General features: G+C 36.7%; 2 protein-coding genes and 1 long non-coding RNA gene across 3 annotated transcripts; all 3 read left to right on the forward strand.

Annotated features, from left to right (window-relative positions):
- Positions 1–1,097: 1,097 nt before the first annotated feature.
- On the forward strand, positions 1,098–1,538 carry LOC108173898 (uncharacterized). Its single transcript, XR_001790662.3, has 2 exons — positions 1,098–1,219; positions 1,505–1,538. It is a non-coding gene; the product is annotated as an uncharacterized lncRNA (long non-coding RNA).
- Positions 1,539–21,885: 20,347 nt separating this feature from the next.
- LOC103440675 (gibberellin 3-beta-dioxygenase 1) lies at positions 21,886–23,844 on the forward strand. The gene is made up of 2 exons (XM_008379365.4): positions 21,886–22,569; positions 23,160–23,844. The coding sequence occupies exons 1-2, from the start codon at positions 22,085–22,087 to the stop codon at positions 23,788–23,790; spliced, it is 1,116 nt and encodes a 371-aa protein (XP_008377587.1). The 5' UTR covers positions 21,886–22,084; the 3' UTR covers positions 23,791–23,844.
- A 20,424-nt stretch (positions 23,845–44,268) lies between these two features.
- Positions 44,269–44,685, forward strand: LOC139193425 (uncharacterized). The gene has a single exon (XM_070816437.1). It carries the CDS (start codon positions 44,269–44,271, stop codon positions 44,683–44,685), a length of 417 nt encoding a protein of 138 aa, XP_070672538.1.
- Positions 44,686–72,089: the final 27,404 nt, after the last annotated feature.

Here is a 72,089-nt window from a genome sequence, read left to right on the forward strand (position 1 = left end):
GTTTATGATTTTATAAAATATGATTTTATAATTGGTGTTTCTATATTGAGATCGACATACCTTTTGTTATTATTATTAACACATATGTTTTATTGTCACACACACAAGCTCCACAGCTTATCTGAGTTGTTGATTTACCCAGTACACCATTCCCACGATGTAAGGGCAATTATGCCAGTGCTAGGGATTAGTAATTACGAAGTACTTCTTAGATAGCAGAGCAGAAATCAAAGTCCTTGGAGTGATTAGGTTACCCTTGTACCTTTCTTTGTATTTCTTTTGGTTGACCATTTTTGGGAGCCTACATGGATTTACAGTAGTGAAGGCTGGTTATATTTGTTGTATATTTTTGTGGAAGATACCTCACTAGCTTCCTTGACCTTGAATTTTAGTTTCAATATTTGTTGTTTGTATTTTTTACAACCCCTACGTTCCAATATCATATGTTGATCCTGAATGTATGTCTGGATCGGGGCATGATAATTTTTGGTGGTATCAGAGCTTAGATAGTAGGTTACTATACCTATACTTTTAACTTCAAGTGAGGAAGCCTAGATAGGTCATGGGTAACTAGACCTTTATGTATGCAGCGTGGGTTCGTTCTTGAGTTCTTATTCGCTTACGCTGAATTCTTCTATTTATCAGACGTACGATGACGACCTCACATGGTTTTACTTAACCGCTTGGGGATGACATTCCCAATGATGACAAAGTTTTTATTTTTGATGAGAAGGCTGTACACGACTTTGCACTAGTACAAAAACATGTTTGCGCGACGGAAACTTACGCGACGCAGCAAATTTCGTCGTGCAACGTATGTTTGCGCGACGCTAAACACAAAACGTCTCGCAAATAACCTTTGCGCGACGACACTTTGCGCTTTTTTTTTATAATTTTTCTCAAATTACTTATAATTTCTCTCGCTTGGTCTCTCTCTTCCTTCTCGCTCATCTCGCCCTCTCTCTCACCCCGTCTCGCTCTTCTCTCCCACTCCGTTAGACGAATTACAAAGACGAAGGAAGACAGCAGCCACTACCCACCCATCTGCTTCTCCTCCGCTCCACCCTCCGTCGGCGTTTTGGGCGTTTTACCTGATAGGGATGTGCACCACCAGTAGAGCCGCGACTTGTGGTACGCATTCAACCGAGAGTCACACACTGACACAAGTACACTATTTGCCTGTAATCTTCGTCTCCGCACAACACACATACGTGGGTCGGTAAGCCCTTCCAATTTCCCAATCATTTCCCTTCTCAAATTTTGACATATATGAATTCCCAGTATTCCAATTACCAGGAATTCACAGTGTTTGCTGTTTGCGTTCCCATTTCACTGTAAATTTCAATCCTCACTGCCATTTTTCACCTTAGTTTCCAGTAATCAGTGAGAAAAAGTGTAAATTTACCTGTTTAAATTTGTGGGTTTTCGTTCTATTACCGTATAATGGCGATTTCTATGCTTTACGGAGCTCAGAATCTCAAACTTGTCAATGGAATAATAGCAGTAACACCAAGTGGGTTAGGTTCTGGTGGGAAAAATTACCCTTATGGGGTTTTTCCCAGAAGGGTTTAGTGAGCTATGGCGGTAGGAGTCGAAACACCAATCGCTGCACCAACATGCCAAGGCTAAGGAGAAGGAGCCCTTGAAGGAATGCAGGAAAATTGAAGGGGATGCCGATGATCTGCCGTACCCAACTGATTACGTGGATCGATATATCTCTGCTGGAAGGTACAATTTCTGCTTGTTTTGCTTCCTATAATCAGTGTAATGAATTTGCATTTAAAGGAATCTCAAAGTGTAATGTGTTTACATTTAAAGGAATGTCAAGTGGCGTTTTGAGCAATGGGGTTATTTGTCTGAAGTTCGGGTGTAGAAATGTATCATAAATTTAGCCAAGCTTATTATCACTTATTTCAAATTTTAGTGTCAAATTCTGTTATAATGTTTCCTTGTTGTCAGGTTTGTTTCAGATTTACATCTTTTTCTTTTTGCCTTTGCTAGATTTTCAATTTTGTTATAATGTTTCCTAGCGGGTTAATAGCACTTTATCATATTATACTTGTAAAGCTTGGCATGCCCGTCTTTGCCTCAATCTTGAGGTCCAGTAGCTTTTAGTGTCAAATTCCATTTGACCATGAATTGTAGATCATCACCTGCTTTAAAATTCAAAACTTGTCTGCCTGCTTTGAATTGGAAGGATTCAGTTTAAGTTTAAAATAGGGAATAAGTTGACTTACTTTGAATTGGAAGGATTCCGTTTAAGTTTGCCTGCTTTGAATTGGAAGGATTCAGTTTATGTTTAAAACTTGTGATTTAAGTTGTTGAGTTTTTGGCTTACACTGAATTCTTCTATTTATCAGACGTACGATGACGACCTCACATGGTTTTACTTAACCGCTTGGGGATGACATTCCCAATGATGACAAAGTTTTATTTTTGATGAGAAGGCTGTACACGACTTTGATAGGCCCGACGGTGTTTCCGGGCTATCGAACATTTGAAATAACTTGTTCAGGCTCATGTTTGTATGACTTTTACTAGAAAGAAGTCTTTGTATGAAGAGTTTTGTATTCATAGGCTACCATCGTTTGACGGCATTACTGATTTATAGACAACTGAGTCTTGTATTAACTAGGTTTCCAGGGTTTTAACCATTCTACGCTGTTCATTTGATGAACAGGTAGACCCTGTGGCATATATGTTGACGGCCAAGGCTTACGAGTGATTGCAGATGACAGTCGACGAGTAGTATTTTCTAAAGTCATTTTGAGATGAGTTAGAGGCGGAGTTTGCCACTATTGAGCAGGGCATAGATACAGTTGTTGAGTATGTGGTCCACTTCACCAGACTTTACAATTTCTCTAAGCATTTCTCTAAGGAGAAGAAGATGAAAAGGCTGATCAGAGGTTTTCAACCGAGCATTTGAGATCTTATGTCAGATTAGAGATTGACGTCATACGCTTAGGCCATTGATCATGCATGCACATTAGAGCTTAATAAGGAGCGTAATGCATAAGTGAGTGGGGAACATAAGAAGAGGACCTTTATAATCATTCGAGCGAGGAGTGAAATTGATTTAGGTTTTTGTCTGGTGGTTTTTATGGCTCTTCTCACAAAGGACAACATGAGCTTACATGAGCAGTCTCTTTGACAAATTATAGGGGAGACTTTCAACGTTCCATTGAGGGGAGTTAGTACAATTGTTTTCGGGGAGATGTTCAGAGTACCTTCAGGTGCGAACCCCATAGTTCGTTTGGGGAGGATTATAGGTGCAGTCTTATAGGACTGTACTACGATTATGCTCGCATTGCTAATGTTGACTCTCATGCCCATGTAGGGATGAGACTAGAACGTGCTTTTGGTGTGGCCAGCCTCACCTTATTAGTGAATGCCAGATGTGGCAGCTAAGGGTATGAGTGGAGCTATATTTAATGTTGGTGGCGTAGTTGCACTTCAAGCTTAGAGTAGGCTTTCTGGAACACTTTGAGGCTCAGGCCAGCAGAAAGGTAGACAACCTAGAGGAAGTCAACATGGAGTAAGGGCTTAATGTAGTGGAGCTGAGACATCGCAATGAGGTTCTTAGCGAGTTAGCAGGGTTTGCACACTTTCCACCATTGAGGCTGAGACAGAGCCTGACACGAGCACATGTACAATGAGTTTAGGGGCCTAAACACTTTTTAAGAAGGGAAATATGTGAAATCTTGTCCCCATATTTCACTATTTAAATTCTTATTCATAGTTGTTACGATTCTTCCTTAATTATTGGCGTAAAATTTCCTTATAGCTCTAAGAGGGGGTTCTACATGGACATTTAAGCTCCTTTCATGTTTGGTTTATTTTCTTATAATATTTGGGTACTACATGTTGATAAGAATACGCGGGTGCAAGTGAAGCGAAAATTGAGGACATTTTGGTAATTTCACGTTTGTTAAGACACATTTTGTTGTCTTTTTTCTGGCCTTGGTGTGTGCCACGTGGGACCTACTCTCTCATTTTTCTGGACTCTTCTTCTCTTTTAGCTTGCTTTTCTCTCTTCCATGTCTAATTTCTTTCTTTTGCCTTTTCTCTTCCCCTATAACATAACTTGCCACTTCCAAATTTTGGTCAGTTGACCACTAAACCAATAACACATCAATTTTCCTCTCTTCACAAGCTCAAACTTGAGCTCTAGATCATGAGAAAATGGATAGGGGCTGAAGTCCTAGAAGGTCTGACGAAGAAGAGAATTTTCCTGCTGATTTAGAATGATATCATGTTCCTCAGTCTAGTCATCCTTAGAAGACAATTTCGAGCATTGGATGTTCAAGTCTACCTCGAAATATGAAGATCACACAACTCCGACCTAAGCTGAAGTTTATGAACGAGTTTCAGACCATTTACGACAATTTCTTGGACTTCTACAGGGATTTCGACGAAATTTCTTAGTTTTTGATGAGATAGATGACCGCAAATGGCGGCATCGACAACTAAAGGAAAGAAGGAGATGACTTAATATCCATCATGGTGATAAAATATTTCTAAAGCTATCAGGTGTGAGTGCTTTGATCCTTGTGCTAGGGTGCTTTGACGTAGACTTCAAGTGAGTGACTTTAATATTGTGGTATGGTTATTACCCTCAAAATTCCCATGCTAGTATACTTAATGGATATGGCATGGACTTACAAAATGAATGTGTTATATACTAATTATTGCATTTAAATTAAGTCATCGATCTATTTTTATAAAAGGTAGTATGTTATGCATATTTGAAATGTTTGTGAAATTAGAGGGCTTGTAGAAGACCATTAACCCATGGTTGTGGGGAGTTGTGACATCGAACTTGTATCCTGTTAAGTTCCATTGAGTTGTTCTAATAAGTTTCTAGAATTCTACTCGATTCCGTTTAGTTAGTCTAGAATCGTGTTCTGCTTGGGTTTCGTTGAGTGATTCGAAACCTTGCTTCGACTGGATTCCTTTAAGTGGTATGGAATCTCATATCCTATTCGGTTTCGTTGAATTGATCCAGAATCATCCTCTTCTTGGATTTCATTGAGCGGCTTGGAATCCCTCTTCTTATGTGGTTTCATTGAGTTGGTCTGGAATCTTATTCCTTTTGGATTTTGTTGAGTGGTCTGGAATCCCTTCCTTTTTCGGTTCTATTGAGTGGTCTGGTACCATATCTTTGATGGATTCGTTAAGTACTCTAGAATCCCTTTTTGGCTTCGATTCCGCTAAGTGGTCCTGAACTTTATCTTCGTTGAATTCTGTTGAGTTGTTTGGAATCCATCTTCCTATTCAGTTCCATTGAGTTGGAACCTTTAGAAATCTTTACGGTTCCTTTGAGTTATCTAGAATGCGGAAACTTAGGAATTGTAAGCTTTGGTTGAACTGTGTCGATCTAGCCCATATTTTAGTGCATTTATGAACTAGAGATTTGAGAACCTTTGTGGTTTGATTTAGAAAAGCAAATGGATGTCTTGGTGACTCTTTCGAGATTTCCCACGAATTGTTTATGATTTTAAAATTGATGTTTCTCTACTGAGATCAATGTACTTGTTTTATGGTTATCACATACATTGAATCATTGTCACTCACACAAGCTTCTCAGCTTATTTGGGTTGTTGCTTTGCCCCGTGAACCATTCCAATTTCCCACGGTGTATAGGGCAATTGTGCAAGGACAGGGATTAGTAGGTACAAGGTATTTCTTAGGTAGCAAAGCAGAGATCAAAGTTCTGGGAGTAGTTAGGTTACCCTCGTACCTTTCTTTATATTTCTTTTGGTTGACTATTTTTGGGAGTCTACAGGCATTATACCCTAGTGAGGGTTTGGTTACATTTATTGTACATTTGTATATTTTTATGGGAGAGACCCCACTAACTTGCTTGATCTTGAATTTTAGTTTCAATATTTCTTGTTTGTATTTCCTCACACCCCCATGTTCCAGCATCACCAGGGCCGGCCCAAGCCCAGTGCAAGCAGGGCAACCGTCCGGGGACCAAAAAAATTAGGGGCACTAAAATTATTAAGGTGGTATATTTATATATGTTTTTATAAGAGTATAAATTTATAAAAATTGGTTCAAAGACATAGAAATTTAACTAGAAGTGGTGGTTTGTCATTTGAAAATAATGAGGAGGTCTTGGGTTCAAAACACCATGTGTGCTTATTTACTTTCCATTTTTTACAAATTTCTTTTCATAAGAGTATAAATTTATAAAATTTGGTTAAAGGATCAAGAAGTTTAATTATAAACAATGATTTTTTATGTTTAAAATTAACAAGAGGTCCTAAGTTCGAAATGTTATGTGCATGTTTATTCTTTTCAATTTTTACAAATTTTTGTTTGGTTGTTAATTTATTTTTAGTTACTATCTAGTAGCTATGTGGGTTGTTATTTTTAAATATTCGTTTTAATTCAAGTCTAATCTTTAACAAAGAATAATACGTAGACCAAATTTGCAAATTATATGATGTGTTATCAAAATGTTTAATTTAGTGCCCATTCATTAATAATACATATCAATTAAAGACTCGAAAACATCATTATTTTTTAGTCCCATATTGACAAGGTTAGTAAATAAGAAAAAAAAAACACCTCACAATTTATTCAAAAACACATTCAAAGTTCAGATGGAAAACAAAACTCATCATCTATCTACTTGTAGGCCCGAAGTTTTTTTTGTTTCCCTCTCTCAATACAAAATAAAGTAGTCTTTTTGGTGTTTCTAAATTATTGAGTTTGAAGTGTTTTTCTAAGTATAATTTTATCAATGTCTTACGTGTGAAAATAAATAATTTTCTTACATGAAGTTAGGGCACTTTTTTTTACGTCGCCCCGGGCCTCAAAAATCTCTGGACCGGCCCTGAGCATCACACTTCGATCCTCCATGCATAGTCCACCACCAACATCATCAATATTATCCCCACTTAACCCTTTATTATTAAGTGTAGGGTTTATCACAAAAGACATTGGTGATATTAGGGGTGGAAACTACCATATATTACTTGTACATTTAATGTCATATGTTCGATGTGGAATCCTATTCTTCAACAATTTGGGCACACTTTCTTGTGGTTATCACTTCACAACTTTTTTTTTTTAAGGATCCGAATTGTCTATATTTCAATTCATCATTCATAAATTATCCTTACAAAAAAATAGACAAGCTAAAAACCATTAAGTTATTGAGAAAATATTTAAAAGATAGACAATATAAATGATCTTTGAGGAAATATCTAATAAAAATCGGTCGCTGAAATATATTACGAAATGCCCCTTAAAAAAAGTGTGGCAAAAAATGCGTTTACCTAATCCTGACCCATGTATGTATACACATATATCGAAGATGCTTTCATGCAATTACTTTTGAATGTGTATTGCCTATCAACCGTTGAATAACTGAATCCGAACCGACATGTTACTGCTCGCTCACTATTACGTAAAAATGGTAATTATACATATATTGTTTAATAATAAAATCCGAACGGATATATATATACTGCTCGCTCACTATTACGTAAAAATGGTAATTATACATATATTGTTTAATAATAAAATCCGAACGGATATATATATATATATATATATATATATATATATATATATATATATTATGTGGAAGATTCACTGCTAATTAAAATCATTGAGATATATTATGATAAACCTCAACATCTAATAATAAGTAATTAAGTTGATAATATCACTGATGGTGGTATGTCATACTGCTACTGAGCTTAAAAGTTTAACACAAATGACATGCAAAAGATGAAAAAATGAGAACGTTTACTTTCGAATGTATGTAATTTTCTCTTTACCTTCTCCGGGATAGGACTAGGATCGAAATAGTCCAAAATTATTGTCTATATTTATTAGTTGTTGCAACTTGCTACGCCGCAATTTTGAAATAAAGACCAGGAGCATTGGTACCAAAAATGCTGTATATTAAATTTTGGCAAAAGTGTATAGAGTGAAATGGAATTGCACGGGAGTTGCCCCTTCAGCTCTCGATCTGATTATGTGTGTGTGAGTGTGCAAAAGGAAATAAGACACAGGTTACCTTTCCTGCTTTCTGCTCCTCGATAAGCTTTGTTTAGTGTTTTAAAGGACTCATCTATGCGAATTATCAGTGTATATAGATAACATTGCAATTCTGCAGTTGTGAATGATGAGATTTCCCACATCTCTATGTAGTATGTATTAAACTACTAGAATCTAAAAATAAAATATAAAAATACAGACAAAAATAGATGAATACTTTAATATTAAAAGGCAAAAGCAAATATCCAACATATCTGATACCAGTAGTATGGCAATCCGTCAAGAATGGAAAATTTTGCTTTACAATAATGTTCTTCGACTAACTGCCAAACCGAAATTTAGTGGAGTCGACTAAAGAAGATGGTACTTGATGTGTCAAAATACTGTCCCTACGTTAAATACAAAGGATAAGAGAAATGGCCATATTTTGTTCTATCGTAACCTTCTTCTTGGACTTGGTGTTTCCATTGGTTTGCTGCTACACCATGTGTGTTTGGGTAAGAGTCAGGAAGGAAAAAGCAAAAGAACAACTATAAAGTGCATTAAACTACATACATACACTATATAAACTAATCATGGCAGACGGTGCCCAAAAAGTCTCCATTTTCTTACATGATCTTCACGTTCTTGTCAGTGTGTGCACAGTAATATTTGTAGTCACCGTTCTAAAAATTCCCGCTTAGCATTGCCTAGGTCCCCGTCTAGGCGTTAGGCAGCTAGCCACCGCTCCGATTAATGTCTAGGCGTTTGAAAATTAAAAAAGGGCGCCCAAACCTGCTGAGGCGCCCACCTAGATCACTTAGGCACCCGCTAGGTCACGACTCAGTTAAACATAAAATAGATAGCTCTTTCATTTTTCTTTTTATTTATTTTTTCAATAAATTTGTAAGAAATTGTTGCATGCTTAAATGAACACACATTATATCCTTGTTCTCCATGTTTTCATTATGTTCCAATACTTCATAATATATATATATATATATAGGGAACTGTTATTAACACTGCAAAAATCTCATTCACTCCTCACAAGTGTATTTTTCTTTCTAATTATAGAGAGTTTGGAGTGCCAAATGAGATTTTTGGAGTGCTAATAATTTAAGTACAAGCTGATACTTATTTGAACGAAATATAATAGATTTACTTAAATCCGCCTAGTTCGCCTAAGCGTCGCCTAGTCTGCCTAGGCGGCCGCCTAATCCGCCTAGCCACCTCAACACTGGCCCCAGCCCACCGCCTAACTAACATCTAGCGTCTTTCTGAACATTGTTTGTAGTAGATAATTATCACATACAAGGATAAGATGATAGAAAAGTTAGTGAGAAGGTAATTTGGTGTGTTGTTAGTTTGGAATATTTTACATCTCAAAACTATATATTCTGGTATGACGAGTACTATGATGCTTGCTTTCCCATCACTAGAGCTTAGAAATGTTTTGTATTTGTTTAGGTTTAGGTCTTCCTAGTAATATATAAATAAATTTTGATAAGATGTATGACTCGTTTGGGAAATAATTTTAAATTACTGAAAGCGCTTTTATAGAAAATGTTTTTTGGGTTCTAAAAACACAGTTCTTATAGGTAGCACTCCAAGTGCTTTGGATTTGCATTTTTACTAAGGATGAGTTTCAAAAACATTTTCTCGTAAAACGCTTTGAATCATTTAAAAGCACTTCCCAAATGAGCCCGTAATCATTTGGCTATGTAGCGGTGATGGTAATATGTAGTACGTTTTTCCTTTAGTGCATGAAATAAGAATTAGAGTTTGTAATAAATTGTTATTTTTCCGTCCTTTGATTTGTTACCAGTTAAACTTTAATAAGTTTAGAGTGAGAGTGAAATGCAAGAGAGATTTAATACCAGAAAAGAACAGATATATATTAAACTTTAATAAGTTTAGAGTGAAATGCAAGAGAGATTTAATATCAGAAAAGACCATATATATATGTATGTATATATATATATATATATATATATATATATATATATATATATATGTGTGTGTGTGTGTGTGTGTGTGTGTGTGTGTGTGTGTGTGTGTGTGTGTATTTATAGTTTAGCAATATTTTCTAATACAAAATATTAGTGCTATATGGATGTGGAACAACCGCAAGGCTCTTAGGATGTGTGTGCATCTTTACCCATGGAGGTGTTTTTCGGCGATCTATGCCATAACTTTTTAATCTAATGTTTTGTATGAAGGAATAATGAGATGACACATTAAGCAAGTGGCTAGTTGTTTAAGGTGAGTTGCATAGTTATTGAATTATAGCTACAGAGCGGTTCCTAAAGGACCTAAACTAATTAAAACTTTATATATTAGTTACTAATTAGTTTTCCACCCTAGGGCTTGCAGCTCTCATTGAATGCCGATGAAAACTTGAGAGATTATTCGGATTTGTATCACTATAACATAATAAAAACTGAGTTTCTAGAACGATTAGTACCCATTCTTGTTTATTGCGTGATGTGTGATGAATTACTAAAAGACAGAAACAAATCTTTTCTCACAGTTGATAGGACTCTTCATATACCTCCTGTTGTTGTTGAGTTGTGGTAGTACTTGTCGTGATCATTGTTGCTGAAGTTCATATCTTGTTGGATCTATAGAGCTCCTTCCATTTTCTTAGCTAGGGAAAGAACGCAAAACCTACTTGCTTCCCTATCTTGGGTAAATCTAGTTAGGGTTGTATATTAAATTAATATAGCTTGAGTTCATGTCGAGTTATCAAGGACTTATTACTTATATTAAGAAATACAACTTCACACCTTTTTTTTAACAAACGGTAATATCTACACTAAGAGAGTGGTGGAGTTGGCTAAGCCTCACAATAGGCTAGCAATAATGTGATTCAAATTTTCCTTTAACGAGAATCGAACTTAAGACCGTTCACTTACAAGTGAAGAAGAATATCATTAAACCGTAATATTAAGTAACTACAACTTCCCACTTATAAATTCATCATAAATACAATATTACAATCCTTCAGTCACGGAGGATCCACATCCAACCAACTGGGAGGATAAGATTTACGAGCTCTACACATTGTAAGCTGGAGAATTACCGCACCACCCTCTAATGATCTTAAATCGTTGACAAACATTGATCAACATCAAACCACACTCGATTTTTCATATTTTAATATAATGAAACCAAATATAAACAAAAAATTTGTTTACCACACAAAATTTGTAAATTTTGGAAATACAATAACCATATAAATACCCTAGTACTCTACTTGACTTGACATACTTCCACAGCAATCTATGTCTAATACGTGAACAGTAACTTTCGTGTGTCATGCATTCAAACATGAAAAGATTATACATTGATTGATCGAAGGACGATGTCATGATGTGAAACCCTAGAATTAGAAACAAGCATGACTAAATCTTTTGAAGTCAACTAAATTCCTATTCCTTGGGTGTGTACTTTGATTGATTTTACCTGAATCACTAGGACGGTCCAACTCAATGAAGACACGTGCGCTACTCCATGATAGTTCAGTGTGCATGTCTTATTTGATTACCATTTTAGGTTATACAAACATATACCTATTTGTGGTGACTGTAATGGAAATAGCTAGATTCAAAACCATCGAATATTTTCGACATTGCCGATTTATGTCAAAATGCCGAGCTGAACTTTGTAATTGGATTTAAGTGGCTATGAGTTAAGGCATTCATCATAGCCACTTAACCCTCAGTAATGGATTTAAGTGGCATTTGTATTTGTTATGCGTTTAAAAATTGTCTAATCTATAACCACTTTGTAATACGGTCTAGTGTTATTTTTTTTCACTTGTAAGTGAGAGGTCTTAGGTTCGATTCTCGCCAAAAGCGAATTTGAACCACATTATTGCTAGACCCTTGTAAGGTTAAGTCCACCCCCTATCGGGTAGTGCATATAATATCGTTTTTTTTTTAAATGTCTAATCTATATAATATTTCTCTATGTTACTCAATTAGTTATAGCGTTTCCTTTTAAATGTTGGCATTTTCAAACCACTTGATTGTTTGAACATTATCAAATTGATTAATTATTTGGAATAATGTGTCTAATTAGTATTAATAGTTTAATGTTTGGAAAACAATATTTAGTGTTTGCTGGAAAAATTTATAAGTTTAAACGAAATAAATTGGATTTTCAAAATCATTCAGCTCAATTTTTTTTAGGAAAAATTAGTATATGATCCCTAGTTAGTAAAGTTCATTGACTAAAACCTTATTAGTTTTCAGATTTTGATCCAAGTCCCTAGCATTAATGTAATATGAATTTACATGTTAGTTACATAATTTTTTAAAATAAAAATTAATAATTCATTTAGAATTTTAATACTCACACCTTTATAAAACTTCTAACTAATTTTCAATTCAAAACATTTCTAAAATAAATAAAAATTAGAATAAGTTTGTACCCATTAGTTTGTTTTTTCTTTAAATGTTTTCAAATTTTTAATCTTATATGTACCCATTCATGTAATTTTTTTTCAAATTTTTAATCTTTAAATGTAATCATTCTTAAATATTCCAATTTGTTACATGTAAAATGTACCTTTTTTTTTATATATTCAATTTTTTTTCTTATATGGGTACATTCTTTTTTCTTTGATTTGAGAATGTATACATGTCAAGTTTAATCGATGAAATTTAATAATGTTATTAAGCTTAGTATCTTTTTTTTTGTGTGATTTTGAAGAATGTACCCATGTTTTGGTACAATAATGTTTTGGTTAATTTTGATGAATGTACCCATGTATATATATACACACACAATAGTATAATTTATATTTTAATATTTTTAATCCCACAAATTATGGTTTTTATTTAAAATTTCATTAATATAAACAACTATAAATTTTAATTTTTAATTAAAAAAATATAGTAACATACATAGAAATACATCAAAAATTGAAAACCAACAAGGTTTTAGTCAAAAAATATTCACAACCAGGGATTGCATCCAAAGTCTCCCAAAACACTGGATGCGGTGCCTAGCTATCAATGTTCTTTGATCGAAACCTTTGTGATTTTTAGTTTTTGATCGAAGTCCCTGACAATAATGTAATAATGTATTTCTATATAAGTTATTATATTTTTAACTTAAAAATAAAATTTGTAGTTATTTATATTAATGAGATTTAAAATAAAACCCATAATTTATGGGATTAAAAATATTAAAAATAAATTATACTCTCCAATATATTGTGTGTATCTATATATATACATGGGTATGTTCATACAAATACTAACCAAAAAATTATTGTACCAAAACACGGTTACATTTTTCAAAAACACAAAAAAAAGAAGAAGATATTAGGCTTAATAACATTATTAAATTTCTTCTATTAAACTTGACATAGATACATTTTCAAATTAACAAAATAGAATGTACCCGTATAAGTTTAAAAATGGATTAGAGAAAAGATTGAATGAATTTTATATTAAAAAATGGGTACATTGTATATTAAAAAAGGGTACATTGTATATTAAAAAAAGGGTACATTTTTCATATAACAAATTAGTATATTAAGAATGGGTACATATCAATTTTTTTATTAATGGGTACAAACTTATTCTAATTTTATTTTTTATATTTTGAAAATGTTTGAATTGAAAATTAATTAGGATTTTAATAAGGGTGTGAGTTTTAAAACTCTAAATCAATTACTAATTTTTATTATAAAAATTATGTAACTTAATTGTAATTCGTTAATATATTAATGATAGGAACTTTGATCAAAATCTAAAAACTAATAATGTCTTAATCTATGAACATTAGAAACTAGGGACCAGATACTAATTTTTCGAAAAAAAAAAAAACTAAGATTTTTTGCTAAAATAGTTCTTGAGATCAACATAACTCCCCATTTGGTCCATGATAATGAGAATGGACAAAAATTGTCATTTAGTTTGTCCACCGTAAATCATTTTTGTCATTCTGTGAAAATATGTCAATATTCTCGCTAAATGGAGAAGTTGGTTTGACAAAAATCTCTTGAAAAATGTGGTCACTTGGTCGTTTACGTAACAATTTAACAAGAATATTGATAGATTTTTCATGGAATGATCAAAATGATTCAAGGTGGACAACTCAAGGAACGCTTCTTTCGATTTTCATTGTCAAAGATCAAAATGAGGAGTTATGCCAAATTCATGAACCATTTTTGACTAAAAACCCAAGAAACCACTACGCCACTACACCACATCATAAGAAGTCTGTTATAAAAAGTCCAATTCAATCACGGACATTTGAAGTCCGTGCTAAATAAATTGTTTTAACAACAGACATAGACAATGGTTTTGCTAATCTACCAGAAACTTACAGTTAATATAGTTTTTGGTTGTGTCATTTTCCTCATCTAATAGTTTCCAGGTTATTTAACCTTTCCAAAAAAAAAAAAAGGGAAAATTTGTTGGATCTAACTCCCACTACTTTTCTTGAGATTTCAGGTTTTAGTCCAATTCAAGAGCACAAGTACGATTTTATACCATCTCGTAAAGCTAGCTCCATTTTAGAGGTGGTTCGTCTCATGCGTTGAAATCATGATGGGACGGGACGGAATGGGACGAGACAGGATAGGGCAGGACGGGACAGGATGGGACGGAACGGAGAGGGAGCAAAGATGTCATCCGATGGAAACGAGGAGGGAGAAGAAGGAGACGGAGAAGTTATAATTTTGTGTTCCACGGATGTGGAATGAGTCGTTCCAGGGAGTGAGGTGGAACGAAAATTCATCCAAAATTCGTCTCGTGGAGCAGCACGTTCCACCTATTTTAGGCGCACCAAATGTGGGATGGAACGCCTCGTCGCACTCTATTCCGTCCCGTCCCACGTACCAAACGGTACCTTATCTCACAAACTAAGAATTTTCACACAACTATATATCTATATATATATATATATATATATATTATTTGGAGGCTGTTGTCTTCTTGTTTATCTTACTACCAAATGATTTCTATTACGACACACATTTTTGAAAGATGCTCACTTCTGTCTACCTTTTTTATTGTTTGATGACAAATTTAATAGAAGAAAAAGGTCTCTCTTTTTTTTTTAATCTAGCCAATAAGTATTAAGCAAAAAGCATCCAGCTTTCGTGAAGCATTATTTATTCCTATACTAAATAATAAAATCATTTCTTTAGTGAAAATTGAGTAAAGTGGTGTAGTTCCAAATTTAGTCGGCCTTATTCAATAATTAATTTCAAAGTATTGAAGCTTTGGAATGGAGAGCTTTCAATCATACAAAGCATCAAGTCTAAACAAAATTTGCTTACTCAATTAGAGACAAGGGAGTCTAAAATCAATTGTTGTCTGTGAAAATGTCACAGCTAGGTAGATCTGTAGATCTCTTTCTCTTTAGCATGCATAGGTCTTATGCTTACACAAGCACACACAATCAAACATATACACATACAGAGACACATTGACATGAGAATCTTTGTACACATACGTACATAAACCTCTCCCTCTCTTCGTGGAAAGGAAAGGACAATTAAATAGAAAAAGTCTCCATCTCCATCATGTTCATGCATGCTCTAACAATCTTTTCCCAAATAGATTGAAAATTATAATAATAAATAAAAGTAGGCAGTTTATAAATCTATGTAGAAAATCAGTAATGACTAGAGCAACCTTAGTTTTACGCATCAATTATTGAAATTATTTGATTAAATATCAGTGTCATTTCTTATGAGACCGCTCATAGATAACCAATAGTTTTTATCTTTTTAAGAGATAAATTTTAGAAAGTAGAAGCGTGTCTTTATTTGGAACTGTTGTGTATAGAGCATAGACTATAATCAATCAGTTTTCTTTAATTAGGTTGTAAACACAGAAGTCCCTCCAACGAATGAAATAAGAACACATGTACAAAAAAAATGATTTGTATTAAAGAGAGTATAGGTTACAATCTAGGTGTAAAATTTTGATCATCTAATACAATCTCCAATGATGTGTGTGTGGTTGATCCAAGAGTCATAAAGACTTGACCTTAGTCACCGAATGCCCAATAGTTTGACGTGTGATGTTGGAAGAACTGGCATGTGTCAGTGGTGCTTGGTGGTTTTTCACGAGAGTGGTGAAGCACTTTTTGGTTTCTCCAAAGGTTTGGACTTGCTTCATTTCTCTCAAGTAGTAAAATTTGATTCAAGGGGCGATGAACACTTGACCTCAATCGGGCTAGAAGTTTCTTTAAGGGCAGTCGAGGCTTAATTTTGAACGAAATGGGACCACGAGCGGTTTCACGTGGTAGCTGGGTGGCCTTCGGCTTTTGTGTGGATGAATCGGCACTTTTTTGTTGCACTTGTTGATTCTCTATGAGCTTGATGAAGAACATGAGAGTGTTTGTGTGTTTGAATTTGGATTTGGTTGTGATTATGTCTAGAATTTGGTACTAGACTAGCTACGTACCCTTTGCGAGATCAAACCAATGTATTTCCAGTTTGGGCTTAGGTGCATCTTTGTGCTATTTGGGATTTGGAGCGGCTTTGTGTTATTTGAATAATTTAGTAGTTAATGGGAATTTGACCCATTAATTTGACGTGGTTTACATCCACGGAATTTGAAGTGGTTCACATCTAGGGATGGTAGTTCTAACCTTTAAACCCGATAATTGTGGATAACAGCCCGAATGGAATGGATTTGGATGTATTTTGGATATGGGGAAAAATTATGAATATTATTCAGTTATGGGTTTGGATATAGTTATAGGGGTTCCCAATCCGTATCCTACCCTAATAAGCAATAGTTACATTGTTTCTTGCAAAACTTAAGCAATAGTTACATTATTTTCATAAAAACTAAACAATATGTAAATTATTGTTTCAAAAAAAAATTAAACAATAGGTAGATTATTTTCGTAAAAAATTGAATAATATGTACTTTATTTTTTGGAAAAACAACTAGTAGATACATTGTTTCTTGTAAAAATTAAACAATAACTACATTATTTTTATAAAAACTAACAATAAGTAAATTATTTTCGTAAAATTAAATAATAAGTACATTATTTTCGTAAAAATTTAAATGTGTTGAAATTATAGCATTAATGCTCTTATATTTTTACCACACAATATATATCATGACATTAATTGTTGTGATGATATATATCTCTCTTAATTAATGAAACCCTCTTTGTCAACCAAAAGAGGGTGAAAAGACTACTTAGTCTTCTATGACACAAAAAAATGATGACCAATAATGTAATTTCACAGGTCCAAATTTTACTGTTTTTTATTGAAGCCTCACTTATAGGTGATGCTAAAATACCTCCAATATTAAAAAAAAAAAAACAAAAAACAAAAACCTCCCACTCCCCCCATGTTCTCTCTCCCTCTCTCGCTTTCTCCTTCTCATTTAAAAAAAAAAATGAGGATATCCTCTTGACCGTTAGATTTGGCTATAATAAAATCATGTTGTTGAGATTTTATAGCCTGTGATTTAATCTCAACCATAGAATTTTATTAAAGCCAAATCTAATGGTTAAGAGGGTGTCCCCATTTTAAAAAAAAAATGGTCCCTTCCCTTAAAGGGCTTGTGTGTGTGTGTATATATATATATATAATGAGGGGTATTTTAGCCATCCACAAATTTTAAAATGAGTGAAATCAAACTTAATTAATGATTTTACTTATGTGGAGTCTAGTTAGTAGGTTTAATTATGAGAAAAAAACTATGTTAGGTTTTAAGAAAAGAAAATACATTTTCAAGGGGTAAAGTATATTCTTTGATTAACGTTCTCAGGACAGTCAATTAACCCTTGACAAAACACACGAAACTTTAAAAATCATCGTGCAATGTATTTAGAAAAATAAATAAATAAAAATTATTTTTTAAAACCTTTGCGCGACGAGATTCAAAATATTTCGTTGCTTAAACCTAATTTATTTTCCTTTTATTTAATTTTATATTTTAAATTGTAAAAAAAAAATTCTTTCATACTTTTTTATTATTATTAAATCTTTGCACGACGAATATGAGTATTTTGTCATCTAAACCCTATTTATTTTATTTTATATTTTATATTGTTATACTAAATTATTTCTTATTTTTTATTATTTTCTTTGCGTGACGAATCAACATTTTGTCACCTAAACCCTATTTATTGTGTTTATTTATATTTTCAATTGCAAATTAAAATTATTTTCCTTTTTATTTATTTTTTAAACTTTGTGCGACGAATATTAATAGTTAGTCATGCAAAATCCTTAAATTTGGGTGAGTGCTGAAAATGGGATGCAGAAAATTTATTTTTTATAATTTGTGCGACCAATGATTCATCGCGCAAAACCCTAAAAATTTGGTTGGGCACCAAAAATGTGAAGAAGGAATTTTAATTTTTTTTTTAAGACTTGGTGCAACCAAGTTGTATGATTTTTAAAACCAAATTAACTCCATAATTTTTTCAATGTCTCTCTCTATTCTCTTACCTCTCCTCTCTCTATCCCCTCCCCAAATCCGACCCTCTCTCTCACACTCACACTCAAGCTCTCCTCTCTCTCTCTCTCACTATCTCCTCTCACTCTCTCGAACCTCTCTTCTCTTTCCCTATCTCTCACTTACTCTCAATCTTGTCAAAAGGTATTTTCTCCCTAAATTTTAATTTTCTTCATGAATATCTGTTTTTGGAGTTGATTTTGGGTTTGAGGTCGGGTATAGGCTGAGGGGTAGATTTTAGGATCAGATTTGGGGTAAGCCGATTTTAGGGGAGGTTGTGTCATTTTTTGATATTGTTTTTTGGTTATTTGACCTTTTTTTATTTTTTTATTTTTATTTTGCAGGGAATCGTTGAGACTTTGACGCGGAAGTTGAGGAGTTGAAGATTAGGATGCTATTAGACCATATCCCCTGCCACCATTGCCACAATAGACTTGTATTAGGATTTATCATTATACTTTGTTAATTTATATGTACATTTTTATTATAATGTATATTATCGATTTGATCACAATTTTTCACCTGTAATTTTATTTTGAATATGTCAACTCAACTTAAAGTAATTAAAAAAATAAAATAAAGCCATGCACTTAAATTAAATTAAAAAAGTAAAAATTTTAAAAAATTGCACTACAATATATTTCGTCGCGCAAACAATTAATATAATTAAATTAAAATAAGAGAAATAATAAAACAAAAAGTTAAAAACCTTGCTCTGAAAAATATTTCGTTGTGTAAACATTTAATTTCATCGCGCAAGATATTAAATTAATTTAATTAAATAAAAAACCAAAAACTTTGCGCAACAAAATATTTTGTCGCACAAAGTACCTTTGCATGACGAAGAATAATTTTTGTTGCGCAAACCCTATCTTCACGAGTTTTGCGCAACGAACCCCGTGCGATAAAAATTTCATTGTGCAAGGTTTTGAGAGACGAAATCATATTGCGCGACAAATCTTATTTCATCGCACAAAGTGTTTTTTGTAATAGTGTATATATATACATGTACGCACATACAAAAAAAGATAATTTGAAATGAGAACCTCCTTCAACGCTTATTGTTGAGCATGAATCTTATATCGGGAAAGAAATGACCTTGCATGTGCTTATAAGTGAATGAGTTATTCATCATATTGGCAATTAGTTTTATGGTAAAACCTCAACTTTCTTAACTTATCATTATTTTCATTGGTCAAACAACATTAATTAAAATAAGATTACCTCTTTTGTACTAAATTACAAAGGAGCGGGTTTCTAATACAATGTAGCTTTTACAAATCTACTTTTACCACTTTCCGTTTATCCTCGACAAATTTGAGTGTGAGTAATAATAGTTACCTAAATTTTTACTGAAAATTGTATGAGATGGACGAGGTGAATGTGAGGTAGTATTACTGTGTGTTTAACTTTGAACCTTTACTAATCTTTCCCTTAAAGGATCCACTCTCAATCAATTATTTTTGGTGACCGTTGCGTATAACGACCCGACCTTGCCATGTTTGTAACACGAGATCTTCACATGCATGCAGAATGAGTATATGCATGTGGTGGTGCACTCACGAGCACATGTCCCGTGCATGATATTTATGTTCATCTCTCATGAGACATTAGACATGGCTAAGATAGGATTGGGATGCATGACTCATATGGCATCATAATTAAAAAATCACGGTTACTATTGTGTCTCAATGATAGCCACGAAAATTAATTAATTAAAAAAAAGGAACAAAAAGAGAAATAAGAGCTTTTTCAACTTGGTGTTCATGAAAAAGAAAGTATAAACTATAAACCAAGGGACAAGAGAGATTTTAAACTAAAGAACAAAAAAACCCATTAAGCTTTTGCTTTGAAATACACTCCAAATATGTTCGTTAGTGTTAGTATTAGGAGCCCATGGGGTCATATGGGACAAACAAACTACAAATCTAATCGCAAAAATCAAAAGAGACTTTACTTTTCTTGGAAATGACCGATATACAAGTGAAAGCATCGGAGCACTACTTTTGTTGGGTAATCGCCTTTTGGTTTTGTTAAATGATGTTTTAACACTTATTTTATTGTTTAAAAAAAAAATAGATATGTTATTTAATTTAGAAAACAAGAAACGCGTGATTTTTTTTATGGGGCTAAATTAGATAGTGAGTATATAGAGTACTCACTAGGAAGTATCTAAGTATTATCTGATATAATTATCCTTTTTGTTGGAGAAAAATGAAACATAACATGTGTTACAAAATCTTATTATGATCGAAATTTCAACTTGATGGTAGCTTCTCACGGGTCGTAAAAGTCCGTAGCCAACATTTTTCTCTTCCATATGATTCCGCAAACCATGTACACTACTACGTCTCCTTACACAGTTATATGGACGCCTTAAGAGAACTCTAAAACAGAACCTGTTGGGACGGGTCCATAGACTTGGGAGAAATTACAATGGGGGTTGTTCTGTACTGAATAGAGATTGGGACCAAGATTAAGGGGAGGAGGTGTGTTGATTAAGATGTTTTTCAACTTGAGGACAAGCAAGGGCACATGGAGAGTCGAAGTGTCCCCTCTTCTCATCAAAACTCCTTCGGTTTGAGAGGGTTAAAAATGCCTTTCAATTCCCTTGTTGTAAGGACAACATGGTCCTTTTCAATTTTGTTCTTTCCCCCGTCCAATGGACATACCATCTCCTTTACTTTTTTGTCCCCTTCCTCACTACTCAGCTCAACATGCAACCTTTGAAACAAATTAAACGATCACCCTCTTGAACATACTGCAATCACACACTAAGATTTTTATATATAAACCGTTAATATAACTCATGTCACATGATGAGAGATACAAAATAAGATGAGATAATCTTAATCATAGTAAAATATGTCTTTTACTCTCTTTCTCAACTGGGACATATTACTTTATTGAAGGAAAAAGATTAACATCAAAGTTTGAAAGAGAAATTGAAAAGAAAACACAAACTAATAACATTCCATATAACAGTGCATGAACTGACACCATAAATTAATTAATTACGTACTAAAGAGATAGATGAACTTTTTACCAAAAAAAGAGAGATATGAACTAATTAAGACAGTGCATGAACTTCTTTAATTTTCCAGAAACGTATACTGATCAATAGCTTTGTTAGTACAAGGGCATATATGAAACACCACCATCCAAATGCACAGTCCCCCACCAAACTAGTTATATTTATATTTTAGAACGGTATATTTCAAAAAGAAATGCATGAACTCTTCAACCAAAAATAAAATAAAATAATGCACATGTAGTAATTTTCTTGAAACTTCTACAGTACGTGAAATTCTATTTTGGTTTTAACTTAACAAACATATCACTCTGTTTTGGGGTGGAGGGCTTGGACAACTTGTCACTATCTTGTCCGCCATCTCTATATATACTCACTAAACCTTATCTTTCTTTTATATCATCATCCTATGTTTTCAAGCAACAAGTACTACCACCATTATACTTGTTTCTAATCCTATCTCCTAAATCTTCAGAACACCCTTCATTTTCTTCTAACCACATAAAGCACAGCCCCCAACCCTCATCTCTCTCTCTCTCTCTCTCTCTCTCTCTCTCTCTCCCCCCAATTGAACACAAAAACTCTACTGATCAATATGCCTGCAAGACTCTCTGATGCCTTCAAATCCCACCCTGTCAACCTCCAACTCAAACACCCAGATTTCAACTCATTACATGAATTGCCAGACTCCTATGCATGGACAAACAATGATGATCACTACCCATCTTCCCTAAGCTCATTTGGGGCAGACGATTCTGTTCCGGTCATCGATCTTTCCGAACCCAATGCTATTAAGCTCACAGGCCATGCATGTAAGACTTGGGGAGTCTTCCAAGTCACTAACCATGGCATCCCACAGAAGCTTCTTGATGACATTGAGTCCGCAGGCAAAAGCCTTTTCTCTCTGCCAGTCGAGCAGAAGCTCAAAGCCGCCCGACCGCCGGACGGCATTTCAGGCTATGGTTTTGCTCGGATATCTTCGTTTTTTAGGAAGCTCATGTGGTCTGAGGGGTTCACTATTGTTGGCTCACCAGTTGACCATTTTCGCCAACTTTGGCCCCAAGATTACGAAAAATTCTGGTATTAATCACATTAATTAACCGCAATATTAATATATTTTTAGTTTGTTGTTTTTTGGGTTCTTGTTTTGGTTGGAGAATACTATGTGTAGGCAAAATGCCAATTTCTTTACCATAATGCAAGTTGCAAAGGAACTGTAAGTGTGTGATAATATGGTAAAAGATTATGGACCCACTAAAGAAGATTTGGTATGTGAGAAATAACCAACATAGCCTCCTTGAGATTAGTTTTGAAAGAGCTATATACATGTAAGTGTTCTTTTGACAAATAAGAGTGTTTTGACTGAAAAATTTTAAAATAATTTTGGGTCATAAAAGCACTTTTTGAATACTTCTGTAAGATATACATCTAAGTGTTGTTTTAGAAAGCATTTGAATTTTTTTATTATTTTTTTGTATGTTAAATTTTCAACCTATTTTTAATTAAAAAAAAAAAAACTTTTAGCAAAAACGGTTATGAGGGCAAGTGCTCTCTAGAGATGCGGTCCCAAAGAGATTAAATCTGTTTACTAGCGCATCTGTGTTATATTATGTAATGTTATGTATTATACGGTGTTATGATTTTTATTTTCTCTTGTTTTATTTTTGTAGCAATATCATTGAGGAATATGAGAAGGAAATGAAAAGGCTTGCTGGGAGGCTGATGTGGCTTATGCTTGGCTCACTAGGCATATCCACGGAAGATGTAAAGTGGGCTGGCTCGAAAGGTGAATTCAAAGGTGCATCAGCTGCCTTACAATTGAATTCTTACCCGGCTTGCCCAGAGCCAGATCGGGCCATGGGTTTGGCTGCACATACGGATTCTACCCTCCTCACAATCCTCTACCAAAACAATACTAGTGGTTTGCAAGTGCTTCGAGACGGCACCGGATGGGTCACGGTTCCACCAATGCCCGGTGCTTTGGTGGTCAATGTTGGCGATCTCATCCATATATTATCTAACGGGGTGTACCCAAGTGTCCTTCATCGGGCAGTAGTTAATCGCACCCAACATCGTCTATCCATAGCTTACTTATTCGGTCCCCCGGCTAGTATCCAAATCTCACCCCTATCAAAATTAGTTGGTCCAAGTCATCCTCCTCTCTACCGGCCAATTACTTGGAATGAGTACCTTGGCACCAAAGCAAAACATTTCAATAAGGCACTTTCATCGGTCAGACTTTGTGCTCCTCTAAGTTCATTAGCAGATGTAAATGATCATAACAGCGTAAAAGTAGTCTAGGGTAAATAAAATGTTTACATTTTCTACAAAGGAAGTACTATTTTTTGATGTGAATTTTTTGCCCTTTTTGCAATTGGTTGGCCATGTTCTTGGGAATTCTCATGTCTTGGAGCCTTGTGAGGTGCAAATATGTAACACAAAAAAGGAAAAAAATAAAATAAAATTGCTCATTACAATCTAATGGAAGAATTGAATAAAAAAATCTCCAAGAGCCAAAGCAAATGAATCAAATATATTAAATCAAATCATATTAAGGGATACAAACAAAGAGTCCCTTCTGGCTGCTGGTGTCCTTTGTCCTAGGGTTTGAAAGAGAGAGGAAAAATTGCTCAACTTGAAAATTCCAATAAAAGACACATAAACTGACATTTTTTTTTCTGCCTCGGGTACAAAGGGAGATCCCCTCCAAAGAATAGGACATGTGTCGAAAATATATGGTGTTGAAAATGAAATCCAATTAATGGACAAATAAAACCCAACCTTTTATTTCCCACAAATTTATTACAAGTTAGAAAAATAAAACATGAGGCTATGAATTGTAATGATTGTTATGTTGATCTCAAGAATATCAGGCCAAAGCTGTCGCTTGTGATAATCGCTTTCTGTGTGATTGAACTCAATAAATGGGAATGCAGAATTATTTTGTAAAAGACAAACATATATATTGTCAGGCATTTCTATGCCCTAAATTGTCCTGTGAGCTGCATAAGCTTCTAGCATTGTCTCTGCCACCACGTTCTTCTTGGCATTGGCTAGCAATTAACCCTAAAAACGTTCCTCTCCGTTATCATGCGATGAGGCAGATTTTTACCTTTGGCTTAAGTTTTCCTTTCTCATCTTTGATAAGGAAGCTTGTTTCCTCACCTCACTCTTCTCAATTAAGCTATGTTTCAATATCAGAAATCACCATTGGCCGGACAAAAGTTTGCGCGACAAACTAATTTTTGTCAGGTTACCAAGACACTTTACCCGACAAAAAAGAGAGGGTAAATTACACAAAACTACCTCAACTATAGGTCGAACGACACTTTTATACCTCATCTTTTAAAAGTGATAATGTCATACCTCATCTTATGAATTTGTGCCAATGTCATACCTCCGTCAGTTTTTCTGTTAATTTCTCTGTTAAATGCTGACGTGGCAAAAAATAAAGCCCACTCACTAATCCAACTGGATTAAAAAATAATTAAATATTAAAAAATTAAAAAATTAAAAAATTAAAAAACTAAAAAAAATAAAAAATGGCAGGGATCTAGCCTTCCCTGTCCTCCACCCGCACCAACCCTTTTTCTTCTTCTCTTCGACAGCCACCAAACCCTTCCCCGTCCCCCCAACCTTCCTCCACCACCCTCTCTCTCTCTCTTCACCACCCCACCGCCTCTTTTCCTCCATCTTCACCACCCACTGAAGAAACCAAAAAAACCAAGCCCATAACCAGATCCCACACCAAAAAAAAAAAAAAAAAAAAAAAACCAAACCCACGGCCAGATCCCCTTCCCCTCCTACACACACCCAGATCCCCTCCCCCTTCTACACACCCAAACCCTCAATCCCTCTCCCCCCCAAACCTTTGTCACTTAATGCATGTGTGTGAGAGCGGCAATGGATTGGGCTTGTGGGGGAGGAGGAGGTGCAGATTGTAGCCAGATTCGGGTGAAACAAGCTTACTACTTCCCAAACACTCTGAAAGACCATGCTTCCTATGCATTCAACAACTACTTCCAAAGATTCAAACACAAAGGTGGGGATCCTGCAACTTCAAGGGTGCAGCTCTAATTGCAGAACTTGACCCGAGTAAGTACTTATTATCTTTTTCTTTTTGTTTTTAGGATAAACCCTCAAAGAAGGAGAGAGAGAGAGAGAGGCGAGAGAGAGAGAGAGGGTGGGTGGTGGAGGAAGGTTGGGGGGATGGGTGGGAAGGGTTTCCGGTGGGGAGAAGGGGATCTGGGTTTTTGGGGAAGGGGGAGACAGGGATTGGTGTTTTTTTGGTTTTTTGGTTTTTGTTTTTTGTTTATGTTTTATTTTTAATATTTAGTTAATATTTAATAATTTTTTTTAATATTTAGTTAAGTTTTTAATATTTTATTATTATTTTAATAGAAAGTGGGTCTGAATCAAGCCAAGTTAGCATTTAACTGAGAAATTCACAGCCAATCTAACGAAAGGTATGATATTGTCACAAATTCGTAAGATGAGGTATGACATTGTCACTTTTAAAAGATGAGGTATGAAAGTGTCGTTCGACCTATAGTTGAGGTAGTTTTGTATAATTTACCCAAAAAAAAAAAAATGATCAGGGCAAACCTAGTCAACTTTTAGGGTTTTGTCAAAGGCTTTGTGCAACAAAAATATTTCGCAAGGCAAAGTATGTCTCGTCGGGCAATATTTAAGTGCCAAGGGAGAAAATTGGCTTGTTATTTGTCACTATTTGCTAAACGAAAGTTTTGTTCGTCGGCTTATGGAACTTTTCCCGATGAATCTTTTTGTGGGGCAAAGTGTACTAGTGGTTGAGCAAAGGTCCACGATGAACTGTCAAAAAAACCATCAACACTTTTTGTGCTAGACGGCGTTCTTAACTTTGCCCGTATAACTTTTTTGTCGGGCAAAAACTTATTCATTAAAGGGTATGTGCCTTCTCTTTCTCCTTCTCCTTTCTTTTCTTCTTCCTCCTCCGTGCCGATGCATCCCTACCTGCAAAAATCTTTCTCTCTCTCACTCACACTCACACCCACCTCATCACCCATATCTCCCCCATCTCTCCCTCTCCAAATTGATTTAAGGTTTTTTTTTTCATTTTAATTTGTTACATTTTTTTGTTTAATTGTGTCGTTAATTAATTTTGTTTGTTGTAGGTCTATGATTGGATTGAAAGAAAATTAAAGGAAAGGTATCACTAGTAGAAAAAACTATTTCCGTGACGAAACTTTACGCGACGAAATTGTGGAATTTTTCACGTTAACGGGCCGAGGGCCCACACCTGCACAATCCTCAGGTGTGGGGTTTTATCACAAAATACCTTGGTGTTAGTTAGGTGGGGTAATTCTATTGAAAGTGCTTTCTCTCTTCCCTCTTGGCCGATGTAGGACAATGGGCGTTCCAACACTCCCCCGCATGTGAGACCTCATTTTGTGGGTCACACATGGAGATCCACACATCGGCAACCACGTGGAGCCAAGTCAAGGCTCACCCATCATGCGGGGCCAAACGGGGACCCACCCAATCACGTGGCGTCTTTGGCCTACGTGGAGCCATGTCGGGACTCACCCATCATGCGGGGCCAATGAGGACCCACCCAATCACATGATAGTACGGGCCAGTCCCCTGGCTCTGATACCATGTTCCATTGGAGCACTCTTAGGAAAGAGCACTCTACTTCCTAAGTAAAACTCTTATTGGTGCCAAGCTTAACTACTCACAGATCAAGAAGATATGCCTTGCCTTAGTCTTTGTCGTCCAAAAGATAAGACACTACATGCATGCTTACACCGTTCACTTGGTTGCTAAAGCCAACCTAGTCAAGCACGTTATGTCCAAACCCGTTCTGACAGGGCGACTAGCTAAATGGGCATTGCTTCTTAATCAATACAAGATCATTTACGTCACAGCTAAAGCCGTCAAGGGACAAGCATTAGCAGACTTCCTTGCCAATCATCCAATCCCAGCTGATTAGAAAATCTCAGACGACTTGCCTGACGAAGAGGTGTTCTACATCGACATCTTCCCTGAAGGAAAATTTTTGTCCTAGCTAAGAACATGTGAGAACATTTGAACACATATGCAAACTAATAACACATTAAAGTAGGCATGCATTAAAAAACAATTCTAAAAACCCATGACTTTCAAAGCCTAGTGAATGGTGAACCACAAGACTATTTAACAATATTAAGGAGAATGAAGGATTTAGAGATTCATTACCCTTGAAGCTCATCCTTGTTTACATAAGGGATTCACCCAAGTGGAGGGTCTTCAAGTCACTTCCTAGCTCCTTGGATCTTCCTTGTGTTTTTCTTCCTTTTGATGCTCCTTTGCTCTTTGAGGATGTGAGGAAAGGATCTCCAAGAACACCAAAGATTTGGTGTCTTTAAGTCTCCACACCAAGGATGAGGTGTGAAGATGAAATGGATGACTTAGAGAAGAAAAGATTGCTAGCTAATTTTTCCCTAAGTGGCCGGCCTCCTTTTAGAGAAAAAGAGAGAAATTGTTTCTCTTCTTTGGCTCAAGAAAACCCTAATGAGAAAAAGCTATAAAGTTGACTTTATACTACATCACATGTGAGTGGCAAACTTGTAATTAATTCAAGTTTGCATCCACTCACCCTTATGGCCAGCCTTGTCTTTGTTATTGGGCTAATTGCCCATTTTGTTTTAGTTGTCATACAACTTAAACATAATGGGCCTTGTGGACCAAAACACTTTTGGGCCCCGAAACCCAAAACCAACTTAAAAAGCCCAATACGAACATTTCGTAAAATTAATTAACTAATTAATTAATTAATCTTGACCATTCTAAATTAAACCATTTAATCGCTTATCCATCTCATTTATATTTCTTCACTTTCATCCTTACTCGATGTACGATCCATTAGGTTCCAATTAGCGAGGCAGTGGGCGATTGTTACTCTTAACGATCGATTGTGAATTGAAACAACATTTCAATTCTCCTTTTGTTGAAGATTAGTGTTTGCTAATCTTCAGGGCTTCCACAAACCATGAGTGACACCTAACAGTATGTCATGGCTACCCAAGCTAAGTAGAAGTGGTTGGAGAACCTATCCAGTTACAATTACAATGCAATACGGTCATTCTCTAATACAATACTCTTAATCACATTGTTTGAGTGATAGTTTGTTTCATGTCTACTATCCAATGTGATACTTCTTTATATGATTCAATTGAATATGATTTGGAACAAACTTCCTAAGTCATATTCACATGCTTTGGCCAAAGACTCCCGAATCATATCTTAGAGTATTCTCCCTCTATCATGGAAGGTTAGAGATCCCTTGTTGTGCATTCATATGCTTACATGACTAGATATCTTGACCCCACCAATGCCGTGGACACTCTCGATGGAATTCCTTTGACATGATCAAAAATCAAGGACCTAACCATTAGACATCTATGATGCCTCAGGTCAAAGGATGACTTTGCATATTGCAACTAACGAGTTCTTACATGACATGTATGTTTGAACTCTCTTTTGATCGTTGTTCAGTCTACTCGATTACCCTTTCAAGCATCTACGTGTTTGTCTTAGTGTCCAACACTGAATGACTTGAGACTAATCATACTCACGCTTGAGTTGACATAACACATACTAACCTTAGCGGATTGTCAATGCCCAATTGGCAATCCTATGGCTAGGAGCGTTTTAGGAATGAACATAAGAGAAAGGTCTCGCTAATCTAACTTACTTAGATCACTTCTCTCTCAGATTAAATACTTTCCTTGGATTCCCTTATTGCTTAAACACATGATACAATAAATAGTGATTAACAATAAGCTTTGCCCTTCATTAAACATATAATAGTTTAATACAATAAGTATTCCAAAAGCTATTACATCAAATGAGTGGCTTTGTGGGCATACTTCCAACATTCCCTACATTGACAATGTTCTTCGACGAATCCGCACGTACGGACAGAGCGGGGGCAGAATTAGTATTCATGTCACCACAAAGACAAGCACTACCTTATTCTTTCCAACTAAGCGAGTTATGCTCCAACAACGTCGCTGAGTACCAAACATTGATCATTGGACTCCAAATGGCAATCGACATGGAAATCACGTATGGTGATTCCAAACTCATAATCAATCAACTCTTAACTGAATATAAAGTAAGGAAAAATGATCTCGTCCAATACTTTCGGCTAGCAACTTAACTACTACAACAGTTCAAGGCCGTGATGTTAGAATATGTGCCAAGATAAGAAAATCAAATGGCGGACACTCTACCTAACCTAGCCTCAATTATGGCACTAGAAAAAGATGAAGCTGCGGACGTGCCAGTTTGCCAAAGATGGGTGATCCCACTTATTACTGAAATGTTACTAGATGACACAAACATCGTCTCAATACTTCCAGTCGACACTGAAGGATGAAGACAACTGCTGATCGACTACTTGAAGCATGGAAAGCTTCCAGATGATCCTAGAGACCACTCTGAAATACTTCGACGAGCACCCTGCTTCCTCTACTACAAGGAAAAACTTTACCGACGCTTTTTTGAAGGAGTACTTATAAGATGCCTAGGTGAGGAAAAAGCCAATCAAGCCATAAAAGAAGCACACTCAGGCGTATGTGGAGCACATTAGTCTGAACAAAAACTACACTTCCAGCTCAAGAAAATGGGTTATTACTGGCCAATCATGGTGAATGATTACCTGGAGTACGACAAAAGGTGCTAAGCCCGCCAATTCCATGCCAACTTTATACATCAATCGCCTGAACCATTACACCCTACAGTTGTTTCATGGCCGTTTGATGCATGGGGATTGGACGTCATATGACCAATCACACCAAAGTCATATGTAGGAGTAGCCTACATCATTGCCACAATAGATTACTTTTCTAAGTGAGCTGAAGCCATACCCTTAAGGGAAGTCAAGAAGGAAACTATCCTCCGTTTCATCAAATAGTATATTATCCATCGATATGGTGTGCCTCGCTACATCATAACTGACAATGGAAAATAGTTCTCCAACCGACTTATGGACGAGCACTGTGAGAAATATATGTTGAAGCATCACAAGTCTTCCATGTATCATGCTCTGACTAACGATCTTGCGAAAACATTCAACAAAACGTTGTGCAACCTCCTGAAGAAGGTGATCGGCCGAACAAAGAGAGACTGGCATGAAAGAATAACCAAAGTGCTTTGCGCATACAGGACGAAACACCGTACGCCTACTCAAGCTACGTTGTATTCGCTTGTGTATGGTGTGGAGGTTGTTTTGCCACTGGAAAGTCAAATTCCCTTACTAGGGATGGCTATACAAGAAGGCTTGACTGATGAAGAGAATGCAAAGTTGCGTCTTCAAGAGTTGGAAGCACTAGATGAGAGAAGGCTCGAAGCTTAGTAGCACTTAGAGTGTTATCAAGCACGACTCTCAAAGGCCTTCAACAACAAAGTTTGCCCTCGTTCTTTTCAAGTGGGAGATCTCATCCTTGCATTGTATATGCCTATCATTAGGACACACAAGACGAGAAGCAAATTCACCTTGAAGTGAGATGAACTTTACGTAGTACAAGAAGTCTACATAAAAGGTGCTTACAAGATCTTGGAATAAGATGGTTTAAGGATTTGCCACATAAACGGTAAGTTCTTGAAGTGGTACTATGCCTAAGGAAAAGACACACTCCTGGCCCGCAAGAGCATAAAATGTGTATGGTAAAATAAAAATAAAAAAAAAGGAAAAAAACAAACAAACAGAAAGGCGCCTTCACAAAGGTTAATCATATGACGCCTCAGTACTTGGTGGAACACCAAAAAGAAGAGGCACCGAAGGTTGATTATTTGGAGTCTCAATACTTAGTAAAACTCAAGATGACAAAGGCAATATATGCCTTGGAATAAAGACACAAACCTTTGATAATCTATTTGAATCCGACTTTCGGATTCCTGTAGCTAGTCTACCTTTCTTTTCATGCTCGTTGAGTAATTATTTGTGAGTATGTGAAATTCTCTATTTTTGTGCTTGAGCCCTCGAATCTCTTGTCTGAGACTTGCCACTCAACTGTCAATGATTCAACCCGGTGAGTTCTAGCAAGAAGGCGTTGACCCATATTCGATATAGAGCCCACACACTGAACACTGAAAGCCAAAGTGTCTTGAACAGCCAACTCGTTGGACCGCTTGGATAACATCCTATTATTGTTGGGGGTGAGAAGATTTTTAGCTACCACCGTACCTGTTATGTCATTCTTCATCACATAATCCCCAACTGTAAGAGGACCATTAGGGGTTAAGAAGGATGGGTGCCATATGTTGTCTTGAGAAGACATGTTTGCATCTTCAACAACATTCACATCTAAACGACGATCAGATGGGCAAGCCATTTTTAGAAATGATGAAGGAAGAATGTTAGATAAATTTCAAAAGTGCAAAAAAGGGGGAAATTTCTATAGGCAACAACTTTTTAAACACAATTGATGCCTCTATAAATTGAAGAGGCAACATGGCCACTTGTTTAGAAATCGAAGAGGCAACATGGCTACTTGTTCAGAAATAAAAAAAGGTACTGCTATCCGAATTTCAAAAGCCATATTTGCCTAAATAAAGTTTGTTGGCACTTTTTAGATGCAATCTCAGCTTTTCAGATATCACAGGCAATTTTGTCAAAGATCTCTGACAAAGTTGAAACACGTAAATTTTACAGTTCTAATTACATCACTGTGGTTGACAAGTGTAAAGGAACAACACCACTAGTTGCTATGAGGAAATCCCTATACAGGTCGATCTCCGTCTACCATGGCAAAGCAGACTAGCAAGAATGGCTGACTTTATGCATTTCTAATGAAGCATCTCGAAATACTTAGTTTTCTTCCTTTCCAAGAACACCTCTTCAACCAAGTCACACCAAAGCAAAAGTATCTCATATCATCAGGGTCGAAAGTAAAAGTATCTCATATCATGCTTTTTCCTTGTCTTTCCCTTTGCCCTTGCTCTTACCTACAATACAAGGAGAAAGAAAGCAATCAATTAGAACTTGAAATCAAACTTCCGATCTGGAACTGATTGCCCGAAACCTTTGCTTGGTTGCTTACCTAGCATTGCTCTCGAGTACTCATCTTCAACTATCGTTAGGTCTCGAGTTTCCTTAGCAAATACCTTAGAACAATTGATACCATGTTGGCTATTTACACTGAAGCTGCCAAGCATGGATGAGTCATTTAGAAGTGATGTTTTGAAGGACCATTCAAAGGAAAATGTTGTGCGCCACTTTTGCTATGCAAAAGATTAAAGCAGAATGATCAATGATGAACCCACAGTGCCCAGCTATGGTCTCAAAGCTCGCCGGCAATACAAGGATGGTTTCGAACAACAACAAGAAGCAACATGTCTCCGTTGCCGCAATACAAAACCTTTAAGTCTGGCCTTGGCGACCTACTTGTTTTCACTGGGGTAGTTGAATTGGCTAGAATCACATTTACAAGAGAACCTGCTAAGAACAAAAAAAAAAAAAAAAGCAGAGAAGAATATAGCGATGATAACTTCGTCATCTTTGAAACAATTGGCAAAGGAAACTGCAACTTCTTCATCTGAGCCCAAGCATAATGATGAGCTGGAACAGATCACTATAGCACGACGCCCTTCCCTGTAAAACCGCATAATCCAGATGGAGGAGTCTGAGTCAAATCCAAGCTCGGCATTGTTGCTCTAATCAAAGAGCTTGAGAAGCTTTAATAACATTTCACTGGCACCGTCGCCGAAGAGCAAGGCCTTGCCATACAATGCTGTTAAATCGCCACCATCGTTATGGAACTCTCAACTTCCTTGCTTGGATCTTCCAACCCAGTTTAAGATCAAGCCAAGGAGAAAGAGAGCCATTAACAGAACCTGAAATCAAACTTCCAATCTGGAACTAATTGCTTGGAACCTCCTACCCTGATTGCTTACCTAGTATCGCTCTACTAAGGAATAGATAAGGCAGCAGAAGATACCACTTCTGCCTGAGGAACAGATAAAGAAGGTAAAATTGATACATCAAATCAGTGGAGAGTCAACAAGCACAACAAACATGTGTTGATTCATCCCCAACAAAGCCGAAGATCACCCACCACGTGAAACCGCTAGTAGTAATGTTTTAGTCAAGATTAAGCCCCAGCGGCCCTTGAAGAAATCACAAGTTCGATTTAAGATCAAGTGTCCACCGCCCTTGAATCAAATTTAGCTCCAGATAAATGAAGTAAATTCAAACCTTTGGGGGAAACCAGAAAACCTTCCAGCCAAGTTTAAGGTCAAGCCTTGACGACCCTTGAAGAAACTCCCAGCCCAATTCAAGATTAAGCCTCGACGACATTGAATCGACATCTACATTGAGGAACTTCAAAACACATCTTTTACTTGTGACAAAAACATGAATACTACATGCCTTGAAGTGGGGGCATTTGCAGATATCGAAATTTCGGTAAAATAAATGTTGACCAACGCATTAAAGTTTTGACGTGTTAAGGCCTACATGGCATGCGCCACATGTCGCATAAATTGTACACATGGTATGTGACTCAAAAAAATCGAACGAGTCATCAAGAAGGACACGTGTCAACATTTGGCATAAAGGATTTATTTGATTTAATGTTAATTAAATTAAAGACCAAGGCTTGAAAAAGTCTATAAATAGGAGGAAGAATTCATTCATTCTCACCAATTTACAAACCAACACATTCACACATCCAAAATCCTTGAAGCTTTAAAACTCCAAAGCTCTCAAGCATCCAACCTCCCAAATTCCCAAGAATTCCAAAGAATCGAGAAAGCACTATTTGTTCTTCACCAAAACCTTTGAAGAATCAACAAGCACCCCTATACATGTCGGTTCTTCCTTCGCTATAAGCCAAATCCTTGAGGTCCTCGTTCATCCAAGATCAAGTCACCGCGACCCTTGGGTCAACAACCATCACAAGAATCAACAAGCACCACTACACTTGCACGTGCCAGTTCTTCCTTTGATGCAAGCCAAATCCTTGAGGCAATCGTTCATCTAAGATCAAGTCCTTGCGACCCTTGGATCAACAACCATCACAAGAATCAACAAACACCGCTACACGTGCCGGTTTTTCCTTTGCCGCAAACCAAATCCTTGAGACAACTGTTCATCCAATATCAAGTCATCGCAACCCTTGAATCAACAACACATCCACACATCTACACCTTATGGAGATCGAATTAGAGGATCAAGTTTAAAAGAGATTGTAACCTATAAATTCATTAATACAAAAATATTTCTTTGTACACGTGTTCTTGTCTTATTTGTCACAAGAATCTTCGTGTTTACACACACCCTGTTTAAGGTTTTATGGCAGATCGTTGTGTTTTCAGGCCATTTCTCGGACGAATTGAACTTGGCAAGGTATGAAAATTCTTCTCCGTGGTGTGTTCTACAATTCAATAAAATTTGGAAATTTTTAGAGTTGGTTGGAAAATTTGGTTTCTGTTCGCTAGAAACCGGTGCCTCCATGGTGCGTGGCCTGTGGGCCGTCTTTGCCTCATATTTGATATCTGTTTGATGTGATTCGATTATTTGAATCTAATATCATAAGTGTCCACCACTTGAATATTATAATTAATGGTTTAATTAAAAATGGCGAACTACGAATGACTTGATCCCGTTTGAGGGTAAGTAAGCAATGTAACAAAAGGTTAAATGCAGCCATAACGTAACTGAAACAATTTTAATGGTCTAGAAGTAAACACAAGGACCAATTGGACCAAATAGAAAACATAGGGCCTAAATTGGGCAATAGAGTAAAACACAGAAACCATTTTGACATTTAAGGGGAAAGAAAACTACATTGCCTCAATTTATAGTTAGGGCCAACTACTTTTTACACCCTTCAAGTTTGGGTGCTTTTCAAAAGAAGTTGCAAAGTTTTAATTTACTCATAGCCAATTTTGAAAACTACTTCGAACTTTATATGGGAAAGGATCCACGCCACTACATTTTAGACACAAATTTTAAAACCATTAGATTAGTCCACTAGCAATGGTTGACAATTAAAAAGACAAATTTCATAAATAAAAACACACAATGAAAAGAAAAATATGAAACCTTTTTAATTATGACTCTTATTCTATCTCTTCGTCTTCACCAACAATCTCTTTTGTTCTCCATTCTCCTTAATCTTTGTTGAAAGTTAACCTCAATTTCAAGTTATTACTTCATATACAATGCTGACCAAAAATACTTCCATTTCGCTTCTCTATCGCCCCACAATCTTGGTTTCTTGTGTCTTATGTGAGAAATATTTTTGCTTCTGCTAAAAGATGTCAAATGTTAATACTTCCCAATCCTAGAGATAAAATAGCGTTGGCTAATAGTACAATTTTGATTCTTGATACTCAGGTCAAAACAATGGAACTCTATTAGGCATGAGCTTAGTCAAATGAGTTGTTATAAATGTAAGACTTCATTAGGGTTTAATGAAGCATGTTCTAGGGTTTGGTTGAGTCAATCTCTGTTAATAAGGTTTACATGTGGTATCCGTTAGAAATATATGTATAAGGATCGTTAACAATCAAACCCTAACCCCAGTTCAGAAATGTAGCATGGAATGATAACTGCAGCAATTGTTACGTTGTTATGCATGCAGCGATTATAACAAGTAGTAAGGGTTTACTTACTTGTAGAGGAAGACATTGACAACAAATTAATCACTTGTCTTCTCTTCTCTTGGTTACGAAATTGATCCGAGAACACTCAATGGGAATGTTTCTTCAAGAATGATCACACACACCCGAGAAGAGAGACCAAAGTGATATATATACGTACTGCAACTCATCCTCCCATCAAGGATGCGGTTACAAGCAGTTTCTCCAATTAACTGCTACCTAATTCAAATAATTATAACTTGAAGTTTCCCTCCTTTGTGGCTCTAATCTTGTATGAGTCACACATATAAGTCCTAAATGAAATATAACCATTTTGTTCTATATAATTGCACTAAACATGAACTGATGAAGCTCACTACATTTTAGGATTTTTTACATTCTCCCACATGAGCAAAATCTGTTCATTATTCTAAATTGCAAATATACATACAAATGTGATCACTAATTGCATTTTCTCAATGACTTTAACAACTATATATTGAAAATCCACCAGTTGAGTTTTAAAGCTATTAACATTGAATACAATGTCAGAACTCTAAAACCACAAACTGATTAAACTCCAATACATCTGTGTTGTATTCGAGAGAACAAAATTATTGGGACATAATTGCATGCAAGTCGAATACTCCCACATTTCCGTGGTCACAAGGTACTGCAGATACATCCAATACTTTAATATTATTAAGCATCTTGAAGGCATTAACCTTTAGCATTACAGTACATGTATTAACATTATTACATTACTGATAGCGTACACAATACATACAAATTTATATTGCTTACTCCCACATTTAAAGAACATCAAATGTTGATTGCAAACCCATTTTCTGTACATGTTTGTTGAAAACTGTAACATTCAAAACCTTTGTCATTGGATCTGCAACCATCCCATGTGTGCTGATATGCTGATATGTTGAAAATCAATTACACCCTCTCTTACTTTATCGTGAACCCTTCAAATACTTAATATCCATAAGTCTTGATGCCTCTGATCTCTTGTTGTTTTTTAGCAAAGAATACTGCAGCTGTATTATTAGAGTACAGCTTGAGTGGTCTTTCAATGCTTCTCATAATTTTCATATCATAAATTAAGTTTTTCATCCAGTTACACTACTTCATTGCCTTAAAACAACCAATATATTCAGACTCTATAGTAGACACTGCTCTTGTAGTTTGTTTCTTGCTTCTCCATGAGACGGCACCACCACACATTAGAAAAACATAGCCATTGGTAGACATTCTGTCATCAATGCATCCACCTAAGTTTGCATCAGTATAACATACCAGTTCCAGATCATCTACATGATGATAACACAACATATACGACTGAGTCCTTTTCAAGTATCTCAACATCTTTTTACCTGCATTCCAGTGAGCTAACCCTGGATTCAATTGAAACCTTCCTAAGACACTTAACAAAAAAGCCAAACCTTTGCATACATCACACTGCCAATTAAAGAAGCACAAGGCTTGTCCTTCATGCTTTGCACTTCATAGTCAATAATAGGACATTGAGATAATGACAACTTATTACCTTTGCCAAGTGGCAAATCTCCACCACTGCAATTCTCCATATTAAACCTTTTGAGAACTTTATCAATGTAGGCTCTCCGTGACAAGCCTAACCATCTTTTCGATTGATTTCTAGCAATCTCAATGCCTAAAACATAGTGTGCTTCCCCCAAATCTTTCATGTCAAAGCTACTGGAAAGCATGTTTTTTGTTTCTTTAAGCAAATAATCATTAGAATTGGCAAGTAAAATGTCATCCACATAGAGAACCATAAAGATAAAGGCGGATTTTACCATTTTGAAGCAAATGCAGTTGTCAATCTTGTTCTCTACAAAACCAAAGTTTGTCACAACTTGATCAAAAATTTTATACCATTGTCTAGATGCCTGTTTGAGTCTATATATTGATTTGTTAATTTTACAAACCATGTGTTCCTTATCATTTTCAATGAATCCAGTCGGTTGTTTCATATATATCTCTTCATCAAGACCACCATTCAAGAAGGTTGTCTTAACATCCATCTGGTGTAGTTCAAGGTCAAAGTGAGCAGTGAGTGCCATGATACTCGAAATGAATCTTTGGTTGAAACTGGATAGAATGTTTCATTATAATCCAGGCCCTCATTCTGTGTACCAACCTTGCTTTATATCTCTTAATCCTTCCTTGTGAGTCTCTTTTAGTTTTATGCACCCATTTACATCCAATAGGTATCACAGTTGTTGCAGGTATAACCAATGTCCAAACACTATTCTTTTGCATTGAATCTAATTCATCCTCTATGGCAGCTTTCCACTGTGAGGATTTGAAGCTCTCCATTGCTGCTTGGTATGTGGTGGGATCATCATGATCACCAATGTTAAATTCAACTTCTTGCAGGTAGCACAAATAATCACTTGGAATGGTAGATTTCTTAGGCCTACTAGACTTTCTTGTTTGAATGGGTAAGGCTTCGAGAACATGTGATGAAGTTGATGCAGGTGCAGCTATTTGTTGTAGTGTATTATAATGGAAATCATTCTGCAATGGATCTGTAATAACATCTTGTACTGAATTACTTGGTGAAGAAGACATATGTGCAACATTCCATGTTTGTGAACTCTCTATTGGTACATGTATCAAAACACTCACAATGGCATTTGTAGTACACTCACTCTCAGTGATCTAAGGTTCTTCACATTTCTCTTCAAACACATATGAAGTTTTGGAATATAAGTGTATATCACTACATCTTCAATGAATTTGGCATTGTTACTCTCCACTATCCTAGTTAATGCATTACTACAGTAAAACCTATAGCCTTTGGACCTTTATGCATAAACCATAAAATAACAACTAGTGGTTCTCATGTCCAATTTTCGTTCATTTGGATTATAAAACCTAGCTTCATTTGTACATCCTTAAGTGTGAAAATGAACTAGACTAGGCTTCCTACCTATCCACATTTCGAATGGTGTTAATGCCACTTTTTTGGTTGGAACCCGATTCAAGATATAATTGGCTGTTTTCACTGCTTCTTGCCAAAGAAATTCTGGCAGTTAACAATGAGAAAGCATGCTTCTTACCATTTTCTTTATCTATTCCTTCTTTTAGCAACACCATTTTGTGTTGGTGTCCTAAGAGTTGTATACTGTGTTGCAATTCCTTCTTGTTCCAGAAATATGGCAAATGGACCTTTTTGTTGTCCTTTCTCTGTGTACCTTCCATAATATTCACCTCCACGGTCAGACCTCACAATCTTAATTGATTTTTCCAATTGTTTTTCAACTTCTAACTTGCCATTCTTAAAACAAGTTAAAACTTAAGACTATTCAGAAATCAAATATATGACAGTGTATCTTGAAAAGTCATCAATGAAGAGAACAAAGTATGAATTTTCAAAAATAATTCTCGTTGGAAATGGTCCACATACATCTGTATGTATGATCCCTAAAAGATCATTGCTTCTTGTTGCTGCACACTTGTTTGTTGAGGTGTTAGTTTTGCATTTAAAACAGTTAATACATTCCAGTCTCATTAACATCTTTGGCAATATTCCATTCTTAATTAATCTCATCATCCTTTCTCTTGAAATATATCCAAGTCTTTGATGCCAAAGCGTGTAAAACTTGTCATTTAGGGACATGCGTTTTGAAGCAGCATGCTCAACATTGAGACATTCCTAGTGATAAGAACATTCAACTTGCCAAAGATCACCATTTGGAAATGCATAACCAAGTAGATTGTCAAACTGATTTTGAAAATAAAACTTAATTTGATTAGAATCCCCTACAAATGAAAAACCATCTTTTACAAACTGCATGATAGAAAACAAGTTAAAACATAGCCAGTTGATAATCTCAGTTTGACAGAACCAACAAATTCAACTGCAACTTTATTCCCATTTCCAACATAAACATTGTAGATTTCCTTACTTGTTCTCTTATGGTTTTGAAATCCCTGCAAAGAGTTTGTTATATGTATAGAACAACATGTGTAACCACTAGGAATTTTGAGGAATAAAAATCATATTTGACTCTACTGTTACAAAAACATTGATTGTTGCTTTACCTTTCTTGATCAACCAAGCTTTAAAGCCAAGACAATCCTTCCTCAAGTGGTCATCAGAAGGTCAGAAATCACATTTTCTTTTTTTACACTATTGTGATTGTGCTTAGGTCCAGAAGCAATGGAGAGTGCATTTGTCTTCATAGGTAACACAGTGGACTTGCAATGCTTCTTGGAACCAGAAGTTGTTCCAGCAGTTGATATGGACTTCTTGAATGAAAATGGCTTATTTCCCTTATAATTCTCATTTCTATTAACACCAGTGACTTTCCCTTTGCCTTTTCCTGTATGCACAAAGTTAGCAATCTCATGCTTCTGCATATGGCTCATTAATGCTCCAATTCTCCTTCCAAGTGTTGTAGCTCACTTTAAGTTGTTCATAATCACTGGACAATGAGTAAAGAGCCATGTGAAAAAGGAATTGATCAGTGATACCAATGTCTAAGGCATTTAATTTGTTGGCAATGTTAACCAATTTCAGCAAGTGTTCACGAACACTCCCTGATCCATCATGTTTGGTGTTTATCAGTGCTGACAGATAAACACTAGTTTCAGCCTTGTCTGATCTTTTGAACTTTTCCTCTATTCTGTCCAAATAATTCTTAGCCAAGTCACAACTAGGAATCCCTCCCCTCACATGCTCTTCCATTGCATTATGCATTATAAGCAAAGAAACTTGGTTTGTCCTTTCCCATTTTGCAAAATGTTACCTTTCTTATGTTGTACTTGCATTTGTCAAGGCTGCAGGTTGAGGAACTTTAAATGCAATACTAAACTCCAACATGCGAAGATTCATTTCAAGTTGCTGCTTCCATGTTTTGAAATTGTTGCCATTCAATTTCTCCTTATTTACTAGGCTCATCATGTTGAAACGTGCTTTAAACCAAAAGGAATTTGGAAAAACAAAAAAAAAACCTCATAAGAGCAACTCCACCGTGGGAGCCCTCCCCTCAAGCAATACACTATGCTATCCACCCAATGAACAGTAACTGCCCTAAGTGAACAGTAACTGCATTTTGCATCTCCACCGTTGCACTTCAATAGCCTTGGCAATAGGCAATAAAATATTAGTATTATTTTTATTTATAAAATAATACAAAATAATTTTATTTGTAATCTCGGATAAGATTTTTAATCGTTCTCGATGCACCATGTGTCATTATCCGAAAAGTTATAAAATAATACAAAATAATTTTATTTGTAATTTTGGATAATAGTTGAGAAAGATAGGAATGTGATTGAAAGTAGTTGAGAAAATATGAAATTGTGGTGTAAGGTAGATGATAATGAGAAGGTATTTATAGAAAAGTAAAAACAAATTTTTAAAAAATTTTTAATTTTTTTTCTTCGGATTTTTTACAATTTTTTATTCAACTAAGCAATCTCTGCCGTTGGATTTAAAAAAAAATTGAATTCCAACACTTCAGATTGTGCCACGTGTCACAACGGCAACATTTATGATTTTTAAAACTGTTTTTTCTTTTATTTATTTATAAAGGTTAATAATATCAACTGTTGATCTTAAATCCAACGGTTGATATTAAATAAGGTTTTTTTTATTATTTTATTACCATTGCAAATCGAACGGTCCAAAATTTTTTACCGTTGAGATCGAACGGACCATGGGAAGCCACTTGGCTTCCCAACGGTAACAATTTTCAGTGGGTCACAGGCCTCAATTCCTGAAATCCTGTTAGCCCACGCGCCCATACGCGCGCTTGAGGGGTTCGCGCCTGACAGAAAAAATAAAAAAAGTGGCTGACGTCTAGGTGACGTCAGCCATGTGTCATAAAGCCCTCAGGCTCTCGGGCTGGCAACTCCTACCAGGCCCCTCCCTCGGGCCGGGCCTATCCCTCGTGCTGCCACACGGTGGACTCTCTCACTCGGGCTCTATGGCCCTGTTCACCAGCCTTTCCCCCGAGCACCAGCCAACGTTGGAACTGCTATAAACGTATATGACTAAGAATGAATTCTTAACTTCTTGTCACACTTCAATTATGGTTTCAGCTACACCTTTGGGCAAGAAACTGACCATACATAACTATGAGTTCCAAATTTACTGCATAACCAAATCATGAAATTTTCCAATACTAGATGTAAATTTCACCTTTGGGTGTATTTGAGTACACAAATAGCATGTTTTTCATGATTTCCTATACACTGATTATGCAAACGAACCCAGCAAACTTACTTCTTTGGAAGTGTTTAACCTGTTAATGTTTGCATATCACCATGATCCATGCTACTACATTATTCTGAGATGATAATTTAGTCCTACACTTTGGTGTTATACTGAATTAGTCTTATAATTCATTGGTCTGATATGTTTGCAGATGCCTATTGCATGGAATTTATCATTATCATAATCGTACTCAATTGCAAACCAAACACATCACAGATAAGTTAAATGAATATTGTTTTTGAACAACGACATTTCAAACACATCATGTAAACGTAAGCAAAGAAAACAGATCCAAATTTACACAAAATTAAGAAATACACGCATGCAAGGTTCATGCAGCAGTTATCTGACCTGTCAATGTGTTTAACTTAATCAAGTTAGCATGCACATCGAAATACTTGAAACACCTATGGGTTAGATAGGGTTTAAATTGTGTGGCTCTAGTACCACATGTTAGAAATATATGTATAAGGATCGTTAACAATCAAACCTTAACCCTAGTTCAGAAATGTAGCATGGAATGATAACTGCTGCAATTATTACGTTGTGATGCATGCAGCGATTATAACAAGTAGTAAGGGTTTACTTACTTGTGGAGGAAGACATTGACAACAAATTAATCACTTGTCTTCTCTTCTCTTGGTTACGAAATTGATCCGAGAACACTCAAAGGGATAATTTCTTCAAGAAGGATCACACACACTTGAGAAGAGAGACCAAAATGATATATATACGTGCTGCAACTCATCCTCCCATCAAGGATGCAGTTACAAGCAGATTCTCCAATTAACTGCTACCTAATTCAAATAATTATAACTTGAAGTTTCCCTCCTTTGTAGCTCTAATCTTGTACGAGTCACACATATAAGTCCTAAATGAAATACAACCATTTTGTTCTATACAATTGCACTAAACATGAACTAATGAAGCTCACTACATTTTAGGGTTTCTTACAGTAGCAGAGCCGATCAACTTAAATCCTAAACTCATGATTGAAGCCTATTAAAAGTTTAAAAATTCTTTCGCTACTGTTTTTCTGATTATGGTATATATTTATAGTCTGCATATATGTGTGATAGTATGTAGAGCAGTACATGTTAATTTTAACATATGAATTGTTTGTTTTTAATCCAATATCATTGCCTATTAGTGTTCACGGTAGTTCAAGGGTTAATTGTAATACATCAGGAGCCAATTTTTTTCACGAATTGTCTTGGTTGGCTTGATGGACTGATGAACTGATTGTGTGTAACATACACACACATACAAATTCGTACCTAGTGCAGAACTATAAGACTAATTCATTCTCTACACCAAAGTGTTAGTTATGATTTAATGCTCTTAAAGTTTCACATTGTGCATTAAGAAAGCAATTTATAAAATTAACAAGTGAATAAATTTCCAAAGAGATTGATTCACGAGTATTATTTATAAACTGATGTATAGTTGTTGACTTGTATTAGGTTACCTATAATTATGGGATTCCTACCATATTTGGTGTCCTAGTTTAGGATGTAATTATTCTTTCCTTTATTCTGATAGGATTGTATGTGGTTGTATAGGGTTGTATATATACCTTGTTTTGAGATGAAATAGAATATCATTGAAAAACACTCTTTCTTCTTAGCACCAGAGCCGGGTTAGAAAATGAAAACACTGAACCCTAACTGTTTTTTTTTTCTTGCCTTGTCCCTGATCAATTGCAGCGAGCAACTTAGAGGAGTTGTTGCTGCCCGTGTTCCTGATCGATTGCAGCGAACAACTGTGAAGTTGTTGCTGCCCTCTGTTTTGTCCGAAGGGTCCCATCAACGCTGCTGCCCCTGTTTCTGCCCAGTTTTGTTAGTCAATTCCCAAGTTCCAAAATCCCATCAACTCTGCAGGTTTTAGGCTATACCGACACAACAAGAGAGATGGCTGAAGAAAAGGGGACCGGTTCTAAGATTGTTCCAGTGGCTGCTCCAATTATGGTGCAGTCAGAGAATTCTAGTTTTAATATTGGCATGGTTTTGGATGAAAAGAACCATGATTTATGGGCTCCTCTCATTCAAATCCATATTGCTGGAAGGAAGAAGATGGGATATCTTTGTGGGTTTATCAAGGCACCTAACGAAGACGATCCTAAATATGATGATTGGTTCTCTGAAGATCAAAAAATTAAGAGTTGGCTTTTGTCTTCCATGAAGCCTGGGATTATGAAACGGTACATTCGGTTGTCTACATCAAAGGAAATTTGGGACTCCCTTAAGGCTGCATACTTTGATGAGAATGACGAGGCTAGAATTTATTCGTTGAATCAGAAGGCATCATGTCTTCGTCAGAATGGCTGACCTTTTGCTACCTAACTGAGATTTTCCAAGAATTGGATCACTTTAATAAAGTATCCATGGAGTGTGAAAACGACATCAAAGTGTTCCAGAAATCCACTGAGAGACAACGAGTCTATGTGTTTCTTGGTGGTCTCGATGATGGGTTTGATCAAGTGCGTGGAGAAGTGCTACGGAAGGATCCCCCACTTGGCCTTCAAGCTTCTTATGCATATGTTCGTCAAGAAGGCGATTGAAAGTAAGCAATGAAGACGGAGGTTGACAAGAGTGAACCCGCTGCCCTGGCAACAAAGGCCCGTGGGTCATCTTTTGGGTCTAACTGCGAAGGGTCATAAAGTCGGCCTGGACAAACTCGACCTAGTCAGACAAGCCGAGATCGTCTCCAAGGTAAGTGCCCACACTGTGGCATGACAGGACACTCTAAGAGTCGCTGTTTTGAGCTGATTGGATATCCTGAGAATTGGGATAAGACCTGTGATCCTTGATGGAACAAATCTCAAGCCTCTGTTGCAGAAACCAAGAACGACTTAGACCAGATAGAGGACAAAACATATGCCATGATTGCTGTGGCAGGTAGTGATGGTAAGGCACTCAATACTTCTACTTCTGTTATGAATAATACATGGATAATTGATTCTGGAGCTACTGAACATATGACTTGTGATTCTAGACAGCTTCCATCACTAAAAACATCCACCCAAACCGAGGTTAATGTTGTTAATGGTAATGACGTTCCTGTTATTGGGGAAGGCACTGTTTCCCTTTCTGATACCATAAAACTTGACACTGTTCTTGTGGTTCCCTCTCTAAATTATAATTTGTTGTCCGTTGCTCAAATAACCCTTGCCTTACATTGTTTGGTTATTTTTTGTCCTCATTTTTGTGTTTTTAAGGACATCCGGACGCGGAAGACGATTGGTTATGGTATTAGAAGAGGAAAACTTTACTTGGAGTTGACCACTAGTAGTTCTAGCTTGCTGACTCAAGCTCTCTCAGTTGATGATTCTCAAGGGGATATTAATAAAGTATCGGACATCTGGATGTGGCACAGGCGCCTTGGGCATGCTTCCTTTAGTTATCTGTAAAAAGTTATTTCCTAGTTTGTTTGTCAAGACTGATGTTTCTCAGTTTAAGTGTGATGTTTGTGAAATGGCTAAGAGTCATCGAACTTCTTTCCTCCCAGTTTCAATAAAAGTACCGTTCCTTTTATGATTGTGCATTCTGATGTTTGGGGACCGTAAAAAATAGCTACTCTTGGCAGTGATCATTGGTTTGTTACTTTTATTGACGATTGTACCAGAATGACTTGGGTTATTTTGTTAAAGTCGAAAAGCGAAGTTAGTTCGGCCTTTTAACGGTTCCATAAAATGGTTACAGTGCAATACAACAGGAATATCCAGGTTTTTCGAAGTGATAATGGTGGTAAATATGTTAATATGGAACTTCGTTTCTTCCTGGAACTGCATGGTATTGTTCATCAGACCACGTGCCAGTATACTCCTCAACAGAATGGGGTTGTCGAACGTAAAAATAGACACCTGTTAGAAATGGTCCGTGCTTCACTCATTGCTGCACATCTGCCTTTACATTATTGGGGAAAGGCACTTACGTCCGCCGCCTATCTTATTAATCATTTTCCTTCTCGTACTCTCACCTTCCATACACCATTTCAGGTTCTCACATCTCAGACTAGCAGTCCACCGACTCCCAATCTTTCCCCACGGGTCTTGGGGTGTGTTGCTTTTGTTCACCTCCATCCTTCTCAACGGCATAATAAACTTGGCCTCGAGCCGTTTGTTGTGTTTTTTTTGGGTTATGCTACTACCCAGAAAGGATATCGTTGTTATCATCCTTCAAGTAAAAAAATGTTTATTACTCAGGATGTGAGTTTTCCTGAGAATGAAATGTTTTTTGGATCCCCCGCGTCCTCACTTCAGGGGGAGTACCGAAATAGTGAAGTTCTGACTCGAGATAATAGTAAATTTTTGAGCTGTGATGAGCTGCATGAAGAGCAACCATACACAGCACTTGGAGAAGGGCAGCATCCCATGGCATTTGAAGACGGGCAGCAACCCTGCTTTGGTCATCAGCCCACTGAGCAGCTTACTGACGAAGAGCAGCAAACGTTGCAGGTGGATGATCAATCCACGGGTCCTATGGGGTTTGGGCTTGATGCTGAACATCAGCCCACTAGTTGGAATGGAACTAAGCAGCAATTGCCGCAAGTGTCACATGATTTTCCTCCTGGTGTTATATCAAGTTCAAGTTGGAAATCGCCTTCTGATAATTCTCATAACCAATCGTCTCCTACACCGGATGCACCTCCACTTCGTCACCTTCCAGAGTGTATTAATCGAGGTATTCCTAAACCCACTTATAAGGCAGATCCTAAGTGTAAACACAAGTATTCCGTGAGTGAGCCAAATTCTGATTCAAGAGTGAAATACCCATTAAACAATTATGTGTCTACCAGTCACTTGTCAGAATCAAATAAGTCATTTGTATATCAATTATCTACTGTATCTATTCCTAACAGTGTGCAGGAGGCCTTAGTAGATTCCCGCTGGAAAGATGCAATGAACGAGGAATTGAGATCGTTGAAGAAGATTGCTACCTGGGAAATAACTGACTTGCCAGCCGGAAAGAAACTTGTGGGATGCAAATGGGTTTATACAGTGAAATACAAAGTGGATGGAACGGTAGATCGCTTTAAGGCAAGATTGGTGGCAAAGGGGTATACACAGAAATATGGCATCGACTACACTAATACATTCGCACCAGTGGCAAAGATCAATACAATTTGTGTTCTAATGTCATTAGTAGTGAATCTAGATTGTCCTTTGCAACAGTTCGATGTAAAAAATGCATTCCTCCATGGAGATCTAACTGAGGAGATTTACATGGACCTTCCACCAGGGTGGAATGATCTGGACATACGAAAACAAAAGGTATGTAGGCTCAAGAAGTCATTGTATGGGTTAAAGCAGTCTCCAAGAGCCTGGTTTGGTAGATTTACCAAGTCCATGAAAGCATTCGGGTATAGGCAAAGTAATTGGGATCACACGTTATTCCTGAAACATCGGAATGGAAAGGTTACAGCTCTCATCATATATGTGGATGATATGGTGGCTACTGGTGATGATCCGGTTGAGCAAACAGCCTTGAAAAATTATTTGTCCACAGAATTTGAGATGAAGGATCTTGGTTCTTTGAAATATTTCTTTGGGATTGAAGTATCGAGAGGAAAGTCCGAGATATTTCTATCACAAAGGAAGTATGTTCTTGACCTGTTGAAAGAAACCGGTATGATAGCATGCAAACCGGTGTCTACTCCGTTGGCCAAAGGAATGAAGTTGGGTATCGATCAGAACCAAGTACTGGTTGATAAAGGGAGGTATTAAAGGTTAGTGGGAAGATTGATGTACTTGGCTCACACTAGGCCGGATCTTGCTCATGCTTTAAGTGTAATTAGTCAATATATGCACAATCCAGGAGAACAACATATGAGTGCAGTTATGAGAATATTGAGTTACTTGAAAGGAAGCCCTGGTAAAGGAATTTTATTTCGAAAAAAATGGGCATTTCAGAATTGAGTACTATACGGATGTTGACTGGGCAGGATCAACGGATGATAGGTGCTCGACATCCGGGTACTTTACCTTTGTTGGGGAAAATCTAGTAACGTGGAGAAGCAAGAAGTAGAATGTTGTATCAAGATCAAGCGCAGAAGCCGAATTTAGAGGTATGGCACTCGGTATTTGTGAACTCTTATGGCTCAAGTTTCTGTTACAAGATGTTGGGGCCAAACATGGTCAGCCGATGAAGTTATTTTGTGACAATAAAGCTGCTCGTGATATTGCTCATAATCCAGTGCAACATGATATGACCAAGCATGTAGAGGTTGACATGTTCTTTATTAAAGAAAAGCTAGATAGCAAAGTAATTGAGGTTCCTCCCATAGGAACGAACGACCAAGTAGCAGATATTCTCACTAAGGCAGTTTCTAGTGACAAGTTCTCCAAGTTTCTAGACAAGTTGGGCATGTGCAACATCTATGCATCAACTTGAGGGAGAGTGTTGACTTGTATTAGGTTACCTATAATTATGGGATTCCTACCATATTTGGTTTCCTAGTTTAGGATGTAATTATTGTTTCCTTTATTCTGATAGGATTGTATGTGGTTGTATAGGGTTGTATATATACCTTGTTTTGAGATGAAATAGAATATCATTGAAAAGCACTCTTTCTTCTATAGTGAGTGATGAAAATCTTGTCGTTATGCAAATTTCTTGTCCAAAGGTGATGCTTTACATTTGATCATGTGCTTTATACTTGTCTATGCAAGAAATTTGAAATTCATACACATGTATTGACAGTTCCCTACCAAAAGTGAATTCGGTTGGCTTAAATTCAAGTGTGACAAGGATATTTTGTTTAGTTCTTGATCACAAACTCATGAATCTCAAATTAAAATGACATTTTATGCAGAGTAACATGCTTAACCTTGTTAATATTTAGAAGTTGAATGGCAATAATTTTAACAATGTTCTAAAAATCGGCCTAGGCGATGGGCGGTGGCCAACCGCCGGGATTAACGCAAAATCGGAAGCAAAATCAGAACAGGTGTTAGGCGGGTGCCGAGACGGCTTGAGCAGCCTAGGCAGGAGATTGGGTGGCCTAGGCGGTCTGGGAATTTCAATTTTTTCTGTGTTCGAACTTGAGAAAGGATGAATGCTTCTGGTTTTTCTGGATTTCATGGTTCTGGTCTGTGTTCACGAAGAGGAAGAAGATGAGAGAATTAGTTTCTCTCTCTTCTTTCCACACCCACATGATCACTTTTAAATTATTTTATTTATTTATTTATTTTTGTTTCTTCCATTCAAGTTTGGACAGCTAATCTTGACTTTTCTTAAAGATAAAAGGCTGTGAGTCCATCCAGAAATCAAATGCTATTAATTTTTTTTCTCATTAAACACACATTGATTGTCAGGCTATCAGTTTATAGCATCAAGTGCTATGGATTTTTTGGACTTGTTAGATACATATTTTATTATTCTTTTACTATCTTATTCAGGAATTTCATACTAAGTATAATTTTTTTTGTAAGTATCAGCATACATTTAATTACAAGATATACAAGAAATTTACCTAAATCCGCCTAGGCGCCCGCCTAGACCCCGCCTAGCTGCCTAGGCGCTAGGCGCCAATCCATCGCTCGACTAGTACCTAGCGTTTTTTAGAACCTTGAATTTTAAAACTTGGAAGCAACAAATTGCGATGAATTTGGGGGTGTTAGAATTCAGTATAGCTTTCAAGATGCCTGAACCATCTACCTTGACAAACAACAGTAGTGCTCAAGATAGGGATAACTTTGCAAAATGGGAAAGAGAAAATTAAATCTCTTTCTGATTATGCAAAATGCCAGGGAAGAGCATATTCGAGGTAGCATACCAAGCTGTGACTTGGCTAAGATGGAAGAGAAAGTCAAAGAGGTTTGATATGTAGCTAAGATAAGAGCACACCTTTCTACCCTCATTAATTCTTAGCATGATGCGGTTAGAAGTGTTCGATCGAGAACTCTTACTGAAGTTGGTGAACATTTCAAATAAGTTGAATGTACTAGAGATTGGCATCACTGACCAATTTCTGGTACACATAGCACTTTATTCCTTGTTTGGTGATAACAAGGATTAAAATATTGACCGTGCAGATAATATCGGGGGATATATCGTTATCGTTTTAGGTATCGGGAAAAAATCAACAAAAAATGACAGATATAGGTAGGGGTGGGTTCAAAAAATCGAAAACCGAAAAAAATCGAAAACCAAACCAGACCGAGGCTGAAAAAAACTGAACCGAAAAAAAACCAAACCGAAACTGTCAAACCGAACCGAACCGAATCTGGCCAGTTCAGTTTCATTTTTGAGGTTCGGAAACCAAACCGAACCGAACCGAACCGATATATATTTAATTATTTTTTTCAGTATTATAAATAGTTTAGTCATACAATCATAATAAAACATAACATGTTGCCAAGTTGGTTTCAGTAAAGCTTTTCAAGCTGCAGCGCATGGGTTCGAACCCTCATGCCTTTTAATTTTTTTGAGAAATCAACAAATTCCTTAACCCTAGCCACTAGTAGTAGCAGCCACACCCTTTATTTTTTTTTCATTCCCTTATTCTCTCTCTCGTTCCCTGCCTCCATTGTAACCCTATCGTACAGCCTGAGCCTCATCTCTCTCTCGCTCGGTCTTCAACTTCAATCGCTCTGTCTCTCTCAATCTCTTAGGCGATCCACGACGGCGCGACCCTTTTCACTCTCAATCTCTCACACCTCGCCCTCGTCGTCAGTCTTTCATCTCGCCGTCAGCTTTTTCTTGCCGTTTCAAGTCTTGACAGCAAAGGTTAGCCTCCTCCTCCTTTCTTTCTCTCTCTGTGTCTTCAACTTTAATCACTCTTGGTCTCTCTCAAACTCTCAGTCTCTCTCAGTCTTGAATCTCAGGCGACCCGCGACGGTGCGACAGTCTCTCACACCTCGCCGTCAACTTCCTCTTGCCGTTTCGAGGAAGTTGGCTTCTTCTTCTGGTACATGGCGAGGAAGTTAGCTTCTAATATCACCTCAGCTCACTTAGATTAGATGATTGGACTCTTATATGTTTTCCTTTTTCCGTGATTTATAGCGTATAACTATAGTTTTTTTGTTTTTTGTAAACCCCATTAGATTTCCAAGTATCTGCTAATAACCTGTTAAAGTTTGGGACTTAATATGTGCTTTCATAGAACTGGTTCTCATAACCTTTTAAAGTTTGGGACTTGATGTGTGCTTTCATAGAACTGGTTCTCATAACCTGTTAAAGTTTTGAACTTGTTGTTTGCTGCATTTTGAGCTTATTTTTCTGCTCTGGTGATGAAATTTTGTGTTGAGATCAGCTTGCTTCCCAGTTTACCAATTTCTTATTCATTGGTTCTTTAGATTTTGATGCATATAATTTGCTTAAGTAATTGTAGGCCTTCTAATTTTGTGATGAACGTTGATTGTAGGCCTTCTGATTTTGTTTGTCAATATGGAATTAAGGAGTTCTGGAGCATTACACTCTGTGTGGTTGATAGTAATTGAAAAATATTTTTATATGAATCTGGAAAGCATGGACATGGAATTTGGAAGACTTGATTGCAATTGAACTTTGAATGTTTATAGTTTCCATTCTTATGCTTGAGGAGGGACACTCATATCTGACTTTTCTATATATTTATATCTTGTTTTTGCAGTACTTGACCCCTACTCCATTGCCATTATGTAAAATTTTGACAGGACTGATGTTTCTTGGAGGCTTGGAGCTCTTTTGAATTTATTTCTTACCTTTTGCCATGACTTTGTTGAAGTTTAGGACTCACATCTTTAACCTTGCTGTAATGTTATGACCTTTGCAGAGACGTGGGTTGAAATTTTGATGGTCGTTTCATGTTGGAGAAGTAATCTTCAACAGTATTATTCATATTATTTTGGGTGCTTATGTTTCTTAAGGACTTATTTTTGCTATTGAAAACAAAAAAAAAAAAACCCCGAACCGGGCGGAAACCGAACCAAAAAAAAAAACCAAACTGAACACAAACCGATTGAAAACCGAACCGAACTGACCCGAACAGTAATTTTGGTTCGGTTTTCGGTTTTGGAAAAAAACCGAACCGAACGGAGCCAAACCCACCCCTAGATATAGGCATTGAAACACATAATTTTGGTCTAAAACTTTCATACATGTTATGTACATTATCAATGAATGTATTGAACAAATAAAACTCAAAATTTACTAATAATAAGATATACATATGATGAAATATAAGTGGTATGTAATGCGTGTTAACGAAAAGTTTTCTAATAAAATGTTTATTGGAATGAATAAACCATGCATAAATCCATAGTTTGTTTAAACATTAGATTACAATTTAGATAAGTGTCCAACTACATAAATGAAGAGCTTCTATAAGGTTCAAACAATGAGGAACAACCATCTAGATTCATACAATAGTCATACCAAGTCATGTAACCCGAGCAGTTTGTAAGTCATGTTTGAACATGGTGCACATATGTCTCTCTTGAGCTCCCTACTGTCCTCCCATACATGGGATAGTTAGGATTAACCCAACTAGTTGGTCCATAGTCTATTTCATCATCTTGAGCTCCATAACTAGTTCCATTATAATCAGACATGACATACCCATAGCCATCATAAGATTCATTTGAGTTAGTACTAGGTCTAGTTCCTATGCTCATAGATCCAAAACTGATCGCCATGTCATCTTCAGATGGATTGATTGGTTGGCTTTTTTTCCCAAAGTATTGCTTCCCAATTGCGCCAATGCCTGGTCCAGCTTCTCTGAATCCATGATCCTTATCTTGGGTGGCATGAGTAAAATCAGCCTCGATAGTAAATGGGCTATATTGTCTTCCTTCTTCATTACCTCATGATCCAGCATTACTTCCTCCATCATTATCTGACGAATTGGATGAACTTTCCTTTCTACTAGTATTGGCATCGTCTCTCAAGGGACGTCTTTGACCTTGCTGAGTGCCAAGCATATCCCTTTCAAATGATGAAGTATCTTCACTCCTAACATCTTCGGATATGACTCTATCAACATCAACTCCTTCTTGGGTAGCATGTTATGCTATAACGGCATCATGGTTGCCTAATTCATCATCCAAGTGAGCTGTCATAATCCATTGTTGAATTGGATTATTATCATCATCAGATGGTTGCCCTGCAATGTCAAGAAGGTCTATGTAGTCATTATTTGCAACCTTGTTCATTTCAGCCTCTTCATCACGTAGCTTAAGTTTCATATTATAATAGCAAAAGACAATATTTTCCAACCTAGTATATGCAAGACGGTTCCTTTGTTTCGTGTGAATAAGAGCAAATGTACTCCAATTTCGCTCACATGCCGATGATGATGTTGTCTATGACAATATACGCATAGCAATTTTTTGCAAGTTCGGGGCAGAATCACCATGAAGATTCCACCATTCTACTGGGGGGATCGATTTTCTCGATTTGACGGCCATCTCAGTGCGAAAAGTCTTTCTACAGTATGCATAAAACTAAACTTAATGAGGAAGACTTTGGTTTGTGTTCACTTACCTCGGCCCCAAATGCTTGCAAACCTCTATCCCCAGTTGGATTCAACCTTTCAAATACACGTTGGAGTCCTGAAAGTAACTCTTTATTGTGGCCAACCCCTGTTTCATATTGATATCTAGGGTTCAAGTAGTGGGCTACAAATATGAAGATTAGTTAATGCCCGTTGTATAAATTAAAAAATTGATGCATATTTTTACTAAGAGATTAAAACATACCAGCTTGATGTAATGGACGAGATAATGTGACATCCCATTTGTGATTGATGATTTTGAGAATCCATTTTTTTCCCTTCAACTTAGAAATCTTCTCTTTCATTATGTGAAACATATCATATAAGGTAGGCATTGTAGGAACTACCTCTGTGTCAACAATTCGTAGGATGCTATACAAAGGCTCATAGATGGATTGCACTCCTTCCATGGCATCCCAGAATCTATGATCAAGGACTCGACTTTCAATTCTCTTCCATTCTTCTGATTCACTGAATCGACTATTATACCATTCCTCACTTGTAAAAAGTTGCCTTAGCCCAGCTTTCTTATTTAATATCCTATTGATGGTGAGTAGTTTGTCGCAAACCGAGTTGCACTGGATCAGACCAAATCTCCTTGACAGAAGATCCTCATCTGAGCCAATAGCCAACCATGATTGTAAATGTAGTTGGTTAATTTCCTAGCTTTATTTATGACATTAGCCACTGACTCTTGCTTCCCAATATCTTCAAATATTAGATCAATGCAATATGCAGCACAAGGAGTCTAATAAATAGGATACCGCTTCATCATTATCTCTCCAGCCTTAACAAAGGCTGAACTATTGTCGGTGACAATATGAACAACATTCGACGGCCCAACCTCTTTTATGACATCCTTCAACAATTTGGCGATGTACTTTGCATCCTTGGTTTTATTTGAAGCATCCACTGATTTAAAAAAAAAAATTGTTTTCCCATTTGAGTAGACCATGAAATTTATTATGGACAACCTCGTCGGGCCAGTCCATCCATCACTCATGATGGTGCATCCATACACGCCCCAATCTTCCTTTACCTTTTCCACATAGGCTTGCATGTCTGTGTGTTCCATATCTAAGTACTTATGCTTTATTTCATACGGCGATGGTGAGGCTACGCCTTGATCTAATATAATTGAACTCATATTAGCAATTGGTGTGTTTAGAATATTTAAGTTCAAGAAAGGAAAGTCATAAGGAATAAAGCAAAACTTGCTTGTTGGGCTGCAGCAATCATGTTCTTGAAATGAGGGGAACTTGCTTTTTGAGGAGCCACATTCTCAAGTAGGAAGAATTTGCTATAGTATCTTCCAAGTACCTTTGCTGAGTTTCTAATCATGCCTTTGATTGTTCTCTGTTTTGCTATAATGTTCTTGTGTGGCATTGGTACCGGAGGAGATCGGAGTGGGTCTCAAAGGCTTTGAGTGCGACGGTATTGCGGTTGACTACTACCATTTGCTCTCCTTGTAAATCATTTGCTTCCCATTCCGTAAACTTATCCTTGTCTAAACCATTCTTCTTCCTTCGATGCTCTAATGGCAGCAAGGCAATCTTCTTTCTCCGCAGGGTGCATGTCTGGAGGATATGCATATCCATCCTCATCATCATCATCATCATTAACAGGATTGCCACTTTTATTGCCCATGTATCCCCTCTTGTTGTAGATCTTATGTTTTCTTCAACAAATTTCTTATGTTGTTTGCTAGACTCTTTATCCTTTATCCATGCAATTACCTCATTCTTAATATCTGGTGGTACTTCTTTGCACTTCTTTACACTCTTATGTGGATCAAATCTGGCAAAATGATACTTTAACCGTGTAATTCCACCACTTTGAAATGTGGATTCACAAAATGTGCATATTGTGCCATGCTTATTGCCTTCTATTGGATGAGCATATTTCCATGCCATATCAAGACCACCAGGCACACTAGCTCCACTCAGTCTACTACTACTTGCCATTTTTAATCTATCACACTTAAATATATTAAATTAACTTACAATATCAAATCTATCACAAAAATAATACAGACCATAAGGGAGAGCCACATACTTGAAACAACAATCAAAGAGAACTTGCAAACAAGGAAAGAAGCTCACAAACTAAATAAAAATTGAAAAGCTCCTAGAGAAAGAAGAAAAGTGAAGATTTGGTGCCCCCAAAAAAGTAAAACAACCTCTGATTTAAAGAGGGCTTCTCTCGTGATAACAATGCGAAGTTTTGGGGGTTGGGGGACAATGGTTTATGGGCTTTGCAGACTTTATTTTATGGATTCAATTTGGATGATTCTCTGGCTTTGATGGAGATAAAGGTAGTCAAATTTTTTTGGAGGTATATGGACAATGCATTGCATATTGCCAATTGCCAATTGCCTGACTTCAAAAAGTGAAAAAGAAACAACCAAAAATGATAAAGAGTTCCACAAGAAGCTCAGACACATATGCATCATTTTCTTGCAGGTATTAAAGATATATTTGACCAGAAATTTAATATTTGGATTTGTGTATTTCTTTCTCTTTAGATAAGACATGTATGTCCCCTCAATTCATTGTGCATAGATTCTTTATGGTAATAATTAATGGATACTCCAAAAAATCTTTTGAATTGGATATTGCCAGAAGCCTTCACACATATCTAATCACTGCCCACATGCCTCCAAAAAATCTTTTGGGTTTCAATTTGCTTCAAAACTTTTGAATTTTTTTGGGTTTTGTTATAGGTATCGGGAAATATCGAGAATATCGGCAAAATATCGGAGATATCGCACTTATTGGGGATATATCGTCGATATAGGGGAAGATATGGTTTTACCCCCAGTATGGGTATCGACAGTTGAAAATATCGATATATCGGTGTATCGGCCGATATTTCAATCCTTGGGTGAGAATGACCAGATTAAGGTGAATTACAATACTCAAAAAGAAATTTGGAGCGTTAATGAACTCATTTTCGTATGCCGTCAAAAGGAGGAGAGAATGAAGAAGTCGAGGGCTGAGAAACAGGAATTGGTAAATCTTGTCAATACCAACAAAAGGCAAAGGAAAGATGGCTGCTGGAATCAAGAAGGAAAACTACAAGGGAAAGAAACATTCAGGATTAAAGAATAAAGTTGGTACTGATTTTGGTCCAAGAAACAGTACAAGAACACTATTTTCTTCCTCACGCTGCTTCTAGCTTCACTGGGCTGAAAGTTAATAAGGTCAACCTTAAAAAATGTTTTTATTGCCAATCTACTGAGCACTTGAGGAAAAATTATCGTGGTTTTAGAGCATGGTTGATCAAGAAAGGGATTTCAAGAAGGGGACAAGTAATAAGGAAGTCTACAATGTCTTTGTTGGAAATGGAAATAAAGTGGTAGTTGAAACATTAGTTAAGTCATGTTAAGATTTTCATCTGCTTATGTATTAATTTTGAACAATGTTCTTTATGTTCCCTTGATAAGAAGGAACTTGTTTTAAGTCAATTTGTTAAGGATGGTTTCTCCTATATTGGAGATGATGATCAAATAAAATTTTACATTAAGAATCAGTTTGACAATCTCATTGGTTATGCATTCCCAAATGGATATTTTTGGCAGATACAATGTACATACTACAAAGAATGTCTCACTCTTGAACATTCAGTTTCAAAACGTATGCTCACTAATGAAATTTCTTCAATGCTTTGGCATGGAAGGTTCGGACAAAAATCTAAAGAAAGAATGATGACACCTGTGAAGGATGGTATTCTGTCAAAAAATCGACCTTAATGACTTTGTTGAATGCATTAACTGTTACAAGGGCTTTCACATTTTCAACTACCTGAGTTCTTACGGGGAGAGGCAATCAAGACACCAAACTATATACTAAATAGAGTGCCCATAAAAGATGTCTCTCCATTTGAAACTTGGACCGGAAGGAAACCAAGCCTGTCACATTTTCATACATGAGGTTGTAAATGTGAGGTTAGGCTTTACAAACCAAATGATAGGAAATTGAACATGAAGACTACTAGTTGTTACTTTGTTGGTTATGTATAGAAGTCACAATGCAAAGGTTATTGGAGACTTTGAAGAATCTTGTGTTCTAAGCAATAAGTCTTATGTATTTGAAGACGATAATAAGGAGATGATAGAGCCTGAGACTGCCTCTATCTCAAATCAATAAATTTTATTACCTTTTGTCAAGACCTGGAATGAACTCAACCTTAGTTCCATGTGATTCTTTGACTTCAATACATGACAGTGCAAATCCCAGTTTCATACACTACATTATAACAACTTGCAATGTCCTCTCATGCACAAAGTAATGAAATTGAATAGCCTGTGACTCAAAATAAATCAACTCAGCAGCTTATTATATTACACCAGCCATAACAAGTGGTGAGAAAGTCCTCCAAACCTAGAAAATCAGCAATACCATATGATTACATGGTTGACTTACAAGAAATTGATTATGATATTGGTGATGATGATGATCCAGCGTCCTTTAAAGAAGCAATGGAGAGTAATCATTCCTCTCTATGGAAACCTGCAATTGAAGATGAATTGGCCTCAATGGAAAGAAATAAGGTATGGAGTTTGGTTGATAATGATGACAGTTTGAAAACAATTGGTTGTAAATGGATTTTTAATACAAATGTGACTCAAAAGGATATGTAGAAAGACACAAGGCTTGGTTGGTGGCAAAGGGATTTGCTCAAAGAGAATGAGTGGATTATAATGAAACATTTTCTTCAGTGTCTACCAAAGACTCTTTTAGAGTAATCATGGCACTACTGCTTATTTTGATCTTGAATTACATCAAATGGATGTAAAATCTACCTTTCTCAATGGTGAACGGGATGAGAACATTTCTATGAAACAACCACTTGGATTCTTTGAAAGGAGGAAGGAGAATTTGGTCTGCAAGCTGAACAAGTCAATTTATGGTTTAAGCAAGCTTGTAAACAATGGTCCAAGAAATTTGATCAAGTTGTGATAGCTTATGGATTTAATGAGAATAAAATTGATAATTGCATCTATATGAAAATTGTGAAGTCTGCTTTCATTTTCATGGTTTTATACGTGGATGATATCCTACTTGCAAGTACCCATGCTAAATTAATTGTTAGAAGAAACTAAGAGGCTGCTGTCAATTAGTTTTGATATGAAAGATATGGGGAAAGCTCATTATGTTTTGGGATTGAAATCATCAGAAACATGTCAGAAAGAAACTTGGGATTGGCACAAAAAGGTACTTTAAAAAGGTGTTGAAGAGATTCATCATGGAAAATTGCAATAATGGTTAGTTACCAATTGGCAAAGGTGACAAGCTTTCTTTAAAGTAGTAATGTATGCAAGACAAACCCTATCACAGACCATGATGTCCACGTGATGAAAGACAAACCCTATCACAGACCATGATGTTCACGTGATGAAAGACAAACCCTATACATCCTTAATTGGCTGTGTAATGTATGCACAGGTATGCAGAAGACTTGATTCGGCATTTGCATTGAGTGTTTTGGGAAGGTTTCCGTCGAATCCTGATCTAGCTTATTGAAATGTTGGAAAGAAGGTATTTGAAAAGGATACACTAGTCGTATGCATTGTATTACATTTATGTTGACAATTTAGATTTGATTTGTTACAAAGATGCTAACTTAGGAGGATGTGTAGATGATAGAATGTCTACTAGTAGTTATATTTTTATGTTAGCTGGAGAAGCACTCTCTAGGTAGAGCAAGAAGCAACAAACTAGAGCAGTATAAACTATAGAGCGGGAATATATAGGATGTTTTGAAGCAACGAGACAAGGGAATTCGATGAAAAATCTGATTTATCATATGAAAGTTGTAAGAAGCATAGAGAGCCCAGCAAATATCTTATGTGGTAACATTGCAACATGTTTCTTTGCAAAAAAAAAAAAAAAAGGGTAAAAGACTGTTTACTACCCTCATGTTTCGTGGTTTTCAACATTTAGTACATCAAGTTTTTTTCGTCTCAGATTCATACCTAAAGTGTAAATTTTGGGACAGTCTCATACATCAATTAGTCAAACTATTAAATCTGCGGTTAATTGTAACGTGGCGCCTATGCGGACAATGACTGGACGCCACATGTCATCCAGGTTTTTTTTTTCTTGCTTCTTTCTTTTTCCTTCTTCTTTCTTCTTCTTCTTCTTCCTCCGACTGCAACTTTTTTTTCTTCCTCCTTCTCCTTCTTTCTTCCTCTTTCTTCCTTCCCCTTCTTCCTTCTTCTTCCTTCTCCTTCTCCTTCTTCTTCTTCTTCCTCCGAATCTGGGGAAGTTTTTTTTTTTTTCTTCTTCTTCTTCCTCCTTCTTCCTCCTTCTTCCTTCTCTTTCCTCCTTCTTCCTTCCTCTTCTTCTTCTTCTTCCTCCTCCAAATCTGCCTAGATTCAGTTCTTTTTTTCTTTTCTTTTTTCTTCTTCTTCTTCCTCCAACTGCAACTTTTTTTTCTTTCTCCTTCTTCTCCTTCTTCCTTCTTCTTCCTTCTCCTTCTTCTTCTTCAAAAGAAAAAAAAAATAAAAAAACCTTCATCTTCCCCAGATTCGGAGGAGGAGGAAGAAGAAGAAGAAGAAGAAGAAGAAGAAGAACTTTTTTTTCTTTCTCCTTCTTCTCCTTCTTCCTTCTTCTTCCTTCTCCTTCTTCTTCTTCAAAAGAAAAAAAAAAAAAACCTTCATTTTCCCCAGATTCGGAGGAGGAGGAAGAATAAGAAGAAGAAGAAGAAGAAAGAAGGAGGAAGGAAGAAGGAGAAGGAGGAAGTAAGAAAAAAAAAGTTGCAGTCGGAGGAAGAAGAAAGTTGCAGTCGGAGGAAGAAGAAGAAGAAGAAGAAGAAAAAGGAGGAAGGAGGAAGAAGAAAAAAGAAAAAAAAAAGAAACTGAATCTGGGGAGATTTGGAGGAAGAAGAAGAAGAAGAGGAAGGAAGAAGGAAGAAGGAGGAAGGAGGAAGAAGAAGAAGAAAAAAAAACTTCCCCAGATTCGGAGGAAGAAGAAGAAGGAGAAGGAGAAGGAGAAGGAAGAAGAAGGAAGAAGGGGAAGAAGAGGAAGAAGGGGAAGGAAGAAGGAGGAAGGAGGAAGGAGGAAGGAAGAAGGAGAATGAGGAAGAAAAAAAAAACGTGGATGACACGTGGCGCCTAGTCATTGTCCACATGGGCGCCACGTCACAATTAACGGCAGATTTAACAGTTTGACTAATGGATGTATGAGACTGTCCCAAAATTTACACTTTAGGTATGAATCTGAGACGAAAAATACTTGATGTACTAAATGTTGAAAACCACGAAACATGAAGGTAGTAAACAGTCTTTTACCCAAAAAAAAAAAAGCACTCATAACATGATTGCAAGATAAAGTGAGGGAAGAAATCATAGACATCTAACACGTTAGCACTCATAACATGATTGCAGATCCATTGGCAAAAGCTCTAAATGTCACCACATTCAGTAAGCACGTTTGAAAATGGGATTGCATCCTTTACTGGATCATTATTAATGTCAGAGTAAGGTACTTAAGAATGCATGTTACTATTTTATGTTACATTACATGCTAAGAAATGTACTTAGTCAATTTGTTTCACTTGTTATGCAATGTACAATTTCTGAACATGACACGCTCCGATCCTGGTGTCTGAAGAACAACGGGATAACCACGTGTTGGCTGACATCCGAGGGTGACGCAAGCCATTTAATGAATGTATATGCCAAGAACATGTGAAACATGCATATAATTTTCACGCGTAACCATGCAATGTAATATTCAAGTACAAACCTTAATAAAAATATAATATTCAACTGCCAACAATTTAAAAGTGATAATGCATGACATGTTCAGAGTACACTACTAATTTGAAATACAAGCGAAAGGAATATTAGAAAGTGCAATTACAAGAGATGTCCTATGCAAAGATGAGGACACAAATTCACTGATATGGGAATGCCTCGTAGCTTGGGTCGTATGCTTCGTTCCTAGGTCTTGAGGGGGCACAAAACAAAACATGAGTGAACCAAGTTTATATATAAGTAATACTAAAACAATTATTCTTCAATGTACTAACCCCCCAACTTTAGAAACGCATATAGCATAATAATAGATTTTCCGAAAACCCTAGCATGCCATAAAACGTTCATAAAACATATATCATATATAATGTGCTTAGTAGTGGTATCACCATTGCCCGAAAGCCCTACATCACCCGCCCGAAGGCCCTACACCACCCACCCGAAGGCATAAATAAATCTTCCGCCCGAAGGCATATGTAAATGAATATCCACTAAGTAAGCACAAAAAATCATGAACATAAAGTGACAAAAAGCATAAAGTAAGCACAAAATATCCACTAAGTGACAAAAAGCATAAAGTGGAAGGGGGACTCACGGGTAGGGGAGAGGAGCAAGGGGACAAGGATCCAAAGTGGGTCTCATTGGCTCACAAATTAAGGTCACAAGAGACTAAACGTGGAATATCCAATAAACCGTTCAACGTTTCGTAACGTAAAATCTTCGTTATAACTCCAAATTCGAATCCGTTAACGCCCACACGTTCGTGGCGTTGAGTATGATAAGAATAAACTAAGAAAATTGGTAATATGTGTCATGGCGAGACAGTCAACGAAAGTCAACGTTCATGCCTCAACGGCAATTTGGTAATTTCATACATTTAATAAAATAAAATACAACAAATTAAGGATGGGGGTATCACAGAACATGTTAGTCGTATGAAATAAATCTTTGCAAAGCTGATATAAATGAGATATTCATAATATCTTTGGACCAAAATGTGGGAGTTTGTTAGTATACTGTTTCGATATCAATCAATGTTTTCTCAATGACAGCATTTAAATTATGTTATATTGGAATGTGACTCTGGATAATCAATTTTGATATTAAGTTTTCTTAAGTTCTGCAAGTATATCATTTTGGTTGACTGCCGAAGTCATTTGGTTGTTACAACTCAGTGATCACTTTTACTCAAACAAGTGCAATATTGTTATGTTTGATTCACTCATGTAGGAGAATGTAAAAGTTCTTTGTATGAGTTTATCAAACAATATAAGATGCATGAGCTAAGTAAAATGAGTTGTAATAATGTAAGACTTCATTACAGTTTAACGACTGGAAAAACAACCCATATTGGAGGCAATTGTCATCAGTACATATCTGAAATAAAAAGCAGTTAACTTGGTGACAAGCTAATGATAATTATCTCCTTAATTGGAGGAGGCAGTTGCCAACATAATGAAGGAAGTTGGTCTCTTTTCTCGGTACAAATAGTAGTTCTTCATTAGGTATATTACAAGTCCATCTTATACTATATATTTTAAGGAAAACTAATGAAAAGGGCTTGAAAACTTTGAGTTTTAATGATAAAGACAAAATAAAGGGTAAAGTGAATAGTACCAGGTTTGACTTTTTAGTGTAAAAATATGGTTTTTCGTTAAAGTGAACAGTACCGTGGGCTTTTCGTTAAAACTCCCTATATTTTACCCTATTCTTAGTATTAATTTATTACTTATTTTGTGAGAATTTTGATACATTAAATATATTTCCAATGTAGGACATTCGATTCCAATATAAAGTATTCAAATGGATGAATTTTGGAGTGATTCCAATTGCAGGATGTTCGAGAGTCTTTCAATATTATTTTATCAAACTTTCTGATTTTTCTACTCAGCCAATTGACTGTGGCAATGAAATAAAGGCCCAGCGCACATCTTTCTTAGATTGATGTTTTTGGATGTTTTTGGTATTTTAGAGGTCAAGATGGCATATTTTGAGGAAGATTCCTTTTGAGGATTTGTTGGGATAAGTTAAGCTTTTAAAAAAGACCTTTGGGACCAAATCAGAGTTGATTTGGTCGGTTAAAAGTCTAATTTTATGAAAAGTCCGAATTTCAATTCAAATAGGAAACCTTTTATTTGTTGTTTTATTATTTTATTATGTTTCCTAGTTTTATTCTAAGACATTTTCTAGGTAGGGTTTTATTTTGTAGTAGTATAATTAAGGGTTTTAGCTATTAGGATAGGAGAGGGGGAGACGCATTATTTTGGAGAACTTCAGATTTTTTACCTACAAGGTGTTTTCAATCCTTTTTCTAGTTAATGATATTTTCTCTAGTTTTTATTATGATTATGCTTAACTAATTCCGATTGCTAGGGTGAGGCCACGAGCCTTAGCATGAATATGTGATTTTATTAATTTGCTTATGAATGGATGCATGCTTGCTTTGAATTACTAATCATTGTGATTAAACTATCTAATTGTCTTAGTGATTTGCGACCATTAGGGTATTTAGAGAAGTAATTTGATGTAATTTTTGTTAGAACATCACCCTAAAATTTAGGAGGGCTTCTTTTGATTAGTAATTGTTGTAAACCAAGCTATAACCACAATGAAGAATATGCAGTATCACACTTGAGAGATAGAAGAGAGGTCAGTCGAGAGAAGAGAAGAGGATAGAGAGAGAGAAGTAAAACTTTCATATATTGTATTTCTGAATATTCAATCCAATCTCATTACATCTAAGACTATATATTCTCTTTATAAAACTTGCTATCTAAGTCACACTATAACTAACTCTAACAACCTTGCTAATCTCTTGACAAGTGGCTTATTATATCACCATTAATACTATCATTAACATCCCCCCTCAAGCTCAGGAGGTGAAACCAAGACTGAGATTGCGACAATGAGTTTGAAAGAGTGGAGTGGATAAACCCTTGGTGAAGATGTCAGCATACTGCTCACTGGAAGAAACAAACTGAACCTGCAGGAGCTTCTTTGCAACTCGTTCTCGAACAAAATGAATATCAACTTCAATGTGTTTGGTACGCTGATGTAACACAGGATTGGATGTTAAAGCAATAGCAGACATATTATCACAAAAGAGAACCGGTGAACTGGGAATAGCAAGATGCAAAACTGTCAATAATTGCCTGATCCAATCCAATTCAGCAGCAGTGGTAGCAAGAGCGCGATACTCAGCCTCAGTGGAGGATCTAGACACTGTTTGTTGCTTCTTAGAAGACCAAGAAATAGGATTGGACCCCAAAAACACCACAAATCCAGTTGTAGACCGTCTGTCATTCGGATCTCCAGCCCAATCCGCATCAGAAAAGGCGCGGATAGTATCAAAATTAACCTCCAAACCACCTCTAACATAGTGAATACCCAAGTTCAAAGTGCCTTTAAGGTATCTTAGGATCCGCTTGACTGCACTGAAGTGAGACTCCATGGGACGCTGCATAAATTGGCATACCTGATGCACAGCAAACGCGATATCGGGCCTGGTAAATGTGAGGTACTGTAAAGCACCAACCACACTTCTGTAGAGAGCAGGATTGTTGTAGGGTTGACCATCATCAAGAACTAACCGATTATAAGGCAGATAGGGTGTGGAACACGGCTTGGAATCTAACATTGCAGTCTTGGTAAGGAGATCCTTAACATACTTAGCTTGAGAAAGAACCAAACCATCATTCTGAGAAATAATCTGAATTCCCAGGAAAAAATGCAGAGGACCCAAGTCTTTTATGTCAAATTCCTTTGTCAAAGCAGAAATCACATCAGAGATCAAAGTGGGAGCATTACCAGTAATGATAATGTCATCCACATAGAGAAGTAAGACTACTACAAACGAATCAATCTGTTTCACAAACAAAGAGGAATCAGCATAAGTGGAATTAAATCCAAGTGAGGGCAAAAAACTGGTGAACTTGTCATTCCAGGCTCTAGGAGCCTGTTTTGGCCATATAAGGACTTGTGAAGTTTGCAGACATAATCAGAGTGTTGAGGATCAATGAAACCTGGAGGTTGTGACATATACACCTCTTCCTGCAATACCCCATGTAGGAACGCATTCTTAACATCAAGTTGTCTCAAATTCCACCCAAAATGAGCAGCCATGGCCAATACAAGTCTCACAGTGGTTGGTTTAACAACTGGACTAAATGTTTCCCCATAATCAATGCCTTCCTCTTAATTGAAACCTTTTGCCACAAGGCGAGCCTTATATCTCCCTATAGAACCATCAGCATTCCTTTTAATCTTAAACACCCATTTGCACCCAACCAGGTTTTTTTGTGCTGGAAGAGGAACTAAACTCCATGTAGACTAAGTGTGTAAGGCAGATAACTCTTCGTGCATTGCATCAACCCATACCAGACACTTTAAGGCAGATTTATAGGTTACAGGTTCGACTGTAGACAAATCCACTGCCCCATTGTCATAAGTGGTAGTAAGTAAGGCCATCTTTTTGGAAATACCACTCTTGGACCTGGTTTGCATTGGATGCAAATTCAACGGAGGAATGGAGAGAACAACCTGAAGTCTCTCAGGTTGAAACTCAAAACTTTTAGAATTCGGAATGGGAACCACAGGATTCTCAGGATGGACTTCAGATGCCACAGGGATATGTGGAGATGAATACTGTTCATTTGCAGACCCATTAGATACTGGAGATAAGGATGATGAAGAAGTGGGAGAATGGGAATTCTGTGGAATCGGGAAGGCTGGTGAAACTAACACATTATCAAGGTTAAGCATTGATGGTTGCGGGGGAGATGGTTGATGGTGAGGTAGGATGGGTTGGGAGGTTACATGGGATGTAAGAAGACTAGAGAGATGTGATGAAACAAGAGTAGGATAAGGAAATTCAGATTCATCAAATAACACATGCCTGGAAACAAAAACTTTCTTCTTGATGACTTCATAACACAAATAACCCTTGTACTTTGATGCATATCCCAGAAAAATACACTTGGATGTCCTAGGTTGTAACTTTGTGGTGTTAAAGGGGCGTAAAAGTGGGTAACAAGAACAACCAAAAACTCTAAGGTGACTGACATCAGGAACCGAACCATAAAGAATTTCAAATGGGGACTTCTAATTAAGTGTTTGTGATGGCATTCGATTAATAAGATACACTGAAGTCTGACAAGCAAATGACCAGAATGGTGCAGGTAAGTGAGAGGTTTGAAGAAAAGTAATAGTGGTTTCAATAATATGGCGATGTTTCCTTTCGGCCAAACCGTTTTGTTCCGGTGTATAAGGACAAGACAACTGATGACGGATACCTTTAGAAGTAAGAAAGGTTTGGAAATGTTTCCCTATATATTCACCCCCGCCATCACTTTGAAGTGTTTTGATTGAAACTGAAAATTGATTAAGTATAAACTGATAGAAAGTCATAAATGTGGCACAAACATCAGTTTTATTGATAATCGGAAAAATCCAACAGAATCGGGTACACTGGTCTATGAAGGTAACATAGTACTTAAACCCTTCGAGAGACAGACACGGAGCAGGGCCCCATACATCGCTGTGAACAACATCAAAAGGATTAACAAACGTATGTGGAGCAGAATGAAATGGGAGCTTGCTAATCTTGCCCTCTATACAATTGGAACACAGCCTAGGGATAGAATCAGCAATACTAGGAAGATTGGATTTCTTAAGCATGAGAGAAGCAACCTTGTTTGATGGATGACCTAATCGATGGTGCCATAAGCTAGAGGTTACTTGTTTGCCAATGTAAGCAGCCACTGGAGAAGCGTTTTGTATAGGAGATGAGGATGGTGTGAAAGGAATGGGATACAAGCCATTACTGCAGAGACCTTTGAACAATATTCTCCCTGTGGCTTTGTCCTGAATCCAAAAACACCAAGCATCAAAGATCAGCCAACAATTATTGTCAAGACAGATTCTATGTACAGAGAGTAAATTCTGAGATATTCTAGGGACATATAGGACCGAATTTAACTTCAAATCATGAAATGGAGTCTGCAATATGGAAGATCCTCTGTGGGATACAGTCAAACCTTCACCACTTGCAGTTTGGATCATCTCTGTTGAAGGAAAAGGAGTTGCCAATGACAAATTATTCAAATCTGCAGTCATATGATTCGTTGCACCTGAATCTGTAAGCCATACTTGTTGAGAAAGATTGGATTCCAGGGTGGAGCAGAAGCATTGACATGCATAGCATTCATAGATCCAGCAGTAGATGGTAAATTTGCATTCCTAAAGTGACAAAACTTTGCACTATGATTCCTTTTTCCACAGATTTGACACCCATCACCAACTTCAGAATCAAGATTCCGGAATCGACAAGTATCAGCAAGATGTCCATATTTGCCACAGATTTGACAGGAAGTACCAGAAGAAGACAGCTGCTGTTGTGGAGAAGTTCCAAGAATCCCACGACCTTGAGTCGGGTAAAATGGCTTGTTAGTCCCAAATTTAGAACCATATTGAAACTTGCCTTTGCCTTTGTTCTTGTTGTAAGAAGAACGATATGAAGAGGCAGCAGTTTGATTATTATAAAGATGCGGTTGATCAAATGTGCCCTTAAAGTTTGGCTGAGACCCACCAGTATCCGCAACCATTGCAGTAAGAAAAGGAGTTGCAGAGACATTATCAAGCATTGCTTCTTCAGCAAGCAATTGAGAACGCAGATCTTTAATTGAAATAACATGAACCCTGCCTCTAATGATTGATCTAATCGTGTTATACTCAGATGATAAGCCATTAAGAGTAAGGATAACTATATCATCATCATCAAATGAAACCCCAGCTGCAAAAAGATAATCCCGAGCCTCCTTAATTCATTGTAAATATAGGGAAATAGAATCATTACCCTTTTTGATATTCTGCAACGCTGACTTCATTTGGAAGATACTAGTTCGTGTAACAATTGAAAATTGGTCCTTAAGTCTTGTCCAGAGATCCTGAGCACTAGTACTTCCTATCACACAAGAAACGGCAGACGGTGAAAAAGTTGCAGTAATCAACTGCATTAAGGCACGATCATGCATCTTCCAAATCTTGTAATCATCAGATTCCGTTTGAGACGTAGTTCCTTGAGAATCAACCTCAGACCCACTAGAAGTAGGCCTTGTAAATCGAATAGGACAAGAAGTAGAACCATCCACAAAACCCAAAATACCATGCCCTTCGAGAAGAAGCTGCATCTGAAAATGCCAAACCAGATAGTTTGTCTCATCAAGCTTCACTGTCACAGATGTGGAAACAGTGGAGATGAGAGAAGTAATTGGAGACTGAAGAATCTGTAATTGAGAAGGAGTAATCATTGATACTTGTTCAAGAACGATGAGTGAGAACTTGTATCGAACACTTGGTGTGCACAGAAGACAAACGCCAAGAAGAGTAATATGTAGAAGAAGATGAGCTCCAGAAAGATTAGACAGAGCACACAAATATCAGAAACATTAAAGAAATCAGAACTGATGAGCGGAAGCAGTCCAAGATCGAAGATTTTCACCCAAGCGATTAGCTAAGACGGCGAAGATACCATGTAAACCAAGCTATAACCACAATGAAGAATATGCAGTATCACACTTGGGAGATAGAAGAGAGGTCAGTCGAGAGAAGAGAAGAGGATAGAGAGAGAGAAGTAAAACTTTCATATATTGTATTTCTGAATATTCAATCCAATCTCATTACATCTAAGACTATATATTCTCTTTATAAAACTTGCTATCTAAGTCACACTATAACTAACTCTAACAACCTTGCTAATCTCTTGACAAGTGGCTTATTATATCACCATTAATACTATCCTTAACAATTGTAAGTTCACTTGAGGCGCTCTTAAGGGTTGCATGGTTTTTCAAAAGGTTCTCACAAAGGTTAATGAGTCTCGCATATTTATATTTGATATGAACATTATAGACGGGTTTCATGTTAGATATACGTTTTCACTTGAACATCACGAGAAAAATATGTAATAGGAAAACTTAACCTTCAAAGCATGTATGCAAAAATTCATAATAAGTAATTGGTAAAATTCCATAGGATTGGTAATGGTGACGGCAAAATCCTAGTGTTTAAATTGCTTTCCAACACCATTTTCTTTTGCTTTCTTTACTTTACCAATTATTTAATTGTTTTTATTAATTCAAATCCCAAAATCAACATTTTCGAAACTTTGTTTCAAATATTTAGATAAAGATTAAATATAAATTACTCATTCAATCCTTGTGGAAAATGACATTGCTTGAGCTACTATACTACAATAACCTTGTACTCTTGCGAGTATTGTTTAATGTTTTTATCCCTACTTTTGCAAGCGGTAAAAATCCTATCCGTATACTTGTCCCATTGTAGTCTAAAAAGCTTTCGATGCATGTACAAGAGAAGAGAAGACGAATTCCTTGTCCAAAAAAAATGCCACAAGTGCAGGTCAGCATACACCAAACAGCTATCATACATTAGGGTTTCTCGAAAGCTTTAAATCTACAACCAATGTTCTAAAAGACGCTAGGCGTTAGTCAAACAATGGTTGGGGCCTAGTGCCTAGGCGGGACCTAGGTGGAGACCTAGGCAGGTTGGGCGGATTTTATTAAATTTATTATTTCTAAACTACCTATTAATCGAACCCTTCTTGTCAACCAAAAGAAGGTGAAAAACTATTCAGTCTTCTATCACTAAGAAAAAATTATAGGCAATAATGTAATTTCGCATAATCAAATTAAAAACTATTCAACCTCACCTGTATGTGATTTTAGCATATATCTAATATTACAAAAATTAAAAATTAAAAACAAAAACCTATATTCCCACTCTCATGCTCTCTCTCTCTTTCCCATTTTAAAAACAAAATACAAAATATTCACACACACAAAGTGTGTAGGCATATGCTAGTAACATATAATTAGGTGCCTACTTACTCTATAAAAACTATACTTGTATTGAGAATTTGGTAAAGTTAAAACTTATGTGTGACAGCCCGTCCCGAAATATTTTATCGATGGTGTGAAATGACTTATATGCCCTTTAATTGTTGAGTTTTATGTGTGTGTATAGGCTAAGGTTTTGGACCAATTAGTTCTATTCCTAATTAATTGGACCCAATTAGAACTAAAAGTCTTAAGGTTGTGTTTGATCGGCTGCAAACTGGACACATACACACCCACTTAACCCGTTGACCTCTCTTTCTCCCCTTCCCTCTCGGATTTTCCCGTTGACCTCTCAACGAGCTTCACCAGTCATGGATCGAGGATATGAAGGTGACTTTCGTACTCCTTGGGAGCTTAGGAACTCATCCATACCCTTAGTTGGTCGTGAGAACTTGTAGAACTTGAGTTACCCGAACTCCGGTGAGGGGTGATTTTCCTTCGACATGATCGTGAAGGTTTTAAGTGGTTTTCAGACTTAAGAAGGTAATATTTTTACTTTACTAGCATGTTGGATCGATTTTGGAGTTGTTTTAACGTTAGAACACTCAGGTTTATCGAGTTGCAGGTTTGGCCGATTTTCATGAGATTTTTCCGACGAGTTCTCGTTGATTTTAGGACCTTTGAAAGGTACGATTATGTTCTACTTGTTGAGGGCTTCATTGTGGTATATAATTTGCTAGAGAAATGAGAAAGATATTGAAGTTTAAAGTTTTTCCAGAATCCGGCGATAGCAGTGGTGGCCGGTGCCGGACTCTGGCGAACCAAGGAAGAATGAGGAGAATATTCCATCAAAGTTGACGAAATATTCTAATGGCGTCATGTATCTTTAACGGCATATTCTAATATTTAACAGAATATTCCCTAACGCCGTTGGGAATCTGTCAGTGCGCCAGGCACGTGCCAGCACGTGGGCCGCGCTTATGGCCTTGCCTTGGCCGGCGCGTGAGTGGTGTTGTTCCTGAGATTGAGTAGGTCACGATGGTATATTCAAATACCCCAATTGAGCAATGTATGAGAAGTTATTACCTAGTTTTGTTTATGTGCTTAAAAATAACGTTTAAATAGTTGTTTCGCATATAGGTGAGACCTATCTTGAGGACGAGCGCAGTCAAGCAAGGCTCAGGGGCTACGACCCTTCCACATATCAGTGAGTGGGCTTTTGGTTTTCAGTATATATATACACACACTTGGTATTTTCCCAGAAAACTTAATTAAATGGTTTGATACCTTGAAATGCCATGTCAATTGCTCTTTATGTTTAATTGTGCATTATTATGGTTATATATATATATATATATATTGTTGCTCGATGTTGTGGACACTCAGGTAAGCTTCGGGTGACTATATTGATGGTAGTGTTGGTAGTGAATATATTCGTGCTGAGATGTATTTCAAGCTTATTATCCTGCACCCCGGTGTTAGTACTCTACCCGAGGACAAGGCCTAGCCTTCACGTGATTGTTCACCTCCTGCACCATACGCTCACCTTGGATCCAAGGCAGGTGTCAACTTGTCGTACAGACCATTTTAAATGGTTCCGACTCGTAGGTGACTTGCAATACTTCGCACAGCCTTCACG

This window comes from Malus domestica, chromosome 17 (assembly GCF_042453785.1).
Source record: "Malus domestica chromosome 17, GDT2T_hap1".
NCBI classification, from domain to species: Eukaryota; Viridiplantae; Streptophyta; class Magnoliopsida; order Rosales; family Rosaceae; genus Malus; species Malus domestica.

What these genes read in the sequence shown, in the direction of transcription:
- LOC103440675 (XM_008379365.4), top strand. Translation starts at nt 22,085, where the DNA reads ATGCCTGCAAGACTCTCTGATGCCTTCAAATCCCACCCTGTCAACCTC. An exon ending in CAAGATTACGAAAAATTCTG is followed by an intron (nt 22,570 to 23,159) that starts GTATTAATCACA and finishes TTATTTTTGTAG; the next exon opens with CAATATCATTGAGGAATATG.
- LOC139193425 (XM_070816437.1), top strand. Translation starts at nt 44,269, where the DNA reads ATGGCTGAAGAAAAGGGGACCGGTTCTAAGATTGTTCCAGTGGCTGCT.